Source organism: Megalops cyprinoides, chromosome 3, assembly GCF_013368585.1.
Source record: "Megalops cyprinoides isolate fMegCyp1 chromosome 3, fMegCyp1.pri, whole genome shotgun sequence".
NCBI lineage: Eukaryota > Metazoa > Chordata > Actinopteri > Elopiformes > Megalopidae > Megalops > Megalops cyprinoides.
The window spans coordinates 17,062,919-17,135,007 of NC_050585.1; the positions used below are offsets into that span (position 1 = coordinate 17,062,919).

General features: G+C 39.4%; 3 protein-coding genes across 3 annotated transcripts; all 3 read left to right on the forward strand.

Annotated features, from left to right (window-relative positions):
• Nucleotides 1–31,610: 31,610 nt before the first annotated feature.
• gig2e (grass carp reovirus (GCRV)-induced gene 2e) lies at nucleotides 31,611–46,852 on the forward strand. Its single transcript, XM_036523361.1, is given in 4 exon segments — nucleotides 31,611–32,088; nucleotides 33,021–33,453; nucleotides 39,243–39,264; nucleotides 46,109–46,852. Coding segments are annotated over 4 exon segments (1,677 nt in total).
• A 3,934-nt stretch (nucleotides 46,853–50,786) lies between these two features.
• Nucleotides 50,787–59,805, forward strand: LOC118775515 (thy-1 membrane glycoprotein-like). Its single transcript, XM_036525468.1, has 4 exons — nucleotides 50,787–50,854; nucleotides 54,806–54,869; nucleotides 57,513–57,830; nucleotides 58,296–59,805. Exons 2-4 carry the CDS (start codon nucleotides 54,833–54,835, stop codon nucleotides 58,382–58,384), a joined length of 444 nt encoding a protein of 147 aa, XP_036381361.1. The 5' UTR covers nucleotides 50,787–50,854; nucleotides 54,806–54,832; the 3' UTR covers nucleotides 58,385–59,805.
• A 9,003-nt stretch (nucleotides 59,806–68,808) lies between these two features.
• Nucleotides 68,809–71,415, forward strand: LOC118774202 (gig2-like protein DreN). Its single transcript, XM_036523362.1, has 2 exons — nucleotides 68,809–69,035; nucleotides 70,754–71,415. The coding sequence occupies exon 2, from the start codon at nucleotides 70,759–70,761 to the stop codon at nucleotides 71,413–71,415; it is 657 nt and encodes a 218-aa protein (XP_036379255.1). The 5' UTR covers nucleotides 68,809–69,035; nucleotides 70,754–70,758.
• The last annotated feature ends 674 nt before the right edge of the window (nucleotides 71,416–72,089 follow it).

Sequence of the window (72,089 nt, forward strand, 5' to 3'; positions counted from 1 at the left end):
ATATGAGAATATGACATAAGATGCATGCCTAAAGCAGCTGGATATGGATGTGTTGTCTTAGATCTTATCAATATTAATTTAGTCAAGTCAGTCAATTTAGTCAAACTAAATGGACAGCTAATACTTTTGAATCATTATAACTTGATTAAGCTTGGAAGGCCATTAGAAGAGCATACCATCATTTTTCTGCTGAAAAATAAAAATAATGAATAAATAACTTCTTAATTCATAAATGAATTGAGTGTTTCTGCATTTCATCAGTTGTTGGTTCAGTGATATTTTTTTCAAAAGGAAGTCCATTTCTTGGAATGTTAATTATGTGGTACAATTATTCATGCAGCACAAGTACTTTAGAGGGACAGATGCAGCCAATGTGAAATGTACTGGCAGAGTTTCTTCATAAGCAAGAAAGGGAACTCTTCACTGGTGTGACATTGTGTAAGCTACTGGTGCACTGGTTTAAACCCACAACACGTAGCATTGAGATAGCTGTGTTTTGTCTTATGTTTATTTGTTGTGCTGAAGTGTAAAATGAGTACATTGCCACAGGCATCTATCTTCTTAGAGTAAACTCAATACACCAAGATGGTAAATTCAATTCAGGCAGTTACCCATTAACTACTGCAGAGAGGGAGTGCGCTGCGTGGCAATTTATCTTCAGAGGTCATAAATGACACACCTGAAGTCCTAAAGGACATGCCAGACAGGGCTCCCGTTAGCCCTGATGGCATTGAGGTTGTGCTACCATATATGACATCCCTAGAGAGAAGTGAAAAACAAAAAACAGCTTTGCAATGTTGTTTGCCTGCAGCCTGTGTATTTCACTTTACATAACAGTGAAGTGAAACGGTGAAACGAGAGCCCTTTAATTCCCAATACAGAACGTGTTGAGATGTGGCTTGTATTTTCCAAAGCCGCAGCACAGTGATTCATGACAGAGGACACATCATTAACTCCCCAGCTGTTCAATACTTGCGCTCAAGCAAAAAACCCACACAGTACGGCAAGTGAACTCCGGGAGCAAGATTAATATGAATCAGCAGAAATAATTAATTAGTGTACTTAACAGAAGAAAATAAAATAGACTCAGTATGAACGGGACTTCAGACAACTAATGAACGTGGCTTGTGCCTTTTCTCTCTCTCTCTCTCTCTCTCTCTCTCTCTCTCTCTTCATTGGGGCTGTACACCCTCTCTATATACCTACTGTACTGTACATCACAATATGGCAAGCTCTCTGAGGCTTTGGCTCTGCCTTACAGGAAATTTAACGATGGAGCATTTCAGGTTACGGCATTACACACTTGGATGCCCCGATACTCCAAAATCCCCCTGGTGATCCACAGAACCTGGTTAGGTAAAACCTCACAGAGTCCAAGATTTACTGGGGTATAAAAATATAAGCCAAAGATACAGTATCCCCTCTTTAGTGATATGGATTTATCCCCCTTAAGGGGATGGAAAAGTATTATTAAGCATTATGGGGCATCCAATTTCGATCTGACTACCCCAGTATGGGATAACTCAGGGGATATTTCATCCTTGGTCAGCACAGGATATTCAAAAAGATGTATACAGAATATATATAGACACACACACACATACACACACAGAGTGAAAATGGATTGTGTATAGTTCATGAGATTAGTGGTAAGCATTCACTTCTGGGCACATCTTACTTGATGTATTTAGAACCTTTATCAGCATTGCAGACATACTTTAAGGATAAACTACTTACTTGGCTAAAGTATGACTGACAGACAGGATCAAACCTTCAGTGAGCTCTCAAGGTGTGAGACCATATACAGTGAGTGGCTGAGCCAGTGGGCCTGTGACCACATGATGTCTACCCCTAGTCCCAGATGAGTCACTGAATTCATTGCCTTTTCTGTATATTAATTGGGTGTTATTGCACTTTGACACTAGTTGCTTACATGTTTTATTACTAAATACAGCAGTAGTTATTGCAGTACTGTGTGATGTATTGGCATTTGTTCATGTGATGTGGTCAGATGTTCGTGTGCTGTAAAGTACCTTTGCAGTGTAGTTCAGTGTATTAAAATTTCAAGAAAAGAAAATATCCAATATTACTTTCCAGATGGATGGTATAAAATATGATGATTCTTTTGGTTTGTTATCCTACATAAATTTCATTTGATCTATTTAAAGCCAAAAATCTGTATGGCTATGAATTGTGACTCCAGTCTGAAACACGAATATTAATGGAGCAAATTGCAACACCAATATCTGAAACTGTAAGCCTGCCTGATTACATGAGAAACATCTGCCTTGGATTAGGGTTTAACACCAGACTCTCTCTTGCTCTCTCCTTTCTGACAGTAGCCCTAGTCCTCTTCCCCATCTGTTGCCCCCTTTTAAAACCCCAACATGATTTCACTGGTAGGAGTGGAATTAGGAAATGGCACACTTTGTGTCCTGTGATGAAAAGGTATTACAGATATCCAGACAACCCATCTGGATATTTACATCTGCACTGGATATGCTATGATTTCAAGCAGCAAGCAAGGGTCACCTGGACCAAAAATAATTTGGCAGTGACTAAAAAAAATCCATCTCTGTAGCCAGCAACACCTATTTAAGTGTTGACAAATTTGGCAGTCGATATTGAGCCATACTGCTTTCTGTGTTTGCCCTGAATAGGCAGTTACCAAAGGTATTGTAGTGTCTGAATTACTCAAACAAATATTAAATTATTAATATTAAAAATAATGAAGTCTGTGTGATAGTTTGAGTGCCGTATTCTACGTTGTCCTATAATGGTTTCTTTCTGTATTGTCATTTTGTAAACATAGATGATACAACAACTTACTAAATTGTTAATTATTAAACCACTTTCATTACTCATAGCTCATAATTTTGTATCAGTTCAGTTTGTATGGTTCTGCATCACTTCCTGTATTGCAGGTTTTTTACTGTGCCACAACCTTATTTACATTATTTTTCATTCTGAGAGCAAGCTGAGCCCTATAGCCTATGTTTGAGAACAGCCATGTCATCAGCCGACAATGACCAGGAGCCCACTGAGGCAGAACAAATTGGCTTTGTTCCACCAGAGCAGGGGTGGGGTTGTCAACCACAGTTTCCTTATCTCTCCACCCTCAGGCGCTCTATGACTAGCCAAGCACCTGGGAGCCCATTGACGTCAGTGGGAAAGCAGCTACAGGTATCCTCTAGTTGGCATTTGCTTCACTGTGGTGCACTGTGGGATTTGTAGTATGACAAATAGTCACTGCAGGAGTGTTTTGAAGGATTGTGTTCACAATCCCCAGTGATCCTGCAGGAGCGCGGACGTTGCAGTGAGATGGACCTAAACTGCAATCTGCAATTCCAAAATAGACGACCAATAAACATTGTAAAAACTTATTTGATAAAATGAAATAAATACGTAAATGTTCTGTGAAGGATGTGTCTGAGCACCTACGAGCTATGGAATTATAAGTAAGTGGACACATGTAGATATTTACAGCTTGTCATTACTCATATACATATACATATGTCATATACATATAATGGAGAAGGCTTAAACCTGTTATTATTGCCTTAAAAATCTTGCATTATAAAATAAGGGAAGCACCGAAGCTTAGTGGTTCTGATATGCACTTATTTTGCTTATATACTCCTATGGATGCAAACTAAGCTACTTCCTTCTTGTTAAATTTCATAAAACTATCAGTTACACATGGACACAAGCAAGCAAAAGGGCTGTGTCAGATGAAAAGATTCAAGATGCAAGACTGCCATCTTGCAGTAAAAACCTTATTACTTATAAGTAATAAGAATAAGCCATATTAATGAAATGAATTATTGTAAGTAAATACGGTAAAAAGAACTAAATAAATAATACATTCCCTGTGGTGGCACAGCACCCCAGTAGGGTATCCAATGAGTTTTTTTTGTTTTTTTCTTTCAGTAGTGTGTATGGCATTTGGATGCACTCCAACAAAAATCTTGCCTAAGGCACCCAAACATTATACCCTGCATTGATAGTTTTGTCCATTGAAGTATGTTCAGAAACTTCTCTAATCGTGTATTATAACAATTAATGCATTTACTTTAGAGTACACATAATGACAACATATTAGTGACACAGTATGGTTATTAAACCTTAATTAATATTATGAGCCTTTATTAATGTTATTAACTTTAACTATTAACGTTATTTTTTGTTTATTATTATTGGTTATTTGTTATTAACATTTATTTATTATTCTGCTGTGCTTTACAGAAATAGATTCTATTCATCATGAACATAAAATAATGCGATAAAGAATACTTTAATTTGTTTTGTAGTGAATGAACATTATATTAATGGGAACTAAAGAGGATTACATAATAGTAGGCTTAATAATAGATGTATTAAAGCCTGGCATATGACAAACAACAGAATAACATAATACACATAAATGGGTCAAATAATTCTTATCTTATTCACAGTCCCATTCCTGTATGCCAATCCGTGAAATAACTTTCTGAGGGGTAATAATTACATGCTATGTATATAAAAACTCAGGGTGGACATAAATTCCTTCTTTCTCCTCTTCCCCATTTTTGCCTGACTGCTCTCCCGCAGAATTTATGTGGGGTAGGGAGAAATTTACAGCCAGGAAAAGCTTGGGGTGCATTCATAACACAATGATACAAAGGTGGTGATTCAATCTGACCGTAAATTGCTTTGTCCTTAGATTTCCATTTTCTGCTTTAAGGGGGTGTTATATTCTCACTTTTTCATTGATTTTCAACTTTGGATGAAATGCAAATTTTGTGAAAATTATGACAAAACAAAACTTTCTCAGATTGCTCAGATTTCTGACCTTGAAGTTAAGTGGAAATCATGGGGAAAAATAAAGTAATAAAAAGCTTCTTCTTCAACAATCTCCCCGATTAGATTGTCATTCAAAGCAAAAGCTTTGTTTGTAGACAAATATTTGAAAAACCTTTATTTTAATGTCTTAACCACAATCATAATCATAAACTGCATAAAAATACTGAAATGACAAGGTTGGGACAGCATCCACATATACAGGCCCTGATAGCTACCATAAGGGCATAGCCCCCCATCCCCTAAAGATGTATTTCTAAACATCAATCATCCATCTATCATCGAGTAAAATCATCAGATCATATAAGTCAATGGTATTCTGTCCTCATCAGGCATAGCATGCACACTATTATATAATCAAATGAAAATTTCTTTTTTCATTTGACTAAGGTGAAACTGCATTGCACTGTCTCCCAAGAACAATTCTGGCTCTGTGAGAAGCTGTAATATTAATGTTAAGTAATAAGCATGGATGGATGGATATGTCACATGAGGAACACTGATTAAAACATGAATGTTTTCTTTTCTGGCAGCAAAATACTGCTCTCAATTCAGTTGCCTTTTTCAACTGCTCAATTTTAGTCACTAATTTTAATGGAGCTTATATCTTTGAGGCCAATTACTGTTTAACAGTTAATTGAAATCACTTACACTATGTGATTGTTAGCCATGTGGAAACACTCTGCTCTGCATTGTATGATTAGTTCAGATGGCTGTTAAATTGTTTTTTTAGGTTTTTTTTTATTATTTAGAAGAGAGGTGAACTGTAACATGATGATACTGGCCAGATTGTTTTATAATGCCTAAGGTCTTTGATATTTCCATCAGTTTCATGACATCTTCATCAGGTGTTTCAGAAATTCTCTTTCTTTCTCTTCCATTCCATCTTATGTAAAACAAACTGTATTGTATGGTTTCTGAACAGCTCATCATTATGTATTACTATAAGAATAGATTAAACTTTATATTGAGTTATTTTTTTATGAATGACGAATTTTATATAGCGCCTTTCATGGGTGTGAAAGTGATTTATAGTGACGGAGAATGGTGTAACGCACCCTTGGGTGGTACATGACACCCATTTTGCACCACACTCCCCCCATATCATCTAAGGCAGTGTAGGAGAGATTTCTTTGAGCCAGTTTAACAGAAGGATGATAAACAGGCTGGACTAGGACAGCCAAAATTTGAATTTGGCAATATAAAAATGTGGCAGTAACGGCAAAGGCACTGGTTGATCTTGTGAATCACAACAAGTTTTGATTTTAATCCAGCCATGAAAGATACTTTGCTGATTTACTCTGGGCTAGACATATTCCTTATATAACCATTGGAAAAGTGGTAAAAAGATGCGTTTTTGTTATGCTTTGAAGAATCGCGCAATGCTGTTCGTTATTAGATACAGAAACCATAGAAGCCTTTAAGGTGCCTCACCTGGAAAGCACTCCAGTGGAATCCCACTAATGTATTAACAATGGCATAGTTCACATGAGATTCCCTCACTGAAAACAGTGGTATCACTTGTATAACAGAAATGGCACCTCTGATTGTTTTCTGTATGGAGAATGGTGCCATGTAAGTTTCAATTAGTGTGGGTTTAATGACTTAATCTAAGTTTATTTGTCATGTGCATACAAGTACAGAGTACCATAAACAATGAAATACAATGTGCCCTGGCGCTCTCTCAGCCCAATATCAATAAATAACAATAAATACCAATAAATACCAATAAAAGTACAATAATAAAAAAGACTAAAACCATAGATCAGACCTCCGCCCTCCTTCTAACTGAACTGTTGTTCAGGAGCCTTATTGCCTGAAGGTAAAAACTTTGTGGAAGGTGCTGCAAAAACGTCTGCCAGTAGCTTCTCGGTGTTGTTTCATCTGTCTGTTTTTTTTTTGTTTGTTTTTGTTTTTTTTTAATGAAGATGCAAACACCCCAGTTTCAGCTGTTTGGGTGCAATCAATGTGACCTTTTTGCTAAAAGCTATATGAATGTAAACTGATTCATGTAGCTGGAACAGCACCACACAATTCAGGTAGAGATAAATGTGTTTAAATATCCCAACCCTCTTGATGGCATGTTTTCTTGAAAAGCACTCTCTTCATATCATCAATTTCAATGGTAAATATAGTCTTTTAATATTACCTGGAAATCAGATTCTTCTCCCTTGCAGTTAATATTGTTTGCTCTTGTGGGTACATAGTAATAAATGATTGGTTTATCTAATAATACTGTAATAAGCTGTAGGAACATTGTGGACAGTCAATCAATGTCAGTGTTGAACAGCAACATTCCAAAGTTATCACTGGAGCACACTTAAAGGAAAATGGCCCGTGGTGCTGAGTAGTAACTGGAGTGAGTATAACCAGTGTATTCAGACCAGAAACTAAATTTACATTTACATTACATTTATTAATTTGGCGGACCTTTTTATCCAAAGTGACTTACAAGTGAAGCAGAGTACAACACAAGCAAAAACTCCATGGCCAATTTCACACAAGCATGTTAGTACTGGAGTTTTAAAGAAGGAGGGCAAATTTGAAACATGAAATGGCTTTTAATTTCTGGTCACATTCACCTCACATTCTGTTAATGCTAACCTTAGTCTTTAAATGGTCAATATATAAAATCATTGATTCACTTATCTGCCATGAATATAAGATAGTGATCACCAAGAAGCTGAAACATATCTTGTCCCTTTAAATAGAAGGTGGCTCCATGACAGCCTTGTTGAAGCCACAGCCAAAGTGACAGAAAGGTTACGCTCAGGATTGATCTTCACACTGACCTTAACTTCAGGATTTTATACTAAGTAAGCCAAAAGGCCACATAGCAGTTAAATCAAATGCTCTCCAGAGACTAACATTTAATTAAGAGTAAATAAAAGCCCAAATAAAACTTGACTGGCAGACTTCCAAAGCTGCATTAGTCATTGTCTTTTTTTCTCATTACTCAAACTTCCATTAGCCGCCCTCTTTTGTTTCAGACCCGATAACATCAAAGAATCATTTGAGTGTCAACGTTTCTGCAGACAACGTTTAATTAAACAAAGGCGCATTACCAGAATCATGAATTGATCTTGGGAACATCTCAGATTCTGTTTGCATCCACAGGAGGAAAGGGCTTTACCACAACGAGTTACTGACCTAAAAAAAAATGGGATACAGTGACGAGCCAAGATATTTGTATTGTGTTCCTTGCCTTACTCACTCCCCTTGCCAACTGTGATTGTCTCGAAAACACGAATCAGCAAAATGCTGTATCTGCTGTTGTGAGACCCAGTGCTAGAGGCTGTCAGGTCAGAGTAAAAGTACATGGCACCTGACAGTTTGTTATAGGAGCACCAAAAGAGAACTGGTGCGCTGACAACAGAAAATATGCCAGAAATCAGTCTCCCCCTGCCAGTTTAATCAAGCCTTGATCCCTGCGGGACTTAATAAATGTTGCTGCCAAGTCTCATAAATGAGGGATCAATTGTAATTGATTTCATCGCTGAATACATTTATTAAAGTGACACCCAGTGGTGCATTTTGTTTACTTATTTTTCAAAATATTGCAATCAGCCCTTGGTCCCATCTCCCCAGGGAAATGAGCTCACTGCTGACTAACCATGCACTTTGGCGGCAGTATCACTCTTAGATTTTCATTACAATAAAATAATTGCACGGGACTGACGAGGCAGGTTTGACATGCATGGCGGCAGAGGTTCATTTGTCATGTTGGCGGGCCCGACAGCGTCCACATAATTTGTTAACCTCGTGATGGGCATCACTGGTCATTCCGCCGACAGTTAAGAAATGGAATTTCCTTTAAGATCAGAATAAATTAGGGCCTGAGTGGCAGTTGCTGTCATCCAAGTGATACCTGTCACAGGTTAACTCAGCTGAGCCAGAGACCCTGGGCGATGATTCCAGCTAAGCGTTTGTGTCCCACGGATCCACATTTTCCACTGAGTTTTATGACTATCAATAGGTGGATCAGTTTTGACTAACAACTAAAGACCGGTATCATCATAATACTCATTCTTTACGGGGAGGTTACAGTCAAGTCAGCTTTTAAAAAATCTTTAAGGGAAAATTAGCAGGACAGTGTTTACAGACGTGAGCAACACCGCTTTTTAGATTTGAATCAGAAATTTTAATTTCTTGCAAATAACCATCATTGACTTTTACAAAAAGTCTCATGTCAAGTACATGGATTCACTGGGATCAGTAAGAAGAAGGCTGTTCTTATGATCACAATAAAAGCTAGATTTTATATTTTTCACACACAGGAACGGAGCCAATATCACGTCTTACATTTGCACTCTCAGTCTCTGAAAACATCTGGATGGCCTCTGTCTGAAGCAGTTAACTGGATTGATTTTGGACACACTGATTCATATGAACAGTGCAAAATTAAATGATTAACAATAAAAAAGTTAAATGAGTAAATGAATGAAATGCAGTAAACTGGAGGTATCCTTAGAAGATGGTGTGGATTATTTGTCTTTAGGTAGACAAGTAATCCTAGGTAATTAATGAACTCCTTGTGACTGTAAGATTAATGGTACCAGCCGTCCCGCTGTTCACTTGATTAATTGCCACTGAACTAAGGTCAGTACTTCTGTCTTTATTTGGACACACTGCTCCCAGAAAACAAGTGTGTTTACATTTAAAGACAAGGGGAGATACTCTTGACTGGCTCTTACTTAAAAGTCATGCAGTCCTCTGAGACGTGGCAGCGTGCTCGAAGGAAACCATTTTGCATGTGTGATAAGCACCAATCCAGGCCTGATTTATCTAAATCCAATTCATCCGCTACACAGGTTTTAAGATAGACGGCCAGGTGTTGGATTTGAGATGGTATAGATATCGCAGTAGTCATTGATTAAGCTTATTTGTGTTAGGCTTAGGGGAGCTACTACTATTATTTTATTCTTGTGCCAAATCAAACAACACTGATTAGGTTACTGATACACACCATATCTAATCTATTTACTGGGACTGATAGAAATGTAAACCTCTAACTAATGAGAAGGTAGAGAATGCTCACTGTCTGCAATGTTTTTAAAGTATACTTTTGAATTCTACACCTTAGTTTAGTGACTGTTATTTATTTGTCTATTTAATCAGAATCAACATAGGGTATATGATAACACTTGGAACCATCTATTTTTCACATCAAACCTTTCCAATACACTTGAGTCATAAGAAAAATATTTACTTCCTTAAATAAAGGATATTTAGGAACATTTCACCTGTCATCTCATTTAACATCACAGGAAATCTAAATGAAAATAACCAGTGGTGCAAGCATAAGACAGATTATTATTTCTTGGATATTTTTTAAGGGTAAAAAAATATTAAGATAAGAGCTTTTTCCAGGCTGTTGTCATTAGTCTGACAAATATTCCCTAAATGCATCGGATTAAACCAGTTAAAAGAATCCTTTCATTCTGCGAGACGGGGACTGAGCTCGAACCAGCGGAACAGATGAAGAACCGGAATTATTTATACAGATCACTGCAGCTGCGAAAAATGTTGCACTTTACTTCTGCCTGTCTTCAAAGCGCTGTGGGATGAGAATGCAGCACTCACTGCCTTGCTGAGATGTACTCCCTCAACGTCTTCACTTTGAAAGTGATCTGATGTAGGTTTTGAAAGTAGTAATCAAAGCGACATTATGGCAAAGCAGCTTTTAAATTCGCGGCAGCCATTGTCTAAAGCGTGCGTGCTGTCGTTCGCCCTGATCGAGGGGACGCCCATTGCATTAGACAGGAACGCTGGGAGATGTTCTGCAGCAGATCAGCTTTCAGACTGAAGCCCCTTGTCAACAGTGCCGCGCAGAAGTTCTCTGATCGTGCAGGGCTCTTATGGGCCGTGTGGCAGTGTGTTAGCACCATCACATGGTGTGCATGCATAACTGCACGTGCAAACAAGCTCTGATGGGGAGTGCATCTTGTAAAATGGTACTTCTGGAGTCTTGCGCAGATGAACTGGGATTCTTCTTTTTTTTTTTTTTTTGATTCACATAAAGGAGGTATTTCACATGCTTTGCTTTGAAGACATAAATTGCTGTGCCAAACTGCTCCCATCCGAGATATTTAAATATGTATGTACAGTACATAGCTTGGGACAACAGTCTAATTTTATGGAACAGTGGTGATGCGACACCGATCTGTATCATCCACACTTCCAGACTGTGACTTCGCCTGTGCGGATAGAACTCTCAGTCTCGAATCACTGCTGCTTCCCGTGGACCAAGTGACAAAGTTAATCTGTATCCCTCGCGTACAACGATTAGATCTCCCGCGTCACATCGGGGGAACTTTACATTTTCCAAATGAGGTATCCCGCCTGCACAAATAGTGTGGCTGCATGTCATCAACTGTTAAATAAGCTGTAGGCCTGAGCTATTCATTCTACTTTACAGCTTTAATGTAATGCCTGCTCCACCATAAAAATCTCATTTTCTACTCTGTGGAGGTAAATGATCTCTTTGGATCATGTCTTTGCACACTTAACGAACCTTCTAATAATAATAATAATAATAATAAAAAAAAACTTTTAAAGAAATGCAAGGAACACTTCCTGGTGATTTCATGGAAACAGTACTCCAAGAGAAAAATTCTGGATTTATTCAGGCAGATATGTCTGGCTTGCCATGTAAGAACCTTTTCTTGGTAGCTTCTATTTCCTAAAAATATGCATGAACTATGGACAGGTCAATTTGTGTAAATAGACAGGTCAAATTGGATGGGAAATAGAGCAAAAGGAAGGTAGTTTTCTGAACTGTATTTATTGTACAGCCATATACAGTAAATCTACGGTCTACGTCTGTCTCCCACTCTGTGCATGTGTGGAACCTAACATCGTTTTCTGAAAAAAATATTAGTTGTTTACCTTCCAGTTATCATCAAGCATAGATATCTCATCTTACAAATAATTATGTTCTGATAAAACTCAGATAAGTCTTTCTAAATGACCCTGGAGAAGTGATTAGTTCCATGCACACACTATGGCCCTGACGTAGCTGATTTATAAACACTTGGTATGTCCAACCACTCTCCATGAGTTACAGTTCCACCTGGAACCACTCCAGGGTGCCTTCCAGAAGGCTTGGTAGTAAAACAGACCAGTAAATGATTACTCCTTTGTTTCACACTGACAATGCAGAAACAAGGAACGCTGATACTGTGAGCGGCAGAGATTAAAACAAACAAGATACATATGAATCCTCGCAAGGATGTCCCTTTGCATGTCAGCAGTGTTGAAAGAAGTTCAAAACCCACTGCTGTGCACCAGTCAGTGCAAGCTTTGGTTTTGTTCCATCCTTCCGCCCTTCCTTATAGGGCGCACCTCTGGTGAAAGAAAACTTAGTACTTCTGGGAGTTTGAGTTTTGCAGCTGTAAAAGAGAAAAGAGTTCCTCACCATTTGTGGATATACAATATGCAGTTTTGAATATTCGTGCCAGTCAGGATTCCCTGTTCCCTTGGTCTCTCTCTGTACCCAGATCACACTCTCGTACATTTACCTTACATATTAAAGGCATTTATCACATTTTTACACTATTTTCATGCAAAGTATGGGGTAATTTGTGTGCCATTGCTCAGTTTTGCCAAGGCTTGTGTTTTGTTGCAGGCAAGACTATTCTTCTGATATTTCAGGATTGGTGAGCCATGCTGTCTTCAAATATTTTCTTTGTGCAGAGCAAGTGAACCATAGTGAAGAAATCCATTCAAAGGCATTGATTACTAACTACTAACCCAAGATTGCTTTTGAAATTACATAGTCAAAAATTAAGCAGTGAACCATATTTCTCAACCGCTAATGCTTTTACAAAGTGTCTTTCTACTCTTTTAGAGTTATTTATTTTTATGTGTCAGAAATTGTCAATCGCACAGCGCCAGTATACACAGACACAAACACATACACACAAACACACACACACACACATGCATACAAACTACACAAATACATGCAAGTGTAAACAGCAATATACTAGTGCTAAATATTGGTTTAAATATTTATTTCAAAATAATTGCCATTACAGGTGCTTGGTTGCATTTTTTTTTTTTTTGAAATACTTAACTAATTGTACAAAAAAATATACCAGGCCTCCATGTAGTTCTTTACCTTAGCACATTATTAAAGTTCAATCTCGAAGCCCCAGCCTAAGGTGGCTGAATGGCCTAACACGTCATGGTGCAAAATTTTCCTTTGTATAGTTGTTGCAGATTCCTGTTAGGAGTTTCCCAATAATTCAGACCCAACAGAAGCTTTGATGTGACACAAATGACTTGTAACCATACTGTTTTATCTCTAGCCACTGGTGATAAGCGACACTTCGTCATGAAGCAGATTTCCCTAACTTTCATGAATTTTGATTTTCCTTCTTTTTTTTCACCTCCTCTATTTTTGTTTCTCTTAAATCCAAACTTGTCTGGAGAGTTGAAGAAGATACGCTGACAGAAATTAGTTGTTGAAACCAGAGACAAAAACAGTTTGGAAATTTGATCCAGTCTCCCCCTAAGCATCACTCACATTGCATGCCAGAATAGTAATCCTGTGATTACAGAGTATTCTCCATAATGAGGATGGCAGGCCACCTGCCTGTCTCAGTGCCAAGGTGTCACCCAGCCAGGACTCCAGAACAGACAGAGGGACCTCATTAACCCTCTGCTCTGTCCATTGAGGCACCACCTCTAACAGTTGCACATGGTCTACCTGACAGATGATCCAAAGTGCGGCTTCACCTGTCCATCTCTTCTTTTTCTGAAGGATATCACAGCTTAGATTCCTGGCCAGTGTGAGCGGTGAAGAGGACAGGGGCTGATGAACACTGAAAGCATGGTGCTGCACTTTTCTACGCCACGTTAGTTTTCTTCCATTTAACAGCTCTCAGAGGTTACCGATGAACTCAGTGTCACTCTACTCACTGACCCCCCCTGCCTCCAAAATTTGAAGAATTGGTCTGCTTAAAACAACTGGTATGGGACGTGCCGGTCCAGCTACAGACAAATGTAACAGTCCATCTTATACATTCCAAAGTATTCATTTTTCCTCATTTCTAAATGGAATTGATGGATGAAAATAAACAAAAAAACATGTAGTTCCAACCTCCAGCCACATGTGAGCAGAGGTTTTGACATACTGCTGAGAAAAAGTAATGCTTCCTGCCTGAAGTTGCTTTGAGGTTTGAAAAGAAAAAAAAAAACAATTCTGCATGAAACAATACAGCAATTTTTTGGTGCTACTTTACAAGAATGTTGTAAAGCATTGTTATTGGTGGGTAGTAAGAGAAGGTATAGCCAACACAATTTTGGGCCTAAAATGAAAACTGATTTGGCGTAAAATCACTAGTGTAGCATAATGTGTGCATTTAAGTAAGTCCTGGGACAGATGCATTGCTGATAGGAGAGAAATAACATTGTGCACACCCTTTAAGGGCATGTTATCAAGACAGCTACAGAACATTCTTAGCTGTGATTAGTGTTAGGCACAGATATAGCCAAAACCATGATGTTTGGGTATAAAATGAGTATAGCTTCAGCTGAACATCGCTGGTGTGGATGTTAGTGTTGGGCCAATAGCCAATCTGATATGGTAATATTTGTGGTATTTTGCATGTGTGATATGAAATCAGCAAAAGGTGCAAATGAATTTAAGTATGTGGACATAGTAAACAATTTCCTGCAAAAAATGTTTTTTTTTTCTGTTTCTATCAATAACTGAAGGACTGAGTAAAGTACAAAGAATTGTTACTGTTTATTGCCATAATGTGACCAACAGCGGGGGTATCAAATTACACCATAATTTCTTGCAGTTCTATCATAACAGAGGGAGGGAGTGTGGAAAGTGTAGCTGTTGGGGTATTGTGCGTGATCCTAGTGGATAATATTGTATATAATTTGGAGTAAGAGGAGATGAAAGAATTTTTCAGGTTCCCACTTAATGAAAGAGAAGAACAGATTGGTGATATTGCCTGTCATCTGCAGGTTACAATGAAAGATGGGAATACAACACACTCCATTCAGGTTAGTCTAGCCTCAGTGCAAATAATGTGATTTTTTTTTTTTTTTTTGCAATCAAGTCATCCCTATGTCCCTCCCCTAATGATGTAAAATTTTCTCATCCCCCACCCTAGTGGATGTAGCAGTGCCCACTTCAGTCAGTCCTGGAATACATATCCTGCCATTGCCCTTACCGATTCACTGTCTCCCACAGAAAAAGAGAGAGGGAGGAAGACAAAATAAGCTCTTCCTATGTTCTTATAAGGAAGTACTATTTTACACAAAGAGTTATCAATACATGGAATAGGTTGCCAGGTCATGTAGTTGACGCAGAAACCCTTGCTGTGTTCAAGTCCAGACTTAATGCAGTTTTGAATTTAATTGTAATGGCAAGCTTAGTTGGGCCGAATGGCCTGTTCTCATCATAATATGTTCTTATGTTCTTATAAGCTGTCCCATTCCACATCCTTTTAATGAGTGGCAAATCAAGGTGGAACTCTATCTGGAGGTCACTGTTTTGATGGCTAGAGGACATGAGGACCTGTACGTGTTTGCTATCTGATCCAGAGGGTAGCAGTGCAACTGGCAAACTGACAGAGATGCCACATCTCCAGGTGGGAAATGGAGATCTGGCGAGCCTTGTTCTGCTTGCTAAGCAGCTACCGTGCCCCTGGGGCTGTTCCCACACACCCTTAGGGGAATACTGTGTACCCCCTCTGATTCCTCTTTGCATGCATTGAATCTCATCTGTGATGAATATATACAATACGCCGCCATGACATCTCCATGCATTACCGGGATCTAGGCCTGATAAAACTTTGCCGGCTCTGCTTCACACTGGCTGCCGCCGGGTCATGATCATTTTCTCTGTGTCACACCAAACCACGACAGGAGAGTGCGAGAGCATCCGGGAAGAAAAAAAATCTAAAAACATTTAAATAAAATAAGGAGAAGGCAGCACGGCTCATTACTCACACACCCCCGCCTCGTGTCAAGCTGATTGCTTCACACACCTTGCTCGAGCAATACATATTCACAGAATTTTCACAACCAAAGTGTGCAAGGAGGGAAAGGTTTTATTATTGAGATCCACACTGTGCCTGTGGTTTATTAACACATGCCAAACATGAAATGCATAAAATCTATTCTGACTCCGATTTAATGCAAAGCAGTAAAATTGCCGACAGCATTTCACAGAAAATACCAGACATTCAGCTACCACACGAAGCCCCAAAACATTTCTCCGTGAAAACGTTCCTCTCAGAGGGCAATCCTGAAAGTCCTTTCAGATTTGTGTTTTAGATTACGAGAATGTTGAGGAAACTAAAATGAGTGTGAGTTGCATTGGTATGGGCCATGTGTATTAGGGTGTGATCATTTAAAAATCAATCAACCAGAATTAGTGAATGGAGATGAGTGAAACTTTAATCTCACCACATGGAGCTCACATTACAGAATACCCTTTTGTAGGTTTCTTGTTTATCTTTTATCAGAAGAGGGGATGAAACCAGACATTATTATCATCAATCTTGAATGCTTTTGCAGTAGCACTGAGGATGGGGCAATGGCAATTAAGCAGAAATGAATGTTCAGAAAATGACAGTGTGTTGATTCTTGGAATGGTATGGTGATTCTTGGAATTGATCAAACAAGATTCAGTATGTTGCTGTTTACTTAATAACCAGGCACATACAGGCAGTGTCAGCTATACAAAGCGAACATGGGCAGTGTATTACAAGTCATGACATAATGTTCACAGAGAGTTGAGTGAGATGTGACACTAATGAGTTGTAATCTGTTTTAAGTGTTGCTGATCTTTGCCATGGTTTTAGCTGTGGGGATGCCCTTTCAAGAGTTTACAGCTCTAGTTGTTTTTCTCCAGATGTGTGTTATTGATAAGCTTTGGATCACTTTAGTTGTTTTGTAAATTACTACTGTATGCGATTTCATTCTTTTGTAAATTAGTCCTATATGTGTTGTGTTTCATCACCTCTGTAGTTGCTGTGGAAACCTCCAGACAGTGTGTAATACAGTTTCTGTATGGCTGAATGATGGTACCACAGAAGCATGTATTTTCTTTTTTTTTTTTTTTTTTTAGAGTAAATTCATGAATATTGTGAGAGGTCAGGCTATTTTAGAAATTGAATTGAATTTTTACAGCAAGATACATTAAAATTCAGCTCAGTTCTGTGTGCCAGTGGATAATAAATTATCCTATGCATACATAAATATCAATAACACATAACAGTAAATGCATAGGATTTGTGATATCTGAAGAGAGCATTTTACTTATACTTATCTAAATGTTACTAAACCAGCTGCACACTGTGTTACAGTATAATATCAGTGCATTAGATTGTTCATTTGTAGCATGTGCTACAATGTACAAATAAAACTGTCAGAAACTGATCTCATCTTAATAAAGAGAATATTTTGGCAAGATTAAGGAAATCCATGAAAATGTGTAAATCTGCTTTGGCTAAAATCGACTATAATCAGATTGGATCAGGAGTGGGAGTGGGAAGTCATGTTCTGGAGTGATGTCTGATAGCACAGGACTCCCTGGTCTCTGCTCCTCTTTTCTTTTTTCATTTCAGAGAGTCCCCTCTGATAAAACTGCAATAAAAGAACATGTAATCGGTGGTTTGAAATACCACTAAGAATGGTAGACAACACTTATTTTTAAAATCTTAAACCTGCCATTTTGGATTGAGTAATTCCTTTTTCTTTGTTTTTTAGTCCTTCTCTAACAGTATCATAACAATACATTACAGTTGAAAATATGCATACCTTGTCCATATATTACTAATTAGGGATGTTTTCTTTATAAAATCTAATGCTCCTGTACAGTTGCAGTGCTTTAGAATAGTCAAAGTTTCTCAACAATCACCATAAATAAGCATGCATCTGCAAGCTTTATAAAATCAGCATGCTGATATTTTTACATCTGTGTTTAATGCAAATGTAGTATTAATTTTATACTGGGTTGATAAATGAAGACACTAGTCATTAAGGTAGTTTTTGATCCAATGGATTTGACTAAGCAGGTAGGATGGGGTGGGAGGTGCGGAGAGCATTTAACTTAATTCATGGAGTGTGAGGTTATGCGGGATTCTAATACTACTGGCATGGACTGGGTTGGCAGGACTTCTGTCACTGAGCCAGGGATTGTGGGAAAACTTCTCTCTTGAATCTTAGTGTAAATCTCAGTAATCACAGATATGCTGCTTCTTCCCATGCTTCCTCAGAGATACTCACAGAAATGAAAAAGACATGGTTTGCTGTGATCACACAGAGCAGAGGAGAACAGTGATCCTGTGCTGTCAGGCATCACTCCACAAAATGATGTCCAGCTCCCAAAAAGGGATTCATGTCTCCAGTGTTGTCTTTTATTGTACTAGTCCACAAGAGAATAATGTACTTTTCACTTCCCATGCTGTTGGAGTTTTAGGAGATCCCAATAGCACCTGGGGTACCTTTCAGCTATTCACATCGGCTGGAATGGATAAAAAGCTCGGTGTAAGAATTCGGGAAGGTAAAATTCTGCAGCCTAATGGGCCCACTTCAGATGAAACATGCCCTGCAGTGAAAGTGATACTGTAGAATCTGGAGATGGGAAATGTAGACAGTGATACTATAGAAATGTAGACAGTGATACTGTAGATGCTGGGGATGGGAAATGTAGACAGTGATACTGTAGAATCTGGAGATGGGAAATGTAGACAGTGATACTGTAGATGCTGGGGATGGGAAATGTAGACAGTGATACTGTAGAATCTGGAGATGGGAAATGTAGACAGTGATACTATAGAAGTGTAGACAGTGATACTATAGAAATGTAGACAGTGATACTGTAGATGCTGGGGATGGGAAATGTAGACAGTGATACTGTAGAATCAGGAGATGGGAAATGTAGACAGTGATACTGTAGATGCTGGGGATGGGAAATGTAGACAGTGATACTGTAGATGCTGGGGATGGGAAATGTAGACAGTGATACTGTAGAATCTGGAGATGGGAAATGTAGACAGTGATACTGTAGATGCTGGGGATGGGAAATGTAGACAGTGAGTGCAGCAGTATAATGCAGTGGTAAGGAGCAGGGCTCATATCCAAAAGGTTGCTGGTTCAATTCCCCACTGGGGCACTGTTATGGTGCCATTGGGCAAGGTACTTAAGCCATATTTGCCTCAGTAAATATATTCAGTGGTGTAACTGGATTAAAAAATTGCTAAATGACAATAATGTAATGTAATAACACCAGAGATACGGGGATACAGAGGAAATGTATACAATGATACTGTAGATGCTGGAGACAGGGGAAATGTTAACAGTGATACTGGACATGCCAGAGACAGGGGAAATGTGAACAGTGATACTGTAGATTTTGTAGTCAGAGGAAAATGTACTGATGCTTTTTATGGTGGTGAGGATATCCCGGGTTTGCTGATCACGACAAAGAGCACTGTAAGTGCATTGTAATAAACAACCTGACAGCTGTTGGCATTTGGATTTCAGTTTCTCAACATTCTTCAGCTCAGAATGTGCTGCAAATTCCACTGATGACATGGGAATCCTTAAAGTGTGGCAAAATGCATTACACTTTTCACACAATAAGATAAATACATCCACATATATTTTTAATATTACTTGTGATTTATTGTTATTATTGCTGTTGTTGTTGTTAGTATTGTTCTTATTATGAACTAACTGGTCATTTCCCCACAATGGCAGAGGATATAATTGCTTGCTCTCTGTGGTCGGACAGCCTTATTTAGCTAAGATTGCTCAAACAGTTTGGTCATGTTTCCCTCCCTGAGGTGAGTGTCTCTTGCAACCGCAGCTGATTGAACGGCACACAGGCAAACAGCTCTCCTGGATCTCTCCTGTGTTCCCTGAAGTGAACCATAAATCATGCCGGGCTCATAATGACAGCTCCTTCAACACACAATCAGGTTATGTACACAACTGCGTCCAACTAGATTGTTTTATTTCTCACCTTCCTAACCATTCTTCCATTTTGAAGTTCCACTTTCTGATTTTTTGTTTTTCTTTACAGAAAATTACCCATGCAAGAAAAAAAAAATTGTTGCATATGGTTGTAAGTTACCTCATTTATTTATCGGCCAATCATGTTGCTGGAAATGAGGGTTTCTCTAACATTTCAGGTGAGGGCTGGTGAACCTGCCAGGGAATTGCTTTAAAGTGCAGCACTGTGTGGGTGGTATTATGGCACTGCTGAGCTCACCTGAGATAAAGGTGTCTGCCCATCAAAGGAAGAAAAAAGATGCAAAATCTGCAGTGTTTCTTCAGTGACATTCATTCAGTGTACACATTTCTCGGTGTCCCTTTAAGAGGGAAGGCAAAGAATTTACAGCATCTTTAAGATGGCTGTTCCTCTGAACCTGTATTCATTTAATAATTCAAATTAAAAGAGAGTTTGAGGTACAGTGAATAATTTTGATTATAACACAGGTAGTGTTTAAGTTTTTTTTTTGTTTGTTTGATTTCCCCTGTGAACTGTTTATTTGATGCACAGAAATGCAGCGCATCCACATTTCATGCAATTTCAAGTCAAAAGGCATTATTTGCTATTGTATCGGGATGTATTTTAACCAACATACATTCAAGTTCAAGATCACACCAAGATAAGATGTTCTTCTGCTATGTGTGGTTCACTGTCTACCACTTAATTTCAATATAAACTACAAACATGCATATATAGAAAATATGAACTAGTATGTAAGACATATGTACCAGTATGAAATATGAAGACTTCACACAAATGCTGAGCACTGTCTATCGGCTGAACCTCAGACACCTCTGCTGTTTGATATCTCCTTCCTGAACGGATTAGTTTTTCTAATCCCGCTGTCACACTGCCCCCATGCAGTCTTGAGACAGCCCACCAACCCCTCCACCCCTGATGTAGTGGGACAGGTATTGACAGCATTGCCCAGTTTACCTCCAGAGGGCAGAGGGGATTATGGGGCAAGGCTTTGATGTCAGAATCTACAGGACTGTAGGAGCAAAGCTGAACCCTCTCTGGATTATTATAACATTCAGGGTCCTACTGTGTGTGTTTTTTCTTCCCTCCCCAGGTAATAGTGAGAAAAGGCCTGGCAAACATGAAGTAAATGAAGAAAAAATATCCAATACAGCAGTGGGCAGTAAAATCAAAGTGAGACACTCTGCCCTTCAGTCTTCTGTCTTATTTTCAATATTATTACTTTTATTAGTCTCTTTTTTGATGAAAAAAACTGTCGTATGATTACGCAAGGGGTGCGAATGTGTCCATTCGCTTGGTCTCCTTCTGTGGCTTTGTGGTACACACAGAGCACTGGGTACGAGAGGAGGGAGGCATGAGAGAGAGAGTGTTAACAAGAGCAGAGGGCTGTTCACACGACACACTTAATCATGCGCTGTGAAATCAACACATAAGCTTAATTTACCCCGGCCCTTGGGGGGAAAAGCCTCTCCTCACAGTTATTCCCCTAACCAACACCATCGCTACCCTTGTGATTCTCACTCCGGCTGCAAGTTGGAAGCACCAGATAACATCGCATCAGCTTTAAAATCATATTATGAAATGAACCTTACTAGCTGTATTTGCCTATCTTCCACAATCATACCGAATCAAACAATTCAGTAGTTTGTCTGTTATCATGCAGTATGGTGATATATCACTGCAGCCTGCATGGTAAATAACATGTCATAGTAATGTACCCAAAGCAGGAGTCTGCTATCTTTGAGCAATAGAGATGTCCTTTTCAAATACAATATGCAGATGTGCACTGTTATGTGTCTGTCTGTCATATTTCAAATGTTCATGCTGTCTCTGGGGTGGTGTGAAACTGAAAGAATGAAGAAATATGTTTTCCTAGCTCCCCCTGCCTTACATTTCCTGCAAGAAAAAAGGAACTTTGAGGGGAAAATCTGCCATTGCTGCAATGTCATATCTCAGTGGAAAACGTGAGACTTCAAAGCTGATAAGGTCGACACTCTGAATACAGCTACAGCTGATTGCCTAGTCAGAACCTCTTTGTGTCCTCGAGAGAACTCCTAGTAATCTGATCCCTTCTTTGGGTCTACCTCCTAGGTCCTCATCCCTTTGAGTTAAACACAAGTATTAAATGCAGATTTATTTTTGCGTTTTTTCATATCTCTGTAGATGCTCACCACACTCAGTCCAGCAAAACGTGATCTAAGGCACAGCCGGTGAGTTGGGCTTGCTTCAGTGTACAACAGCAATATGTTAAACTGTTAAATGATAACGTAATAGGGCACATGAAACAGTTCTCTAATGTAAACCAGTGTCGCCATTTCTTTAGATGTACATTCCAGCACCATCCACAGATCAAACACCTTTGTGGTGGCTGTGTCTTTAGCATGTCCTTGACACTAGATACTGTTCTTGGGTTTATTTAATCCCCCAATAATACATTTTTAGAGCTGAAAATGGACGTTGACACCCCCCCCCCCCCCCCACCAATTAGAAATGTTAAACAATAACAGTGAAGTCAAACCTGGAATTTTGTTTTCTCAAAATGTCTTTTTAATAAAGTTTGTTTGCTTAATAATGTCTGAAATTGTCTTTTTTTGTGGGTTGCCATGACTAGCTGCAGAGCTCTGACAAGGAGGAATCTAATTAATATTGAAAAGAACACCTCTCATTGATGCCACTGGCTTGCACCCCTGATGAGCCAAGCACTCTGTGAAAATGAACTTGTCTGTGATGAATGCAATAACCTCCTGGATCCTTTTTAAATAATTTACATCTTTTTGCATAATTAACATATACACTTGCCAATGACTGTTGTCTCGTATTTGGTTTGATTCAGAATTTTAATTAAGCCGTTTAATTATTCATTTATTTTTTAAAATAGCTGTTTTGATGTTTGATTTCAGGTTTGTTTATTTATAATTACCTTGATATTCTGTAAATGTCTATCATCTGAGAATTTTATGGCCGATTAGGAAGGCTTAGATTCTGACACAGATCAAGGATCTTGTGAAAAAGATCTTTCGGAAAGACCTCCGAAATTTTTACAATTGCAAAAAATAATCATAAAATGTAAGAAGGAAGAAATACAAATAGAAACCAGTTGCTTTGCTTCTAATGGGCAAACAATGCTCTAAATAGAAATGGGCTTGCTTCACTGGCTGAGAATCTGTAAATAGACATGATGAGAGACTGAGGCAAAAAAAAACTGTTTGGAGCTTAGTAACAGACTAACTTGAACCAATTATAGTTTTGCTTCATGGAGAACAGGATGCTGATTGACAGTGTTTGTGTCTCATTTCCTGATCCACCAGTTTCTTGTATTTCAATATTAGGACTCAGTCCGTTGTTGGTGTTGCTAGCTATCTGGTTAGTGTTCTCCCAGTGAACTTCCATCTGTCCACAGATCATCTCTTATTTCAATCATTACAGAGATGCCAGATGCCACAGACAACCACAAGTCCATCTTTTTTTTTTGCCTTCATGCTTACATGCTTTCTAGAAACCAAAAATTATTGCTGGAGGTAAAAAGCATAGGGGTACACTACACACAATAATGAATTGTTGAGACACACACACACACACACACACACACAGTTTTAATACTGCTGCATCAGAGATTTCCACAAGTGTCATGCATTGAGTTGCTGCAGAAAAAAAAGCCTTTTCAGGTGGGTTTTGCCAACCTGCCATTACTTTGTTATGCTTAACCAAAGAAATCAATGGGAGCATTCAGGTGTATAAATGAAATTTCATTCTGATGCCAAACTAGATGAGAATATCCCTTTTTGTCCACTACTGACCTTTTTTACTGTCTAATCTAAAATTGGAAAATGGGCTGCAGATGCTGACAGAAGGCAAAATGTCAGTCTAAGTTAATGCCTGCACTCTTTGGTATAGCGTGGTTTGGGCTCCATTTGTTTTATTTGTCAATCCATTTGTTGAAAATGAATGAAGAAAAGCTGATGTAATATAATTATATCCATATTAACATCAAAGTTTTTTTTCTTTTTTCCAGACAGTAGACTTCTAAAATCCTCATCATTGTTGGCAAGGGACAATATGATTTCCATTGTACTACCTGTCAGTCTAAATTTATAGAGACTGATATTAATAGGGGGGGGGGGGGGGTGGTAGTTTATATTGTGTGGAATATTGTGTTTGTGCATAGCTTTATATATACCTGACAAACCTGAATGATTAGTCAGCTCTGACATAATTTGACAATACATTTGTAACAACCCTCTAAAATAGCAGTGAGTCCTTTCAAGTGTTATTGAAGCTATTTTTCAGGGCCCAGATTGCCTGCAGGTATAATTATTGGCCCAACAGAAGCACCGTTGTTTTTGCAGCATGAGTCATTTGTCGCTTCGGTGGCATAAAGGGCTGGCCACTCATTAACCTATTAACGATTATATTGTGGGATTTACTGTACCTCCAGCTGGTGAAAACAATAGATCAAGCGACACAATCCCACAGTGTAATTACTACAAAACAGACCAGGCAAAAGGCATGATTGGAAAGAAGAAACGTTTGCTCTCCTGCCAGACTCAGCTGGGAGCCTGTGGTGCAGCACAGCTCTTGTTGACAGGGTGACGCTGTGAGCGAGAGAGCAAAATCTGCTCTGCCAGCGGCATCTTGTGGCAGGCTGAGACATGACCAAGTCTGGGGCTGGGCAATGCCATTATACAGATTCCATAATAATACACCAATATTAGGATACTTGCTCTCACGCTAGGAAAAAAAAGATCAATTACTGTGGAGGTATGCATATGCTATACCCTAATGGTAGGACGTATGGCTTCCTATTAAAAGGTTATTGACTTAAAAACAAGTAAACAGCTTACATGATTTGCAAGTTAGTGTATGCGCTAAACCAAAAAAAACTTTATGCCATTAACAAAATTTAAAGAGAAAATTTATTTGGCTTGAAGTCCCATAGAGTGTCACAGTGGCATCTGGTCATGGGCCAAGGTTATTGACCTCTCGTGTGAACATCATAAACAAGGAAAAGAAAGGGGAAGATGGGCCTGAGGAGGAATGCCATTGACTGCTGACACAGAAAGGAAGGGGTAAGTGGGATTTTTATAGTCGCAAAGAAGACCAGTTTGTCTCGGTTTGGTTTATTGTGTTGAAATGGTCTGTAAATTGTGTTCAATATTTTTTTCTAACAATGTAACAGTTGAATGCTGAGAGCAATGCATATAGGATACACTCAGAAATACAGGAGTACCAAATACTGGCAACGCCAAACAATATAACAATATTTACTGACTAACAGGGCAGCCCTTCAGAGGAAAAGTGTTTCAATCCTTCTTGAAACACAGTTGTACATGTTTTGAACTGTTTGCAGTGGGATACTGGACTAGTCTTCTCTGCACTCTACATCCCAGAACTTCCTATGAGGGTGTGATGAAGGTTGGGGAGGTCATGGAAGGTGTTTGACTTCATGATGATGTTTATGAAACTCTTGAATTCATTTAATGGTGTGTATGAGGCCAGTGTAATCTTTGAATATGGCAACATCTTGAAGAAAGAAATGTTTGAACTAAGACATACCTGGTGGCCAAAAATGACCTCATATTGCTTGGCTGTAATTCTTTCAGAGTAATCATCAGACCCAATGACTCCCTCGAGATGGCTGTCCATACCATAACAAATTCACCACTGTGTTTAACACCGGGGACAGGCAATGCAGATTGAAGGCTTCCTTTGGCTTCCTCCAAACATAAACCCATCAAGATGTCAGAAAAAGATTAAGACAACTCAAAAGACCATTTTACTTTCCTTCACTACTCAGAGGTCCAGATTTTGTACTCATACCTGGTTATGCTTTGTTATACTGATATTATAACATCAGCTTTGTGAAGCTCATAATGTACAATTTTTGTTGAGTGGGTCACAGAGGTGTATATTCAGTTCTGTAGTCATTTTTGAGGCCATTGTATCTTTTTTAGCATCCATCTGTCCCTTTGAATGAGCTTAGACTACTATTCCTCTTTCCTGGTGCACTTAAGAATAGTTATGGGAAAGTGAAACATAAAATTCTTCCTCTTCTTTTTCTTCCCTTTTTTTAGCTAGTGTCCGGTCTGAATGAAATGGTTACTATCCACTGATGTCAAAAACATACAAGTAAAAGTAAAATAGTTACCATTATTGTTGTTTGGCATAATTGTTTGCATTTTGTGTAAGGTTGCTATCCTCCAAACAATCATCAAAGCTGCCATTTGTGAGCTTGCATAAGCAAATGAGTCATGGTTGGTTGTAAGTTTGATTTTACTCCAGCAAAGTATCCTGAATTATCTTAATTAAGCAATTATCTCAGTTATTAATCAGGTGTAACAAGGGCTATGGAGAAAGTCAAGAGACAGGTGTTAGGAGAACCAACAGGGCTTTACTAGGGCAATGTCCAGTCTCATGGCTAAAGGCAGGTAAGAGATCTAACACAAGGTAAAAGTTCAGTCCAGCAAAGGTACATAAAATGCAAAGCAAGAGCAAAGTTTAAAAAATAGGCAAAGCCAAACTGTATTCAGCATAAAACCACCAGTAAGAAGGAAACAAGGCAAAGAAAGTTCAAGACTCAGTGACAAGGGAGTGAACAAAAATGGTATATATAGACAGGAGAACAGATGATCAACAGCTTGGATACAAGTGTGCACAATTAACCTGGAATGCAACAGATTTGATAGAGGTAAGCACAATTAACAAGGAATGTGTCTATGTCACCCTCTGGTGGCTGAAATGAACTGAAAATTGGGGAAAAAAAATTCCTCTCACTTTTGTTGATGTCTTTGTGACAAAACACATTACAATCAAACTTGGCAATCTTTCCCAGAACTGATGCTGATACTGATGCTCAGTAGATACAGTATATGCTGTTGAAATCAAAAAAGGTACACTTTCATCATTACACAAGTTTTCTGTGAACCAACATAAAGAAACTTGACTATGTATTTGAAAAGAGTATTAACACTCCTATTACAGAGTTCTTCTTCTTCTTCTTGTGAATGAGGCAGCAGGTAGATTTAGGCAACGCTTTCCAGACGCTGTAGCCAGTTTGTTGTGATGTTGTCTGGAGTCATCAGGTCTATTTCACCACCAAGGGGAGGGCGGAGGACAGGGCAGTCATTGATGATGTGCTGTGCCTTTCGATATTCTGCCCTGCACACACAGGCTGCTGATGGGTGCAGTCCCCAGTGTTACATGTTGGCATTGAAACGGCCAAACCCTGTACAAAGTCTGTTCAGGGTGACCCATTATCTGCGGGGCAAGTGCAAGTCAGGTGGGGCTGCGGTGCTCGGCTCAACTGTGAACTGGGTAGGTCGTGGAAACCGTTCCCAGTTGGCTCTCTACGCACCCAGTAGGTAGAAACGGATCGGAGAGGGTTGCTGCATCACGGGAGAAGGGGCGGCAAGAGGGCAAGCACTGAGTTCCGAGTTCCTGAGAGTCCTGGGCAAGGTGATGGAGCAGGTGTTGAACTCTATTATATTTGATTATATGTGATATAATGTTTCAAATACAAAGTGCACGTTCAGTTGCTGTTGCCCTAAAATTTTTATTTTATGTTTTGCAAGAACATGAAGATATACACATGCAATAAAGACTATCATCTACATAGAGTTCAACTGATTCCAACTGAAACATTACATATAATGTCATGAATAGCTCACATTAATGTGGAAATTATAAAGCTGTTTTATAATGTCTACATTCTATAGCATTTTCTTCAAAGTAGTTTAAATGAAAACAGCCACTGCTTACAACTGTATATTCTTTATATAAAATGTTAAAAAACCTATACTTTATGTAGTTTGTATGTTATGTTTTACAATTTAAAAAGCGTAAGAAGTTGACCTTTATAAATTACACTTTATGAAACAAAAGGAATAGAAAAAAAGAAAGAAAACCCACATCACATGCATTAAATTTGATTATTTCTAGGGATATGTAATGAACTATATTAATATGTTCATTTTGGCATGATCTCAAAGTATAAAATAATCACTTCCTTCAGTGCACTGAAAGTGTTTGAAATATTTCATGCCGTTTCTAGACACATGAAACTTAGAAACCAACCACCCACTCAACTAAAAGCTTGCCACACCTGTAAGTACAATCTGGCTTTGCACTTTGTCAATGACATGAAAATGAAAGAATGAGTTTTTTGGCATCCCACAATGTCAACATCATTTATATGTTTTTACATCAAATCTAGTTTCTTATACAAGATGAATATATCACCTACACACACATTTTCTTAATCTTTGAAACAGACATTTTTTTCTTAATTAATAACCCCTGATTTTTTTTTTTTTTTTTTTTTCTCTTTTTTGGTCAAACTCCTCTCCTGAGCATGAACCACAGTTTTGTCAAAAAAAAGTTAAGGTCTAATTTTCATGATGCCATGAAACTACTTAGCATTCACATCTATTGAGTAGCTGGTACGCATATGTGATATGAAGTGCAAATCAATCTTTCTGCGACAGGGTTTATTGTTGCTCAGAGCAATAAACAAATGAGCAAGCCGAAAAACCTCAATGCAATTTATGTAAATAAATGTAAACATTAAACCACACTGCACAGCTTACGTTCTTTTAAAAGGTGGAAAGAACTCCTTTTACAATTGTATTTCTCAATTTCATTAGAACTAATGTGGAGAAATTATTGCGTAAGATATGAAGACACCGCCCTTTCTCTGTAAGAGGTGTGTTCTGACACGGTTTAAGTAGCACCATCCAGGGCTTCATAACCAGCTTTGCATGTGGTACTGCAAGCCAGTCAGCTCATATAAAAAGATTGCTCTCCATTGACACGCACTATTCCCAAGGTAAGTACTACTGTATGTTTACTTGAGTTAATATATTTTGTAAATTTGTATGTATTAAACATAATATGACGCGTCTTTTAATGAAGAAAAAGTGAAAAGTATTCAAGACTATGTAATTTGTGTGACACTACATACTTAATGGTCTTTTGAATCCATGCTCATTTTAATTACTGCCATGCTTTTATGAGAAGCGTGTGTTTTGTCCCAAAGCCGGTTTCAAATGAGTTTGATTTTTAAGGGTTTAACAACAGACATAAAGTATACAGTGGAACCTACTTGCCTCTTTCTGATCTGAAAATAGGGAGAATCACATACAGCGTATTCAACTATTTCTCTATTAATTTAGTTTTTTGTGGTCTTCAAGTCAATGTTCTAATGTACTCATAAATAAACAGACACTTTTCACAAATCAACAAATCAACAAGCGCAAACTATTTTGTATTATTTTCAAGGTAAAAACTAAGGTTTGCTCATTCTAATTAACATATTTTGTAAACTTGTCTTAATGGAAAAAAAATGAGAAGAAAGATAAATAGTTGAAAATGTATCAGTTTTGTAATTTGTGTGGTACTGTGGTACTGCATATATAATAATAAATAATATTTCAGAATATATCATATTTTTTTATTTATTTATTTAAACGTGTTGCACTGGAATGGAGTGGTTTGGCATTTCAACAAACTTCAAATCCTTATTAAATTAATTATTGCGGCCAGGTGTAGTAGTTCCCTGCATTACGTCAGGAGGGGAAATGGTTTCTTGTGCATTTTATCATTTAAAAGTAGCATTTTCACGGAGTTAGACGTATATTACTTTTACTAAGGGAGTCAGTTTTAGCTCTATTTTCTACGAGCATATTTAGCACAGCAGAGATGGTGCGTCACCTCGCTTTTATGCACAATGGTATTGGTTGTTAGCTCTCACGGTCTAATCTTTGGATTGAGGGGGACAGTATTTTTACAGTGCTCCACTCTTCTGCCTCTTCAGGTGTGTAACATGTTTCCGAAGTGCTCCACTCTTTTTCCTTTGTACTTGTATGCCAAAGCATACTGCCCAAGGGTACTGTGACTTATACGCATGGATGTTGAATGCATACTGCTGAAACGAGTCATTTGAGTTTGCACTGTATATCAGTGCAGTGCATCAGTTATCAGGAAACAGGGTATGTATTTTATATTCTGTCAATTATTTTATTTTATCCGTCTTTTCCTTTCTTCTGCACCCTGCACCCTTGTTTACTACTGAGGGTGCCTCTAAATTCATTGTCTACGTCATATGATTGCAGAGCTTCCGGTGAAGTCCTCAAAAGACATCTGTGGCATTGTCTCCAGTTTTTGGTGCAGTCTAACTTTGACTGCAGTGCTTTAATGAGAAGTGTGTGTTGATGTGCTACAGATCTGGTTAAAAAGGAGTTTGATTCATAAGGGGTTAACAGTAGGAATAAAGTATGTATTACTTGCCTCTCTCTGCTCTGGAAATTTGTCAGAGTCAGACATAGCTGAATCAAGTACTTCTATCATAGTTCAGCTTTTTGTGCCCTTAAAGTCCATGTACTAATATACTTACGACTAAACAGATCTTTTTCAAGGTAATGGAGCACACTGAAGTCCAGCTTCTGATTTTGAATAATAATAGACAATTTAATAATAAAACATACTTTAATCTACACAATAATAATACACTATGTATACTGAATTTGATGTTGTGTTCTGTAGACTGTCTTCTTCTTCCAGTTATAAATGTTTGACTTGTGTCTTCTGCACATGATGGTTGAATGTCAAACTCTGTTTGCAGCCATTGAATATGTGGGCAGAAGACGATTTTAATGCATCAGCTGAGCCATGTCTGGGTAGCTGCACAGAACCCGGAGATAACAAGACCTACATCATGTACCATGGCACCTCTCGGGAGGCCGCAAGACAAATTATGGCCACAGGGTTCCGTCAGTCCAGCAACCCAGCACACATCAGTTCATCAGCCTTTAACCAATTGTTTTAGTCAGTCTTATATTCTTGTTTTTATATTTTCTCAAAATATTTTTTTATTTTTTTTTTTTATAAAATGAGTTTTAATCTCAGTGTTGCTCTCACTGTAGTACAACCAGTGTGTTCAAGAGAATGTTGAATAATTTTCAATGAAAAAGGAGAAGGATCATTAGAGAAAACAAGGTAACTGAAGCAGATGCATGTCATAAAGTGGATATGCAGATTGTCTGCTCATCTCAAGTGAGAGCAGGAAAACAAACAGCATTTTTATAAAGAATAATAGCTCCTCGGTTTAAACATTGCAATCCCACATTTGAAGTAAAACCATTATATAATCAAATTTTGGTCAAAAAATGATTTTGATTTGTAAAATGTATCTAATTATTTTTCTACGAAAAATGCTGTGATAAAAGTGTTTTTTTACCAATGAATTATACAACTATGAAACAGTTGGGAAACCTGTCTGTTTGCATTCTCAAATACAGCTCTTTTTCCATTAAGGGAGGCATAAAACCAGTCGTAGGAGTGTATCTCTTATTACCTTGAAATTACAATAATAGCAACCCCCTCTATCTCTGTATAGAGTGAGTTCTAACATATTTTAAGAGCCATCCGGGAAGTGCTTCATACCCGATACAGCAAGCCAAGTTACAGTTAGAAAAATAGATAAATAGAAAATAAAGGATTGCTGCAAAGCAGTTTCCATTTGAAGAATGTTACTGGAACGCCAAGTGCAAGTTCTGTGTTGCTGACCTTGGCTACCTTGGCGATACATTCAAGGAAAAGTAGAGCTAGGGGTAAGGAGAGACTGGTGGTTGCAGGACACCAAATCTACACGCTACTGAGGGTGGGATTCCATGTTGTGTTCTATAGACTGTCTTCTTACAGCTATAAATGTTTGACTTTTGTCTTCTGCACATGATGGTTGAGTGTCAAACTCTCTCCACAGCCAGTGAACATGTGGGCAGAAGATGACGGAGAACAATCAGCTGAGCCATGTCTGGGTAGCTGCACAGAACCCGGAGATAACAAGACCTACATCATGTACCATGGCACCTCTCGGGAGGCCGCAAGACAAATTATGGCCACAGGGTTCCGTCAGTCCAGCAATGGCATGCTTGGGCGGGGCGTCTATGTGAGCCGGGACCTACAGAAGGCCAGTAGGTACCCCCTGGACCTGCCTGAGAAAGATCGTGTTGTACTGAAGGTCAGGGTCCGTGTTGGCAAAGTGAAGAAAATTGATTATCAAGGACACCCCATGAAGAAGACCTGGCACAATTATGGCTATGACACAGCCTGGTGTCCTCCCAACTGTGGGATGGTGCCGAGTGGCCTGGAAGAAGACTGTGTTTGGGACCCACGACGCATCACTGTTGTAAAAGCAATCAATCCCAAGGTACCTCAACCCAGCACACTTTAACCAATTGTTTTAGTCAGTCTTATTTTCTTGTTTTTACTATTTTTCTCAAAATATTTAATTTTATTTTTCATAAAATGAGTTTTAATCTCAGTGTTGCTCTCACTGTAGTACAACCAGTGTGTTCAAGAGAATGTTGAATAATTTTTGATGAAAAAGGAGAAGGATCATTAGAGAAAACAAGGTAACTGAAGCAGATGCATGTCATAAAGTGGATATGCAGATGGTCTGCTCATCTCAAGTGAGAGCAGGAAAACAAACAGCATTTTTATAAAGAATAATAGCTCCTCGGTTTAAACGTTGCAATCCCACATTTGATGTAAAATGCTGTGATGAAAGTATATTTTACCAATGAATTATATAACTATGAAACAGTTTTGGAAACCTGTCTGTTTGCATTCTCAAATACAGCTCTTTTTCCATTAAGGGAAACATAAAACCAGTCGTAGAAGTGTATCTCTTATTACCTTGAAATTACAATGATAGCAACTCCCTCGCTCTTTGTATAGAGTGAGTTCTAACATATTTTAAGAGCCATCCGGGAAGTGCTTCATACCCCGATACAGCAAGCCAGTTACAGTTAGAAAAATAGATAAATAGAAAATAAAGGATTGCTGCAAAGCAGTTTCCATTTGAAGAATGTTACTGGAACGCCAAGTGCAAGTTCTGTGTTGCTGACCTTGGCTACCTTGGCGATACATTCAAGGAAAAGTAGAGCTAGGGGTAAGGAGAGACTGGTGGTTGCAGGACACCAAGTCTACACGCTACTGAGGGTGGGATTCCATGTTGTGTTCTATAGACTGTCTTCTTACAGTTATAAATGTTTGACTTTTGTCTTCTGCACATGATGGTTGAGTGTCAAACTCTCTCCACAGCCAGTGAACATGTGGGCAGAAGATGACGGAGAACAATCAGCTGAGCCATGTCTGGGTAGCTGCACAGAACCCGGAGATAACAAGACCTACATCATGTACCATGGCACCTCTCGGGAGGCCGCAAGACAAATTATGGCCACAGGGTTCCGTCAGTCCACTGGTGGCATGCTTGGGCGGGGCGTCTATGTGAGCCGGGACCTACAGAAGGCCAGTAGGTACCCCCTGGACCTGCCTGAGAAAGATCGTGTTGTACTGAAGCTCAGGGTCCGTGTTGGTAAAGTGAAGAAAATTGATTATCAAGGACACCCTATGCAGAAGACCTGGCACAATTATGGCTATGACACGGCCTGGTGTCCTCCCAAGTGTGGGATGGTGCCGAGTGGCCTGGAAGAAGACTGTGTTTGGGACCCACAACGCATCACTGTTATAAAAGCAATCTATCCAAAAACAGGTGTCTGTACTGGGAGCTCATCAGGAGGTGGATGGCTTGGTGGACCTTATTATTACTAGTGTGAGCAGTCAAAGACCAGCTTTTTAAGTGAAGACTCATGCTTCTTCTCTTTAAATATGGCATTTAAATAGAGAAAGCAAACAACTCAGAAAGGGAAACAATTGTATTCTCAAATCTTGTCAAAAATATATTGTTGTTGAAATGGAAAGTATCAAAGTTTTTGTTGTAAGAAAAATAAAATTGACCAACGTATTACTTGTGTTGCTTAGAAAGTATTTATTTCAGCAAGCATTGTTTTGATTGATTTCCTTCAATGTGTATTTGGTATTCATAATGATATTTAAAAATGTATGCCCATGTGGACTAAATTGTGGGGTAAAGCAAAAATGTACTGAAGGTATTGAGCAGCAGATTGTTCAGGACTATCCTGGAACAAGATCCCAACCTATATTTCAGATCATTTAATAAATAAAATAAGCCCACATGTTCAATGACTAGGAGACAGACACCCTGGACTGCACGGTACGCTTGTTTTCCCTTCAAGTTATATTGCAGAATGTAGTTCAAGTACATCATGTAGCTAACAGCATTAAATTGCCTATTCCATTATTCATGATATACCACAACCCTTTGTGCTTAATTGCTTCAGAATTGTGCTGTCCTTTTAAAATAAATCTAAAATAAAATTAAGTTAAACATAAAATATACAGGGACACATTTATAATGGCAGGAAGTTTTTTTTATCTTGTGAATGGTCATCAAGCTGGCTAATTCAGCAATGCAGTGTGTTGGCTGACTTGTTAATTGGCATGGCATAGCAAACTCCAGAAAGATACAGAGCACTCTGTGTTTGCATAGCACTGGTGGTATGCTGTTTCCTAAAAAAAAAATGTCTCTTACCAACACATAAGTAATTTTGCAAAAATTCTTTCATGTTTCAAGGCTTAATGATATACATGAAAGTGGCAGCAATTTAAATAAATGTCATTATTTTATAAATAATACAATTTAGTTATGTACAATTATCTAATACATTAGATAATACATATATTTACCTTGTTTCATGTATGAATAAATATTGAATACTGGTAAGTGACATATAATGGATCATTGCTTTGAATCTTGACCATCTTTTACAGAACAGTCTTTTAGAAGATGTGTACTGATGGAATCTAAAAGTTTCACCATGCCCACAACATCTCTGAAGATTGGTACAATATTATTATGCAAGTTTAATCTTTTCAGGGATACCACATCAAGAAAGAAAGTATGTATTTAAAAACACTTCTACAACAGGATTCATATTTACTCAGAGATAAACAAATGCTCAGGTTGCAGGGTGTGTTCTCACAGTGTTTAAGTAAACCCACCAGGAAATGTCTCATATGTTGCATCTGGTACAAAAGGCGGGTCAAACCTCAAACAACAGACTGACACATCAGCAATACAGTAGTAAACTAACAAACTAACTTTTGAAGTAGCTTTTTCTCAAGGTGAGTACAACTGTATGTTAATGTAAATGTGCAATCTAAACACAATATGCTATGTGACTAAATGAAAAAAAGGAATGATTGATTGGTTGAAAATACGTAAGCCTTGTGATTTGTGTTTTACCACAAACCTAAATTACTTTTAAATACAATTTTAAATATAAATCTAATTTAAAAATGGGACAATACTTTAATGAGAATTGTATTTTCTTGTGAGACAGCTGGTTAAAAAGGGGAGTTCAATTTGTAAGGGGTTTACACCAGAGAGGGGTGGCGGTTAATACAGCGTCAGGAAACGTACAGTACTTGCTTCTCTACTCTAAAAACTTGTGAACACATCATGCAGAACTAATGCCAGTACTTCTATGACTTTTTTTCCATAGAAGTATCTTCATCAATGGTGAGGATTTTTTCTCTTTAAGACATACTCATATTGCTCAAACAGATCTTTTAAAAAATGAGGGAAGTACCCCCTGCACCTGCCTGAGAGAGATTGTGTAGTACTGAAGGTCGGGGTCCATGTTGCCAATGTGAGGAAAATTGATGGGTGTCCTCCCAACTGTGGGATGGTGCCAAGTGGCCTAGAAGAAGACTGTGTCTGGGACTCACACCGCAGCACTGTTATAAAAGAAATCAATCCTAAGATATCTCAAAGCAGCACACATCAGTGTGTCGGGCCCAAACACAGTGCACCTCAGTACTTCAGTCCTGAACCAAACTCACCTCAGTACTTCAGTCCCGAACCAAACTCACTTCAGTACTTCAGTCCCGAACCAAACTCACTTCAGTACATCAGTTCTGAACTAAGCCAACCTCAGTACTTTAGTCCCTGGCCCTATCCCACCTCAGTGCTTCAACCCTGGAACTATGCCACGTCCGTGCTTCAACCCTGGACCTATCCCATCTCAGTGCTTCAAACCTGGACCTATCCCACATTACTGCTACATCCCTACCCCCTATCAGCACTTCAGCTCTGGACCTTTCTAGTATCCTTAATTTGTCTGTAGTACTTGTGGTGTGGCGATGAGCTAATTTTTCAACAATTGAGTTTCAACTGGGGCATTGCCATTGCTACTAGTATGCAAATACCATGTTCAACAGAGTCTGTTGAAAAAAGGGGAAAACATAGAAAACACTGGTTATTTGTGCTCCCAGCAGATATTACAGTAAAAACGATATTAGCATATTTTTGGCAAAAAACATTGCTGAAATGTAAAATGTACCGAATTCTTTGTTCAACAAAAAAATAAATAATAAAAATCTTTCTTTCTTTCTTTAACAAGAAACTAATTCAATGCTTCTATTCATATGGACAATCTTTGAATAACACATAAGCAGTTGCCTCTTTCTTTGTATGAAAAAAACTAGCTTAAATTATTCATTCAAAGCTAAAAGAAATCATATAAAAGGGGGGAAATGATTCATTTGGCTGGTACACAAACAGAGTGAAATTTATAAAACAAAATTATAAATGAGAGTACAAACATACAGGCTTCCCTGAGTTGGAGGGTCAGGACACCGCAGTTTGGCTAAGCCAGTCTAAAAAGTTTTGTGAGCTCTTCCCTCTCTCCCAACCGCTTCCTAACCTACACTTTCTACCTACACTAAGATTGACAGAAGCATCTCTCACATCTTGCAGGGAAACCAAAACATAAAAAAGTAAAGACAATGAACTGGAAAAAAACCCAACAAAACAAAAAAGTGGACCGCTGGCTGGGGAGCAACTGTCTCTGTGTGCCTCTCTCTCTGCAGGCAAAGTTGCTCCTCTTTAAACAGGATGGTACAGGTGCCACCAGTTGGCTTGTTCGTGCTGATAAGCAGCACAGTGACTCCACCTGCACTAAGGCCAGCTCAAAAAGAAATATATATATATGTATGGAGAGAGAGAGAGAACTTGGGAAAGAACAGCAGTGTTTAGGTTCTTTCCCAAATTCAATACAAACACAATAAGTGACTCAATAATGGTAATGTTCTTAGCAAAGGAGCTGGAACAGTGTGCACATCAATGAAATAATGTATATTGTAGCCAATAAATCTGCAGTGAAAGAGTTACTGTACTTTGGCAACAGGAATCACCCAAGGTAATGGGAGTATGAGCAGTGAGATATGATCAACTGTGTGCATGCCTGATGTCCTACTGTAACATACTTAGCAAGGACTATTATAAACCTTTCAGAAAATTATTTTAGTGCAAACTGATTTGCTTTTTACTCCTTCATGTTTATTTGGGCTAATGGTTTATACTGAAGACCATTTGATGCTGGTGCAAAATACAATGCAAATAAAGTGGTAATGGGACTCATTATGATGCAAAGTTCAGTCCTCTGGCATTGCTTACCTTTTGTAAGACTACCTTTTTTTGAGCCACAGTCCAACCACAATGGATAAATGTAATGGTGGCACCCTGGATGTGTCTGGATGTCACCTGTGAGGTGACATGCAATGTCACTGGGAAAAGTAATTGCGGTTAGACTGATGCTGCTGATGGTAAAGTAATGATGGATCATTTCCCCCAGTGCACTGGTAATGACACTGTAGTGTAGGTGAAGTCTTGAGGTGTTATATTACAGCCTTTTGTCATTAAACGTTTCATGGTATTTTGTCATGTTCCCATGTCCTTCAGCAAAACCTCTGCTGTTGGGGTTTCTGCCACAAAGAAATGATGTGGAGTGGAGGTGGTTAAAGTGACCTCACCCACTCCCTTTCTGTGAAGTGCACTGAGGTCCTTGACAGAGATGAAAGTCACTACATAGATACATAAACCTAAAAAAGAGACCAAACTCAGAAATACATCATTAAGTAAAGTATATACCTTCAAAGAAGAGCCATCCAGAATGCCTATCTAATAAAGGTAGGTATATGAAGCTATGTGAAGTTATGTTAAGGTATATGAAGTTCACACACCAGAAAAAACCCTCTGAAACAGCACTGTCTTTGACCCATCTCCTACAGCATGTCTTTATGATGTGTCCTTGGATAAGTTTTGTGTGGAAACTGAAGATCAGAGTGAGATGAGAATGAGAAAAAAACAGCCTCTTGCTGTACTGACCACATGCAAAAGCTTAAACAAGCGTTTTGTGAAATGGAACATAAATGGCACTCAACCAGTCAAAAGGTATTCTTTCTGGCAGGGAGGGATACCCATTTATATTAGAAATGTGGACGTTCATCAGTCCAGTCATCTTATTTCTCAAAGTTAATTGAGGAAAACTAAAACAATCCTAGATTTTCTTAATACCATTACCAAAATAACTAATACCCACTGAGCACATTTTCCAGATTGCATTGGAAATGTTGAAAAAACCCTTTTCAAGCCACTTTTGAAGAAACAAAATTCACTACAGCTATACATTCAATCTCTCTTTCTTAGCAAAAATTCTGAAGAAAGCTACAGTTGAACATCTTATAGCCTGAACACTGTGTGTGTGTGTGTGTGTGTGTGTGTGTGTGTGTGTGTGTGTGCTGATCTTGGACCAGTGCTTACAGGCATTTTCCCTCACTTGAAGGCACAATAAGCAGCCAAGCAGGAACGAAATGATGCTGTATGGCTCACCCAATCAGGATGTCCTGAGTTTCAGGTACTCACAGAGCAACTCGATAACAGGATAGCAAAATATGGGTTTCATCACAGCTAATTTAATATGACAGGGCTGGTAATACACTAGGTAGTATGAACAATGTTCATAAGTAGACCTGACCTATCATAAGCCCACTGCCGGTATGGCACATCATTTCAAAATTAAACAAGCTCATGTGTTCAGTGACCCCAGACAGAATAACTGGTTTATAAGGTAAGCATTTTCTACATTTAGACATATATTGCATAAAGTAGTTTAGGTATGCTGTGTATGTACCTAAGAAGGTCATGCCAATATATATGATTAACCACAAACTCTTGTGCCTCATTGCATCAGCACAACACTGTGTTTTAACTACACATTTACAATGTTCTTAAGTTATTTCTCATATATGAACATCAAGCTTTCTTATTTTTAATTTAGGGAAGGCACTCCAGTGGCTCCCTTGTTTGACGACATGTGTTTGAATATATAGGAAAGATACAGAGCAGTGTGTCTGTACTGTTTCTATAGCACTGGTGGAACTGATAGCATTTGCTAAAAAAAATCACTATTACCTGCACAGAAGTCATTTTTCTAAAATGCTTCCCTTTTCCCTTTTCTTGATGTAATAACTATGTGGGATCTCCATGTGTTTAATTAAACAGCGAATATTTAAAAATCATTTTTATCAGTAGTCAGGAGGGTATTCATAATGTGATAATTATTAGTAAAGCAGAAAGAGTATTTAGTAGTATTGGGTCTTGTACACACTATTATATTATTCTTATGTTTTGCAGTCCTGAACACAAACATTGCGAGGTAAGCAATTAACTACACTGGCAGTGCATCAGTAATAATAATCAGACAGCTCCCTCTGTTGACAGGGAGAATGTCCTCTTTGGTCCACCTTCCAAAATGCTTTAGCCATAGGGGATGTCATGAGAGTCTTGTGAGAGATAGCTATTGAAATACACTGGGCAATGAGGATATCCTCTCTATCAATAGACGGTGATGTTTACCAAATATTTTTTTCTAAAACTGTACATCAGTGTGCAATGCTGATTAATTGCATGTATAGACCCATGGCTTTATTATGTGTTTTTCTTTCTTCTTCTTCTTTTTTTTTTTTTTTTTTTTTTTGTTCTCCCCAACAAAATTGGGCCCGGGCTTGTCCTCCTCTGATGGGCCAGCTCTGTCAGTGAGCTAGTTGTGGCTAGAACTGCTTGGCCTTTTTGTTTGCCTGCAGTTTAATTTATTCATCCCCTTCTTTCAATGTGTCCTGTACAAGTCCACCCTCTGAACTTTAGTGAAGTTTGGATGAAAACAGCCACTGTTTACAAATGTATATACTTTATGTAAACTGTTATAAAACATACACTTTATATACTTGTCTGTTATGTGGTACATTGCATACAAGATAAATAAAGCATAAGAAACATAGGAAGCACAAAGAAGTTGGCCTTTATAAATTACAAAACAGAAAGGATACCAACATCACATGCATTAAGTCAGGATATTTCTAAGTGCATGTAATACACTGTATATATATTACACTACATTATTGTCATTCAGCAGATGCTCTTATCCAGAGCAGCTTACATAGAGTACACTGCTGGATAAGTGCTCAGGCATTTCTAGGTTAAGTACCTCTTGGGTAGAAGTGCTGCGCCTTACCACTATGCCACACTGCTGCCTGATATATGTTCATTCATGTTCATTCTTTCATAGTCACTTCCTGCAGTGTACTGAGAGTGCTTCAAATATTTCATGGTAATTCCAGAAACATGAAACTTAGAGAAAACAACCACCCACTCAAATACGAGTTTTGACAATGAAACGAAAGTGAAAGCATGGGGGGTTTTGCATCTCACCATGTCAATGTCATTTATATGTTTTTATATTAGTTTCAGTTTATATTTCAGTTTACCATTAGTTTCATATATAAGACAAATATGTCACCTACACACATCCTCTTAATCTTTGAAATATGCTGTCATAAATTTCCTTTGTTTAGGTCTAATTTTAATGAAGACATGAAACCACTTAGTGTTGATGTCAATATAATAACTTGTACACGTATTTAATATTTGAACACCCTTCTTCAAAAGAGTGTGTTCTTGCAGGGTATAAGTAGAACCCTCTTCATTCCCTCTTTGTGTCTCTATTGACAAATGCAATAGCAAACAACCTTGAAATATTCTCAAGGTAAATAGTACAGCATGTTTATTTGAATTAACATATTTTGTAAAATATTGTGTATCAAATATAACATGCTGCATCCATTTAAGTAAAAAACCTATATCTGAAAAGATATGTTAGTCTTATCCATCTTATTATTCTTTTATCTGATGTTCTTCAACATAATTTCTGGCATAATTTCAGGAAATGGTTAAGCTTTGTTCTCACTGTATTGCCACCAGTGTGTTCAAGAGAATGTTGAATAATTTTTGTAGAAAAGGGGGGTAAGTGTTATACATTAAACAAGATTACTGAAATAGATCACTTCCTTCAGTGCCCTGAACATGTTTGAAATATTTCATGTTAATTCTAGACACATGAACCTCAGAAAATGCAACCTTTCAAACATGTCATGTTAATTCTAGAAACTTAGAAAATACAACTCCCTTCAACTAAGAGCTGTCGACATCTTGACAAATACAGTAAGTCCTTGCATTTTGACAATGAAATTAAAGTGAAAGAAAGAGTGGTTTAGCACTCACAGTTTCGTGTAGGCCTACCAGATTTATGTTCAGCTTATTGTATTCTACCGAAGCAATCGTAATGACACTTCTGTGAGACTGTCGATTTTTGCGTATAGTGTGGTGGATATCCCCCTGGTCTGGGCCAAATGGACCGAGGGTCTTCCTCCACATTTTGATGCCTTCCGGAAAATAATAAGTCCTCACAGAGTCTGATGTAATCATGGTTGTTTGGTTTATTGCATATGGTGATCAATCACATACAGTAAACCGGGTTGGTCCGCGGAGCAACAGGTGTATATGCGGTGTGTATACATTCACAAACACTCTGCCCTCCCCTCAGCCTACATCCATCCGTTATGCCTTTTCTCACTCTTCCTATCCCAGACCACAATTTCCAACTCCTCCCAGGCTCCTCCTTCAAGATCATCCCATTTTCCATTTAATACACCATTATTTAATTTTTAAGCTGTTACATTTACCCCGCCTAGAAAGTCCCATAAACTCCATAGTCATTAATTGTATATTATTTTTAAACATAACACTTCTGAAATTTCCCATTATTTCCACTCCACACCTATATGATTTTTAAACATAATTAAATAATACACGGCATATATGCCTGGAATATTACCATTATTTCCAGGCCCACATTTAAATAATAAAAAAAGTTAAGTAACTCAGTTAGCCAGACCGCGGTGCTGCAGACTGTAAGAAGGCACACAGATATCTATGTGCCATAAGCTACAAGGTTAGACCTTAAAGCAAAGGGTTAATGTAAGAACTAGGCCCCGTCTGGACACGGCCCAGAAGATGGGCCACAGGAACAAGACAAAGAAGAATTGAACCCCGCAAAGGGGGGCTGTTGGCTCAGCACTACTATGATGGGCAACTATGACAAACTGCAGTAAATCCACATACAGTTCGCAAGCATTTGCCAGTAGATGTCAGCTAGGCCAAAGCAGGCAATCAGCTCTTATTTTCTAGCTGTATGACTCCTTAAAGAAAATATAAAACTAAAATGGGATACATATGTTAAAAGGAGGCAAAAAATGCTGACACGCTGTAGGGGCATGTCAGGGGGAGAAGATACAATAAGCGAAGGTGGCATGACTATGAGTCAGAGAAAAAGGATACAATAAGCGTAGACCGTAAACCAATAGGAGAAGTGAAGGGAGAGAAGGTACAATAAGCGTAGACCATGAATCAATAGGAGAAGTTGGCATGACTATAGAACAGCAACATAGTGCACAAAGGTTCTGGGGTGACTTCCAGGGAGGGCCAATGCTGAAGGCAGTGTTCCTTCTCCAAGGTCACCCACTGTCCTATAATAGCCCCAAGATTACCCCCCTAGCGGTGTCTTACAATGGCCTACATGCAATGTTTATGTCAGGGTTCCGCCCCCCTAGCTGTGGTGTTTTTGTTTCTCCCTGTCCATGTGCTTTTTGTTTTTCCTTGTGTTCCAGCCCCGCCCCACTCCCCGCCTGGTCCCCGCCCACCTGATTGCCCCATTACCTTCACCTGCCCGCCTGCTCACCTGCATCCCATCTCCTCATCAGCCCAGCCCTATTTCTACCCTGCTTGTTCCTGTCTTGTTTGCCAGTTCGTTGCAGTATGTTTCGTACCTGTTTCGTTCCCGCAGTTTTTTGGATGTCTGATTTCTCCGTGTTTGACTCTGCCTGCCCTTCGTCTTCGTTTTCTGCCTGCCGTTTTGTCCCGTTGCTTGATCGTTTGCCTGCCCGGTTCCTGACCCTCCCTGCTTCTGTTACCGACCCTGCTTTTGTCCACGGACTGCCTTCCGGTTTTCGACCCTGCCTGCTTTTGTTGCGCAACTTGCCTGCCGTCATTAATAAACCCGCCTGGAACCTGAAGCTCTCTTGGTCTGCGACTGAGTCCTTGCCTGAGCCCTTACAGTTTATGACCTATGGTAACCCCCAGCATTATTTAGGCATAGAATCACATCATATTACTTTTCAGTAGTAGTGCTTAATGCAAACAATATTTTCCACTATACAAAGTATAATAGAATACATATTATTTAAGGCTAACATATTAGATTGTCTGGTTTCCTTATACATTTCCAGACCTCCACATGTACAGTAAAGATAAAATAAATAGCTAATGTAATATATCAATGACTTCAGTTAGTATGTCAATAACTGTGGTTAAAATCAAAAGCCAACATCTGTTGGCAATGCTTATGTTTGCTGGCAATCGTACCACGTCAAGCAGCGCTTTTCTCTAGGGGGGGGGGGGGGGGGATGAAAGTGGCAATACTCATAATTTACATATGGGGTACACTATCAAAAATTTTCCACCACAATAGTGATAAATGATCAGGCTGCAAAGCCTCGAAACGATTTACTAAAATGTTGAAATATACAGCTATACAGCTCATATTCTTTTGAAGGGGGCTGAGATCTAGAACTCCCTCTGCAATTGCAGTTCTCAGTTTCCGTAGAACTAAAACGGAAAGGTTATTGTGAAGACGTGAAGACGACTTATTTGTTCTGACAGGGATCAATTGCCTTCGATTGACAAATCAGCAAGCGCAAAATACGTTTCACTATTTTCAAGGTAAGCACTGCGGTATGTTCATTTCAATTAACATATGTTGTAAACGTGTGTTCACGGATATTTACGTTTCCCAAGGGAGTATGTTTTGGCTCTATTTTCTACGAGCGTATTTAGCACAGCAGACATGGTGCGTCACCCTTATTCCTTTGTACGTGTGTAACGTATACCAAAGCATAATGAACAAGGGTACTGTGATTTATACGCATGGATGTTGAATGGACTTTGACTGCATATTGCTGAAACGAGTCATTTGAGTTTGCACTGTAAGTATTTTGCAAATTAACACAAACGATTCTGAAGTGCTCCGCTACTTTTCCTTTTTGAGTGTAAAATGGTTTTAAGAGCATGGTGCTGTTGAAACGAATCACTTTTAACTCGCGTTGTTAGTATTTTATGATTTAATAAAGTGCTTTCCTCTTGGAACAGCATCTGAAGTTGCCGCCGTGTAGGGCTGGAGTCGCTTGGTGCGTCCCGAAGCATCGTGGGAAATGTAGTTCTAGTTCTACTGCGCATGTATTATGTGACTGGGAAAATTTATGTGTGTATTTTCAATGCAAAGTTGAATATATGAAGTTATCGCACTTACTTTATTACCTTGCAATGCATCAGGAAACAGGGTATGTATTTTATATTCTGTCAATTATTTTATTTTATTGGTATTTTCCTTTCTTCTGCACCCTGCACTCTTGTTTACTACTGAGGGTGCCTCTAAATTCATTGTCTACGTCATATGATTGCAGAGCTTCCGGTGAAGTCCTCAAAAGACATCTGTGGCATTGTCTCCAGTTTTTGGTGCAGTCTAACTTTGACTGCAGTGCTTTAATGAGAAGCGTGTGTTGATGTGCTACAGATCTGGTTAAAAAGGAGTTTGATTCATAAGGGGTTAACAGTGGGAATAAAGTATGTATTACTTGCCTCTCTCTGCTCTGGAAATTTGTCAGAGTCAGACATAGCTGAATCAAGTACTTCTATCATAGTTCAGCTTTTTGTGCCCTTAAAGTCCATGTACTAATATACTTACGACTAAACAGATCTTTTTCAAGGTAATGGAGCACACTGAAGTCCAGCTTCTGATTTTGAATAATAATAGACAATTTAATAATAAAACATACTTTAATCTACACAATAATAATACACTATGTATACTGAATTTGATGTTGTGTTCTGTAGACTGTCTTCTTCTTCCAGTTATAAATGTTTGACTTGTGTCTTCTGCACATGATGGTTGAATGTCAAACTCTGTTTGCAGCCATTGAATATGTGGGCAGAAGACGATTTTAATGCATCAGCTGAGCCATGTCTGAATAGCTGGACAGAACCCGGAGATAACAAGACCTACATCATGTACCATGGCACCTCTCGGGAGGCCGCAAGACAAATTATGGCCACAGGGTTCCGTCAGTCCAGCAACCCAGCACACATCAGTTCATCAGCCTTTAACCAATTGTTTTAGTCAGTCTTATATTCTTGTTTTTATATTTTCTCAAAATATTTTTTTATTTATTTATTTTTTTTTATAAAATGAGTTTTAATCTCAGTGTTGCTCTCACTGTAGTACAACCAGTGTGTTCAAGAGAATGTTGAATAATTTTTGATGAAAAAGGAGAAGGATCATTAGAGAAAACAAGGTAACTGAAGCAGATGCATGTCATAAAGTGGATATGCAGATGGTCTGCTCATCTCAAGTGAGAGCAGGAAAACATTTTTATAAAGAATAATAGCTCCTCGGTTTAAACATTGCAATCCCACATTTGAAGTAAAACCATTATATAATCAAATTTTGGTCAAAAAATGATTTTGATTTGTAAAATGTATCTAATTATTTTTCTACGAAAAATGCTGTGATAAAAGTGTTTTTTTACCAATGAATTATACAACTATGAAACAGTTGGGAAACCTGTCTGTTTGCATTCTCAAATACAGCTCTTTTTCCATTAAGGGAGGCATAAAACCAGTCGTAGGAGTGTATCTCTTATTACCTTGAAATTACAATGATAGCAACCCCCTCTCTCTCTGTATAGAGTGAGTTCTAACATATTTTAAGAGCCATCCGGGAAGTGCTTCATACCCGATACAGCAAGCCAAGTTACAGTTAGAAAAATAGATAAATAGAAAATAAAGGATTGCTGCAAAGCAGTTTCCATTTGAAGAATGTTACTGGAACGCCAAGTGCAAGTTCTGTGTTGCTGACCTTGGCTACCTTGGCGATACATTCAAGGAAAAGTAGAGCTAGGGGTAAGGAGAGACTGGTGGTTGCAGGACACCAAATCTACACGCTACTGAGGGTGGGATTCCATGTTGTGTTCTATAGACTGTCTTCTTACAGCTATAAATGTTTGACTTTTGTCTTCTGCACATGATGGTTGAGTGTCAAACTCTCTCCACAGCCAGTGAACATGTGGGCAGAAGATGACGGAGAACAATCAGCTGAGCCATGTCTGGGTAGCTGCACAGAACCCGGAGATAACAAGACCTACATCATGTACCATGGCACCTCTCGGGAGGCCGCAAGACAAATTATGGCCACAGGGTTCCGTCAGTCCAGCAATGGCATGCTTGGGCGGGGCGTCTATGTGAGCCGGGAACTACAGAAGGCCAGTAGGTACCCCCTGGACCTGCCTGAGAAAGATCGTGTTGTACTGAAGCTCAGGGTCCATGTTGGCAAAGTGAAAAAAATTGATTATCAAGGACACCCCATGCAGAAGACCTGGCACAATTATGGCTATGACACGGCCTGGTGTCCTCCCAACTGTGGGATGGTGCCGAGTGGCCTGGAAGAAGACTGTGTTTGGGACCCACAACGCATCACTGTTATAAAAACAATCTATCCCAAGGTACCTCAAAGCAGCACACATCTGCATGTCAGGCCAATCACAGCACACCTCAGTACTTCAGTCCCTGGCCCTTTCCTACCTCAGTACTTCAACCCTGGCCGTGTCCCACCTCAGTACTTCAACCCTGGCCCTCTCCCACCTCAGTGCTTCAACCCTGGCCCTGTTCCACCTCAGTGCTTCAACCCTGGCCCTGTTCCACCTCAGTGCTTCAACCCTGGCCCTGTTCCACCTCAGTGCTTCAACCGTGGCCCTATCCCATATCAGTGCTTCAGGTCTGGACCTTTCTATTATTTTTAATTAGTCTACAGTACTTGTGGTGTGGCAATGAGCCAGTTTTTCAACAGCTGAGTTTCAGTTGGGGCATTGTTATTGTTATATTGCTACTAGTATACAAAATACCATGTTCAATTGATTTTTTTACAAATGATGGCACAGGAATGAGCTGGTTTGGGGTTTAAAATTCTGCATTAGATACAGAAGACTGTATAATGTATGATTAGTCCCTAATACAGGAAATCACCGAAAGTGATGGGAGTATAAACAGTGAGATATGATCGATTGTGTGCATGCCTGATGTAACAGTGGTTTCCAACTGTAACATACTGAGCAAGAACTATTATAAACCTTTCAGAAAATTATTTTAGTGCAAACTGATTTGCTTTTTTTTACTCCTTCAGAATGTTTATTTGGGCTAATGGTTTATATTGAAGACCATGTGATGCTGGTGCAAAATACAATGCAAATAAAGTGGTAATGGGGCTCATTATGATGCATGGTTCAGTCCTCTGGCATTGCTTACCTTTTGTAAGACTACTTTTTTGAGCCACAGTCCAATCACAATGGATAAATGTAATGGTGGGATCCTGGATGTGTCTGGATGTCACCTGTGAGGTGACATGCAATGTCACTGGGAAAAGTAATTGTGGTTAGACTGATGCTGCTGATGGTAAAGTAATGATGGATCATTTCCCCCAGTGCACTGGTAATGACACTGTAGTGTAGGTGAAGTCTTGAGGTGTTATATTACAGCCTGTTGTCATTAAACGTTTCATGGTATTTTGTCATGTTCCCATGTCCTTCAGCAAAACCTCTGCTGTTGGGGTTTCTGCCACAAAGAAATGATGTGGAGTGGAGGTGGTTAAAGTGACCTCACCCACTCCCTTTCTGTGAAGTGCACTGAGGTCCTTGACAGAGATGAAAGTCACTACATAGATACATAAACCCACAAAGCACGCCACCACTGGACTCTGGAGCAGTGGAAACACGTTCTCTGGAGTGATGAATCACGCTTCACTATCTGGCAGTCTGATGGTCGAATCAGGGTTTGGCAGATGCCAGGAGAGCGCTACCTACTGGAATGCACATTGCCTACTGTAAAGTTTGGTGGAGGAGGGATAATGGTCTGGGGCTGTTTTTCACGGTTTTGGCTAGGCTCCTTAGTTCCAGTGAAGGTTAGCATTAATGCTACAGCATACAAAGACAATTGTATGCTTCCAACTTTGTGGTAACAGTTTGGGGAAGGCCCTTTCCTGTTCCAGCATGACTGTAACCCTGTGCACAAAGCAATGTCCATAAAGACATGGTTTGACGACTTTGGCGTGGAGGAACTCCAGTGACCTGCACTGAGCCCTGACCTCAACCCCATTGAACACTTTTGGGATGAATTAGAACGCTGATTGTGAGCCAGGCCTTCTCATCCAACATCAGTGCCTGACCTCATAAATGGGCACATATTCCCACAGGCGCACTCCAAACTCTTGTGGAAAGCCTTCCCAGAAGAGTGGAGGCTGTTATAGCTGCAAAGGGGGGTGGGATGGGCAACTCCATATTAATGTCCATGGTTTTGGAAAGGGATGTCCAATAATCTCATATAGGTGTGATGGTCAGGTGTTCACATACTTTTGGCCATATAGTGTATGCGAAGTTATGTTAAGGTATATGAAGTTCACACAGCATAAAACCCCTCTGAAATGGCACTGTCCCAGCGACTTTGACCCATCTGCTACGCTACAGTATGTCTTTATGATGTGTCCTTGGATAAGTTTTGTGTGGAAACTGAAGATCAGAGTGAGATGAGAATGAGAAAAAAACAGCCTCTTGCTGTACTGACCACATGCAAAAGCTTAAACGAGCGTTTTGTGAAATGGAACATAAATGGCACTCAACCAGTCAAAAGGTATTCTTTCTGGCAGGGAGGGATACCCATTTATATTAGAAATGTGGACGTTCATCAGTCCAGTCATCTTGTTTCTCAAAGTTAATTGAGGAAAACAACAACAATCCTAGATTTTCTTAATACCATTACCAATTTAACTAATACCCACTGAGCACATTTTCCAGATTGTATTGGAAAAGATGAAAAACCCTTCTCATGCCCCTTTTGAAGAAACCAAATCAAGGTCCTAAAATTCATATGAACTACAATCATACATTCAGTCTCTCTTTCTTAGCAAAAATTCTGAAGAAAGCTACAGTTGAACATCTTGTAGCCTGAGCATTATGTGTGTACTGATCTTGAACCAGTGTTTACAGGCATTTGCCCCCACTCAAGGGGACAGTACGCAGCCAGGCAGGGACAAAAGGATGCTGCATGGCTCACCCAACCCAGATGTCCTGAGTTTCAGGTACTCACAGAGCAACTAGATAGAAGAATAGCAAAATATGGGTTTCATCACAGCTAATTTAATATGACAGGGCTGTTAATACACTAGGCAGGTGTAACGGAGGAGCAGGCAGGACCCAGATGCAGAGGTCATTCAAAAACACACAGGAGGAATACAACAAACAAAGAAACTTTACTAAACGAGCAAACCATAGGCACAAGAAGCAGGCAAGCTCAAGACTGAGCAGGGAACAATACAACAGGTGGGGTAAATACATCAAACACTCAAAGACTAATTGTAAACAGACGTGATCAATCAATCAATGATGCACACAAGGAGGAAGGAAGTCCGTCCGGTGGGGGCTGAGGGAGGCAGCAGGCAACCGGGATAGACTGGCTGTCACGAGGACACCTGCTGGTCATTTCGGGAAGCTGTCTCCAAAACCCTGACAGCAGGGTTGCAGCTGCCAAGGGATGAACAAAGCAGCCAGTATGTACTGAAAAACAGGTGTTGAGAAATCACATTCTCTGCCTCCTCCATCATAGCTCTACTGGCTCATAATGGGTCAACCCATTATGAAGGTAGTCAGAATTTTCAATCAAATATTTTGGTGACATTCACTCACATTTACTGAATAAGGTGATGACAATCCCCTTGTTCAGGTCATTGTTCGATTATTGGGGGGAGCCAAAAGATGGAGTGAGTACTTAAATCACAAAACTGTCATTTCAGACAATTTCTTTGCCACCGTTCCACACAAGCTGTTTTCCATCATAATGATGGGTCCATTAAGCAATGCACAAAGTATGGATTCCAGTAAAAACCTCAGTAGACACTGTATTATTTATAGTACATCCCCAAATGCTTTAATGGTATTTTACCATCCAGCCTATTCCAAATACAACAAATGAGAGTCAAAAGCTTTTTGGATAAAGATTTATAATGAGTATAAATATAACAGATGTCTTTTCTGGCCTGTGACAGCCAAATGTGATCACTTCATGTTGTACATCTTGTGATTCAATAAAAAAAAGCTTTTGTTCCATTTCCATGTTCTGTTTTAATCATGTGTGTTTAGAGCAAGAAGCCTTGGTTTGTTTCTGCTCTCTGACGTTAGACTGAAAAGGATGGGGAGAGGTATACAGGGCTGAACTCAATAAACATTTGTCTATACTTTGGACTTACAATTAAATATAAGTATTGCTTTTACTACGCCTACAGTTTGGCGTTTTTAGCAACAGCGAGTATGAGCTTTCATTTATTTGTTAGTAAAAGTTAAGAAATGGTGATTGATTCCATATGATAGGTTGAAAACATAAGGACACACAGAGTGGACTTTGGGACAGGATTTCTGCTGAAGGATGAAACCACAGAAGATTCTGGAGGGGGGGAGCCATTAAAACCTTGCAGTCTGTGTGGGTTTCCTGTTTAGCAACATCACAGATGTAACACCTCCCTGGGTTGAGACTGTGTTTTGGCTCTGAGTCACTGCAGACTGGGAACAAGCTCTGTGCTGCAGCTAGGAAACCCCCCCCACCACGACCTCACTTCCCCCCCACCCTCCTTTTTTGGGTGGTGCCTTACAGAGTGTCAGGGGTTTCTGCAGTGATAAAACAGCCTGGGTGAGCTTTGCAGCAGCAGAGGCAGAGACGTGAACGCATCACCACTGCAGGACCCACGCAGGCATTCTCTTAAGGTAAGAATACCAGAGCAGGCAGAGAGATCACTCCCCTTTAGCACAGAGGCATTCAAGAGGAATATATTTACCTTGACATGACATTTGCTTGCAACACTGCTGTTTAAGTTAGTGATGATGATTATCATAGTTTTTTTGGGAGAAGATCATTTACTGGTATTTTCAATCCACTCAAAAGTGAAGGATTTTTAGTGTTATTTTGCTTTTGTATCTTCAGAAATGCCAGCTCTGTTTTTGCATGAGAACTGCAAATGCTGTGCCACTCCACTGTGTGGAGGTAATCAGGGGTGTTGAAAAGGACACGCATGACATTCTGTAAAGTGCTGACCCATCAGCTTCAGATCAGCTGGTGAACACACAATGCAAGAGTGATAAGGATGTTACCTCGGACGTTTGACTGCAGCAGACTCCTGTGGGAGGGGCTGCTGCAGGAGAGCCTGTCTCACGCAATGCTGCATGATGGAGGTGTGGGAAGGGCAGGCAGGGAGGCAGCGCTGCACAGCTGCTCTGCACCGTCTGCGTTACTGTGGGAGGGGGGAAAGGGGGATGACCTGTCTGCCCAGTCTGGCGCTGTGGGACTTGTGATGGGTGGGCACAGGGGAGCTGCAGGGCGCGCTCGATCGGGAAGCTCTTTGTTACACGTCCTTCAAAACGGGACAATGTTGCCGGGGTGACGCTAAGATGTGTACAGGCAAAATATGGATTTTTTTCTCATCAAATTCAAAACATGGGGGTAATTATTACTGCATCGAGTAGAGCTGCAGGTGCCAGTGAGGTCCTCAGCTTCTAGAATGAACCGTAGGGTAGCTGGGAGTGAAGAACAAGGGCGTGGGATGACTTCAAACTCCTCCACATGCTAGTCAGTTTCAAACAGAACAAACTGCCTGCTCATCTTTGTTCCATTCTCCTTTCTTTAGTCTGTGACTGCAGATGCGCGTGGGCTTGGTAATGTATTACAGATGCAAAAGGTCCCTGGATACAGCACCAGCCCCACTCAGGAGGGACAGATAATTAGTTGGCTGAGAAAGGAAGAGTGCCTGAACCTGAGTAACATATAAAGTCCCAGGGCTAGTTTGCATTATGTGCAGAATAAATCTTACATTGTGAAACGAGCTAAATACAAATCCAATACAACAAATTTAACTATGAAGCAGGAAAGTCCTTTTATTGGACATGCCATATAGCCATTATGTACTGTCATTAGAGATGCCCAAGAGCAGAACAATTTTTCTGAGTGCTGTGCAACAAGAGAGTGCACTTTGGTCATTTTGGTCAGCAACTTGGATTTATTCTCTTTTATGCTGTTATATTGTTTGTGATTGCTGTTTATTGCTTTTTTTTTTTTTTTTTTTGGTCCTTGCAGCGTTTGAAGCCCTGTAAGCCCTTGGAGAAGGGCTTCTAACAAAAGTAATGGCACGTTGAATTAAAATAATTAAGTTAACACATTGCTAATAAAAAAAAAATTAAATGGTTGTCCTCACATCTCTAATACAATGTTTGGCATAATGGATATTGTACAATAATTTAGAATTATGTGCTAGAAAAATTTTTCGTGTAGAAAGCATTTTTCGTGTAGTGAGACGATTCCAATAATGCTGCGTGATATATAGGACAACAAGAAGATGGGATGCATTTCATTTCAGCAAAAAAAAAAAAAAAATTGGCGCAATTGGCCTTCTTGGCACTACCTGTTTGATCAGCTTTCATGCTACGATTGCCGCTTCCTAACTACCCAACCACACCCAAGGTGATGGCAAAACATGTTTTTCACGTGTAACATCAAAACATTACACAGGGTACTCGTAGTTGAAATGAACATAGAATACAGTTTTTATTTGACAACTATTTGATTTTATCACATTTGGCAGCCCTGCACAATTACCAATAAAAAGCTGAACATTTACTTTCCTTATACATTATGTCATGCTTTATGTGACGACTGAAACGAATAAGCACAGGTACTCAACCACGGTTATCTGTTCATTTGTTTTGCATAATATGTGCTCATTGTTCATTGTCCATATGCTACCACACAGCTACATGAACAACCTCAAATAACGTCGCATTTCGTATGGTGTTCTACGAGAACAAATCGACGTGTGTTACGAGGTGTTAGGGTTCGACCATCGGTGCTGAAGCTGAAACATATTGTGGTCTGTGGTTTGTGGCACATCAAACACTTCAACTACATCACCGTTTCCGTCATCACTTGCGTCACAAAGATTTAAAAACGCAGGTCAGTTTCCTATATTTACCTGTAAGTGTAGAAAAGTGATTCTCCATCTCTATGCCATAATATATCTACAACTGGATAGTTTCCCACAGCTATCTGTACGTGTAGAGGAATAATGCAACGTGCTTGGTTATTATAACCCGTTTAGGTGCTGTAGTTTCGTTACAACCTAGTATATACGCTTTGTCCTAGTTGGGATTAAGGGATTGGATTGGGAGTTTAAACGGTTTCAAGAAACGCTTTCAATTAAACAATGCTGAAATCCGTGTTCACATTGTTTGTCGCATGTTTATGATGTAGCATTAAGAACAAATTGATGTTTGGTAATAGCGACATGTTCCTTATAGCCTACTGTATGTAGCCTACTGATAGGCTATCATATTTTTGTCAATGTTTTTTATTGCAGCATTAAGTACAGATTTTTTGTCATGTATTACCAGCAGCAGTGCCTTCGCTGCTATTTTTGCCTCTCTGACGTAGGGAATGACAGGCGTTTTTTTTTTTTAGCAGCTTCTCTATCTCCTGCTGCAAGCTCCCAATTCTCCATACCTTTTAGTTAACCATCCAATGCACCAGGCTGTTGTTCAGTGGTTCGAACCACACACTTAGCGGTGTAAACTGGTCCAAACTGTCCTGCAAGCATTTTAACATGTTTATTATAACATTTTATAAAATCTTAATGATGCGATCCTATCTGACACATGACTGAAAGTAAGAATTACCCTTGCTGAATATAGCCAGCTAATTTTACTTGAAAATTACTGAAATTAATTTTAAATTCTTCAAAAAATTTCCAATTGATGTATCTGCAGTGATTAAATGAGGCCAATACTACACGTTCACAGAATGAGTAACACAGTGGCAATGGGTTGGTTACTTTATATTTGTATATTTGAGTGAGGCCTGCATGTTAGTGGAAAACACATGCTTATACAATGGATTTTAGCAATCAATTGGTGAAGCAAAAATATGTGTAACAGGTCTTTTAGCTTGCAATAAAAACATGATACCTTTCAAAAACAAATATACATAAACATATTTCCTTACAATGTAATCAATGTGAATTTCAATCCCAGGTATTTATAAGATTGCACACTATCTATTTATTCCTTCCAAAGTCCGAAACTTTTTTCTGCAGAACATAGATGTAACCAGCCATGTGATTTGGATGTAAAGGAAGGGCACTGCTGAAGTACTACTGAGCAAAGCACTTAATATGAATTGCTTCAGTAAATATCCAGCTGTATAAGTGGATGACATATAGACTGTACCATTCTGCCAAAAGTCGTTAGATAAGGGTAGTTTAACATGAAATAAAACTTGTCGTTATTCCAAGAAATGAATGACTACTTCAATGCATAATGGAACAGTATGACATTACATTGTCTACGAATTTATGTTCTATGAGAAAGCTGCTGGTATTATGTGCCACTGCTCACCATTAGTAAACTCCACTACTGAGGAGGGCCATCTTGGGCTTGCCCTAATTCTGCATTCAAGTTTATACAAAGATGTTTTATTGGATTGAGGTTGGAGCTCTGTGCTGGCCCAAGCAATGTTCCCATGTCTTCAAAACAGGGATAATCACACAATTTTCCTGCAATCGCGTGAGGTATCCTACAACTTCTAATGATTAGTATATGTAAGTAACTCTAGATTAGGCTGCAGTAAAGGGTATAAATAACTGCTGTACTAACAGACTCTTGGATTTCTTGCAGACTGAAGAGAGGAAACTATTCGGCACAATGAACAGTCTTTTCATATGTAGCATTTTTCTCACAGGTAAGATGAACATTGAAAAATTCTATTTTTTAAATTATGGATACAATTTTAAATCTTGTAGCAATGTTGTAGACACTCAATGCACACTAAAACATATCTACAGTGGGAAGAAAAAGTAACATCACACAAACAATTATAATGTTTCATGTCTTTATTGAACACATCCATTAAATATTCATAGTGCATAGTGGAAAAAGTAAGTGAACCCTTGGATTTAATAACTGGTCAAACCTTTGGAAGCAATAACCTCAAACAAGCGCTTCTGGTAGCTGCTGATCAGACCTGCACAACGTTCAGGAGGAATTTTGGACCATTCTTCCTTACAGAACTGCTTCAGCTCAGCCATATTCTTAGGATGTCTGGTGTGAACGGCTCTCTTGAGGTCATTCCAAAGCATCTCTATTGGATTCAGGTCTGGGCTCTGACTGGGCCACTCCAAAAGGCAGATTTTCTTTTTTTGAAGCCATTCTGTAGTAGATTTACTTTGATGTTTAGGGTCATTGTCTTGCTGCATCACCCAGCTTCTACTGGGCTTCAGCTGGTGGACAGCCACCCTGACATTATCCTGTAGGATACCTTGATAAACTTAGGAATTCATTTCCCCCTCGATGATGGCACGCTGTCCAGGCCCCAGGGCAGCAAAGCAGCCCCAAATCATGATGCTCCCTCCACCGTACTTCACCGTTGGCATGATGTTTTTGTGTTGGTCTGCGGTGCCCTTTTTATGCCATACGTAGCACTGCGTGTTCTTCCTGAACAGCTCAACCTTAGTTTCATCATGTCCACAAAACATTTTCTCAGTAGCGTTGTGGAGTGTCAAGGTGCTCTTTGGCAGACTTCAGGCGTGCAGTGATGTTTTTTTTGGTAAGCAGCGACTTCCTCTGTGGTGTCCTGCCATGGACACCATGCCTGTTCAATGATTTGCATATGGTAGACTCATGAACAGAGATGTTAACCAGTTCCAATGATTCCTTCAAGCCTTTAACTGTTACTTTAGGGTTCTTTTCTACCTCATCGAGCATTCTGAGTTGTGCCTTTAAAGTCAACTTGGCTGGGCGCCCACTTCTAGAGAGAGTAGCCACAGTACTAAATCGTCTCCATTTGTAGACAATTTGTCTAACTGAGGACTGGTGAATACCTAAAGTCTTTGAGATTACTTTGTAACCCCTTCCAGTTTTATGCAAATCAACCATTCTTGATCGTAGGTCTTTGGGGATCTCTTTTTTGCTCCAATCTTGTTTCATTGATTGGACTCCAGGTTTGCTAACTCCTGACTCCAATTAGCTTTTGTTGGAATCATTAGCCTAAGGGTTCACTTACTTTTTCCACCAGCACTGTGAATGTTTAATGGATGTGTTCAATACTGACATGAAAGGTTATGATTGTTTGTGTGGTGTTAGGTTAAGCACATTTTGTTTGTCTATACTTGTGACTTAGATGTAGATCAGATCACATTTTATGAAAGATGGCTTCCCACACATCAGCAGACTATACCCTGTGCTGAACTGTCAAACCACTGCTAGCTGTTTGTCTCCATAGGAAGCTTCAGGGAGACCTTGTTCATACCTGAGTTGGGGTCAGTTCCATTTCAATTCAGTCAGTTCAGGGAATAAATTGAAATTCAACTCATGAATTAAAATATTTTCATAAAAAATGTTGGGGAGATTTTCAACTGATTGATTTGATCGTCAATTCATTTCTTGAATTGAAGTGGAACCAATGTTGGTTCTTACCAGAGTTCAGTCTGAAAGCCTATCTTCTTAATACTTTTAAGTTACCCATCTGTTACCCTAGCTATGGTGGAGCCAATGACTTTCTTGTAAGTCAAACAAAATGCAAAACAGCAAAATGAGAAACAGCAAAAAAAGAATGGCTTTTGTCAGGGCTCAGGCAGGGACTCAAGCGCAGACAGCGGAATAGGGTGCGCAAAGCGAAGTTTAATAAAGCCAACACGGGGAATCCAGAAAACGTACTCAAAACAGGCGAAGTCGGAAAACTAGAAAAGCACGGCTAACAATACCAAAAATCAGATCCAAAAACGTGGTCAAGAAAACAGGCAAGAGTACAGATAAACAGCAGGCAGAACAGGAACAAACAGCTTGTAACGACACAGACAAACTGAGACGAACTCGCAATGAGACAAGAAACAAACAAGGAATATATAGGGCAAGGCAGATGACAAGATGGGGTTCAGGTGTGCAGGTAGGCGGGTGGAGCCAGTCAGATGATCAGGTGGGCGGAGAGCAGGGCAGGGCTGGAACACAGGGAAAAAACAAAAGCACATGGACAGGGAAAACAAAAAACAAAAACAAAACAAACCCGGCTAGGGAGCTGCAGTCCTGACATTTATACTGGCATTGCAAGCAACTTCCTACCCTAACCAATATCAGCCCTAACCATCATCCTAAATATAACCCTGACCCTGAACCCAACCTTACAAAGAGGTATTTGTTTACACAGAAGTTACATAGTACACAATTTTACCTGTAAAGTGCCTACTTACTTACTGTGTGTGTGTTTTACATAATGTTGATGAACTGTAAAATATGGACTAATGAAAATATATTAATTGCAATACTGTATAGCTCATTGTATAATGCTGGTCACACATTATCTCACTAAATTATGATTTATCATTTCCAGTTTTAGTGGCATCTGGATTTTGTAAGAAAATCCTTGTGTGTCAGGAAGAAACGGACATAAGAGTAGAATGCAGACTGGAGCCCAGACAAAACCAGATTAACAACTACGAGTTTTCCATTTCCAAAAACAACAAGGAAGCCATCATTAACACCAATGTCACCGGTATTACTGCTGATGTGACCTTCAAGGACAAAACCCGTGTTGAACCACTCCAACCTTTTGGGTTCAAGCTGACACTGTCCAACTTCCCGATAACTGAAAACACAACTTTCATCTGCAAAACTTCAAATTTGGTTGACAGCGTGTTTATTCAGAAAGGTGAGGCAATCACTCATTAGGATTAAGCTCTCCTGACCAATCTGTTTTTATTTTAAAAGTTGTTCTATACCGTTTTTCCTATGTATGCTGAAAAACATATGCCACAGCTATATGAGCCCTGACTGCACCATGTAAATTGCACTTTATGTGAGGTGTATCACTTTTGTTTGGGGTATAATAAGAAATTCAAATTTCAGGAATGAAGTTTATTTTCTTTAAAAGGGACCTTAAGGTGGGCAAAAATATCTAGCGTGTCTGGAGGTATATTTATAGTATATGTATAGTATAAACTGTATTATGAATCAGCCTCGTGCCTTGGTGTGTCAACAGTTGTTCAACTGTAGATAGATCAGAAAAAATAAATTGCATGATTGGAAGTACAGCACACATAGGCACAGATGATTTGCTCATTTCACATCAGTAGCATTTTATTCTCTCACCTGTTTCCCTTGTCTCACTTTACAGGTAAAATGGAGACATGCTCTGCCATCAGTGTGTTCCTGCAGAGCTGCCCTTGGCTCCTGCCCTTGTTGGTGTGCTTTCATGCCGTGTAGCACTGGGCACTCTCCTCCCTCTGAGAGAGGCCACATGAACTGCCCAAATAAAAACTGACTTTATAAGAACAGTAGGGGAAATAGTGTATAGAGGAACACATAAACATGAGCTGGAGCAATAAAGAAATATACATATATAAGTCAAGTAAGGGAGCATGCATGATTGCCACATTGCTGCCACCCTACTTCAGGGCTGCCTCTTCTTTGGTTCTCTAATTACTCCCAAGAATATCCTAATGCCTATATGTGTCAAATAAACTGTGCAAACAATGCTTTGTCATAACAATAATAATATATTTTACCAATAGTTTCTTCATTCTCCCTTTTAGCATACAGATGCCAAATCTATCATACATTATCTTACTGTCATTTATTTGTGTATCCCAGAAAAAAAACAGGTTTACCAGTACTTTGTTTCAATTTAAGAAGAGGGAAAAAAACAGCTGTATGAAATAGTAGACAATTTGATACTGTGTGCATTACTGATTGAAATATGTGTGGATAAAATAAGCAATTGGCTTTGTGTTACTTAATACAGCTTTCATGAGACAGGAGGGCTGTCAACACCAGGGTGTTGGATGAAGGTCAAAATCAAACAGGTTACAGGAGTACAAAGAGTGAGAGATGATCATAAAGACTCTTGAAAGTCATTACATAATCACATAACCACCCTGTCATTTTGTGACTCACTTTTATTTCTTATTAATTACATCCTTTCATCGACTAGACAATTTCAGAAAATCATTGATAATGGTACACCTAAAGTACTATATTAAGGACCTCTTTACGCCTTGGATATTGCAGAATTTCACTCCATGCTGTGCAGTGTGACTGCTAAACGTGTAGGTGTGCCTGTTTCAGTGTGCGCTCTAAGAGCTTGCGCCATCCCTATAGATAGTTGTATAGGCTTTACAGAAGGTTCCCCTTTACTGAAAGGTCAATCATGGTACATAGATGCTTCGATATGCAAGTTTCATTGCATTTAGAATTTTCTCTTAAGCCTCCCGTCAGAATGGTGGCGCTCTTCTGACTAAAGCAAGAAGTCCTATATCACTTGATAGTGTGCATAACCATAAGCATCATTGTGATACACTGTGATACATAGTGTCTGTGGTTTGATTAGTGTATCTATCAATTTTCCTAACAATAGTAAGCATTGCAGGTATTGGTGTCTGCTAACATGTCTTCCTTGATGGAGTTATTGCTTAAACTGCACAAAATGTGTAGGCTTTAACAATAAATATAATGCTCAGGTATATTTCTCATTTCATACACTATAAAATGCATAAAAAACTATATCCAATGATATCTTATTGCCCAGTGAATAAAGGTCTGATTAAAACTGCTTCATGATTATACAGTGCTGAAGCCCAACTATGATTATATGGGAAAACAAGCTTACAATAAATACTATTTGAGACTTTAATAAAGTGATTGCCATTAATAGTTGTCGTCTACTCGTTATTTACCATCATATTATAGTCATGTTAAGTCAAATCAAATGGATAGAGGAAGAAAATAAGTTAACAGTAGAGAGTGCAAACAAGTACACGTAACATCTGGGGCTTTTTATGTTACGTCACTGTCGTATGGGCTACAGGATTGGAGTTTGGATTAAATAGTCCGCTGTCAAAATACTATCATCGACCCTACCGAATTGTTTTAATGATTCAATTCAATGATACATAAAAAAAATTCAATGTTTTAATGTATTTTGTTGAAGTGTTCCCTTTAGTTACCTGGGGTCACTGCTTTAGTCAGAATTCAAATGACCCCCTCCCCCTTGCCGTTGACTACAAAGATAATGGTTCCCCCAAATCTGATTCAAATTACTGATAAACTAGAGGTCCCAATTCGAGTTCACTGTTACATTGAGCATTTATATGTAACCCGGTAGACTCAATCACAGGACACAATAAATGTCTTTAGGGTTCTTTATTCTGAAACAGCGGCCGATTTAGAGAGGTTCTGAGACTTGTTTTAAAATAAAAATAAAATAAACTGCTACTACCTTACATCAAGTACTTTGTGCAATTAATTATAAAAAAGGGAACTGAAATGCATTTTCAGCCGTAGCACAGAAGCTAGTACACGTAGGACACCACTCACTCAAATAGAACAAAAAAACGGATCCACTCGTCTCGCGCGCTCTTCCTCACAGTGTGGTGACGTCACCCCTCCAGTAGGCTTCTAGAACTTTAGCTTCACTGTAAGCTAGCTTTCAGAAATGGCACCTGGTAAAATAAATGTATCTTTGGATAAACAAGTCTCCTCAAGAACTGAACCTGCTTGGCTTTACCTTGGAATGGCTACAGGAATAAAACAATGAGCTAAACAGTGAAATAAAATAGCAAAATAAAATACGGTAGTGGCCTCTGTAACATACACAGAAAGGATATGTTAACAAGCACTAACATGGCAATACATGATTTTTTTTTAAGTGATATTTCTCTGATATTCTCTCATATATTTTTACATTTCGTACTCCCACTAAGTAAAGGTGTACAGACTATATACAACTTTTCTCAGTAGGGAGCTGTGATTGAACAACAATTTTTAAAATGAAAGAATTTCATAAGGATTATAACATTTTGAACACATGAACTTTATACCAGGACTCCTACATTATGAACACTTCAAGATTGTAATAATATTCCCACATGCCATTTTCCCTGCAAGTATACAAACATATTTGTAATATATTGGTGATTATGTGCTCTGGGTATTCAGCGTGATTACCATGAAAATAATCGGAATTTCATATCCTTTATTACCCAAAATCAGTGGTGCTGTAAGGGGGTGGGGGGGTGGGTAGGTTAGGACAATTACCACTATTGCCACTATTGCCCCATTGTCTAAAACCAGCATCAAACAACCCAGGCTGGAAATCAGGATTGTTCACAATAGGGGTGAAAACAGATGTCCGTTTTTACCTTTCCATGAGTCGACCCACTAACCGCCAGGCCTTAAATATATTAAGTGGAGCAGGGTTGTCAATAGTCAATAGTAATAGTTTTAAATTTCTTAAAAAAACAGTAAGTCCCTCAGTGGATGCTTCAAAAGGGAAGCTTCAACACCCAGCCAGATAGAGTTTGGATTATTTACGATCCAGTCATAAATACATCTCATATGAGTACACAGCTGATATGTTCTGATATTTGGTAAGTCTAGAGCCCCCACAGAACCTGGTAGCTGCATGGTCTGCGTTTACTCCATATAAAGGAACTACGCCAGCCATTTAGATCTTTCATCACCCTATTCGAGAATAAAACAGGAATCATTTGGATAGTATACAATAATTGAGGTAATATATTCACCTTAACCAGGAATATGCATCCCAGCCAAGAAACAGGCAATGGATTCCATTGCTCCAAATCCTGCCTCACCCTCTCAAACAGGGGAACAAAGTTGGCTTTGTACATTTGCTTAAAGTTTGGGGTTATAATTATACCTAGATACGCAAAACCTGCTGGTGACCACTTAAAGGGAAACGAAGGCAAAGCAGCAGGTATCGAATTAAGGCTCCCAAGTGGCATGGCTTCAGACTTTGTCAAATTAATTTTGTATCCAGAAAACTTGCTACATAAATCATTAACATTAAGCAGAGCTGGTATTGATGTCTCTGGGTTGGAAATAAATACCAAAACATCATCTGCATATAGGCTTATCTTATGATGCACACCAACAACTTGCAAACCCTGTGTAGAGAGCATCGTCCTTATGGCCTCCACCAAAGGTTCAATGGCAATGGCAAACAAGAGGGGCGACAAGGGGCAGCCTTGCATCCTTCCTCTATACACTGGGAAACTGTCGGATCTATGCCCATTAGTCAAATAGCTGTCTGGGGATTGTTACGCAGAGCCTTGACCCATCTAATGAAATTGTCACTGTCAGGAGGTAAGCCGACAGTTGCTGCTGTTGTTGAGCCTCTCGTTTGGGCATATTAATTGGAAACCGCGTGTGTGTGGTTGAGCCGGGGTTATTGGATCATTGCCGCCACCGAGCTGGCAGAGCTCGTGGCTGTTCTGAATTGTCATTATCACCGAGGACTCAGGTATAAAAAGGCGATTCAGACAGTCAGGGGACGGACGGCTTGGGGGAAGGAAGGCTCTGCTCGCTGGTTTTACTAGGGGAAATATTTTTGTTTTGTTTTTCCGTTGCTTTTTTGGTTATTTTTGGTTTCGGTTTGTTTCACGTTTTCGGCCAGGTTTCTTATTCTTTTGCGAATATTTGTGTTAATGTTAAGCTTCGTTTTGTTTTTTTGTTTTCTTTTGGTTTAGTTTGGGGGGCAAATCCCGGGAGGGGATTTCCTTTTAATTTGCAGTGTGTGTGGAGCGAGTGACGGCGGAGTGTTGCAGATCTGTACCGCCTTCCTGGAGTGACGCACAGAGCAGGCGATACAATGGAGGCCGGCTGGGAAAGGAGACGGGAAAAGAGACTGGAGAGCAGCGGAGCAGCAGAGCCCCAGGCTGGGCAGGAGGCGGATCGGGCCGGTGCCCCCACGCAGTAAGGGACGTGACTGTCGGTGATACCGTGGTGTGTGTCCATCCCCTTTTTAAGGCTGAACAGCCTAGCAGTGAGGGTGATCTGTGTCGTGTGTGTTCTCCCCATTCAGTGTGGTTGAAGTTCCTGCTCCGGAGCTGCGCAAGGACGAGCAGCAAACATCAGCATCTGGAGGCAGCAGTCCGGACCAAGAACAGCAGCAGCACTCTGTCCCCTTTTTGTTTGGGTTATGTTTTTTTTATTTTGGGGCGCAAGCGAGGCCCGGCATAGAGGCACGGGCGGAGTTGCGTCCCACCCTTTTTTCCTTTTTGTGTATGTGTGTGTGCATGAGTGGACCTCCTGCTCGCTGGTGTGCGGTACCCCCCCTTGTGCAGCCGAGAGGGGTCTCGCCTGTCACGAGGGCAGGAGACGCGTCAGAGAGGTGTGTGTGTGTGTGTGAGTGTGCACGGGGGTATTTTCTTATGGTGTGCCTAGGCTTGTGGTGCTGTGTGGGGGAGGGAAGTCTCGCTCCTGGCACCAAGCTCTCATGGTATTCCTCATGGTCCAGCTCATTAATGATAATTTCACGTAGTCTTGGGTGAAGGTCTGTAATTTCAAAACATCATCCAACATTGCAAGGTTGTGCTCAGCCATAACTTCAACACACAGATTAAAGACATCCTCATCACAAGGGTAGTCCTTCAAACAACAATCCTCACAACAGATTTCCAGTTTAATTTGGTCAGCTGTCTGCAAATAACTCTGAGCTCCATATAGGTCGGGGACAGCATACATGATTGAAGGTTGACCACTGGAAGTCTAAGGATTGTAGGTTGGCCTTACTTGTTCCATGTAGTCAACACTTCATTAAGCTTCTCCTACATAAAGGAAACATATACAGCATAAAGGGGTTGTAAAAATCTTATAGATTTATCGAACCCTGACAAGATTGTACAGGTCTATATCTAAACTATGAATGTGAAAAATGCTTTTCCCCCTTAACTCCAGTAATCGTCCATTTTTTAAAATGTACTGGAGAAGTCGATCCCCCCCCCATTTATTAGACAAGTGATCTTCCCTTTAAAACTATCACTACTTTCAACCTTTTCCCGTTTACTTTCCTTGAGTAGAACAATTAATTTCTTGAATAATAAACACCAATATAGCCTATGCAAATAGCTTAAAATCCCAAATATAAAGCATAGTAAAGTAATGATATACTTTGCAGATACATGGTATACTTCAAGATATGTCTAATAATGCCACTTACATGTGTGCATATGCATTTTCCAACATATTTTTTACAGAATAATTTACAACATATGTATATATACATACATACTGAACTTATCCTTCTCACATTTTGGATTTGATCATATGCAGCATTGCTTTTTCATTTCAAATGCTGCAATAACTCAGTCAGATATCAGGCTCACAAAGGTGATACATAACTACACAAAATAACCTTTTTAACTGAATTTTTTGAGGATGATGAGATACCCAAAGTTATAAATGGCAGCGTACTGGCATTTCTGTATTGTATACACTGCAAAGAATCCTAATTTTATCTCCTTATCAATCCCTTCTCATCCTTTCCCTCCTCAAAGGCTTTTGCCCATTGAGGGGTCAAACCCATTGTTTTGTCCCTCAAGGGCACTCTCCATATGTTCTTTTCTGTAACCTCCCAAACACACACACACACACACACACACACAACCACCACCACCACAGTGTCCTCACAACAAGATTTGCTCAATTGCTCTTGCTCGATTGCTCTAGCTTGGACGAGTTCCTGCTGTGTTTGTTTGTGTTGTGTTTGTTCTGTCTCGGCAGTAAATCCTTATTTAGGGAAAGCGTTTCAGTTAGGGGAAAAAATGTGGCCAAAACTGTGCGAGAGTTGCCGGATGATCGGATTTCTGGAGGGAGACCTCCAGAATGAGTTCATCTGAGACCGATGCCGACTTGTTGAGCACTTGGAGAACAAGATTCTTGATCTCGAGGCCCAACTAGCTGGACTCCACAGTAATCTTGAATTGTTAGAGTTCCAGCAACTGATTAGTACGCCTTATAGAGAGATAGTGTGCTCACCCAAGCCGGGTAGGGGGGAAGATACAGACCAGATAGGACGAGAGAGCTGGGTTACAGTAGGGCGTAGGCATAGAAAGGGGCACAAAATTGCAAGAGGGGCGGTATCTCTAGAGATCGCGGTGACCAACCGTTTCGAGCCACTGCAGGACGAGTTGGCCCACGATCCTGAGAGTGGGAGGACTGAAGAGCCCCAGGGCACCCAGGTGGCCTCATCCTCCAAGAAAAGGGAGTTGGTGATAGTGGGGGATTCAATCATTAGAGGGGTAGATAGCATAGTGTGTTCGCACGACAAGGAGTCTCGCATGGTCTGTTGCCTGCCTGGTGCCCAGTTTGGAGACCTCCTGGAGCATGCGGACAAGCTCCTGGCCAGAGCGGGGGAGGACCCAGTGGTCATGGTCCATGTTGGAGCCAATGACATAGGAAAGGGCAGGTTCAGGGTTCTGCAAGAAAAATTTATTGAGCTAGCAGGGAAGATTAGCAGCACAACCTCCACGGTAGTCTTCTCTGGAATTCTACCAGTACCATGTGCAAGCAAAGGGAAGCAAGCCTTTATATGGAGGTCACGCCATTCTAATGACAGCCCTGTATTGCATGGGAACCCCGCCACATGGCAGTTTGTTTGACTTTTGTTTATGTTTGTGATAAATTTTCCAGGGTGTTCAGGACCAGTTCTTTTCACGTTTTTTCCACCTTTCATAAGGATTTCTTCTGTCTGTTGTTCATTTAGAAAGGATCTGTATAGATGATGGCAGAGGCTCACACCTAATGGGCCCTGAATCAGCGGGCACTACCTATCAATCACCTGACTGTTACAGGTTAACTGAAGGAGAGTGAAGAAGATAAATTAGCTTTCATTCAGTGAGCCCTATCTACCTGTTGCAAGCATCATGGCATTGATCGTCCTGCAATTAAGGACTATGCACACACACACACACACCAGCGATTCTGTGAAACAAGCAGATTTGGTGTCTGGGAAGCGGTGCAATACTTCATTGTTATTTGCTAAAGAGAGCAATGTGCACTGAGGGTTTTCCATGAGTGGTCCAGAGGAACAAACAAAAGCAGTTCAATCTCTGCCTCGAATGGAAAGATGCATTAACATTAAATGCATCTTTCCATTAGAGGGCCTCCTTACAATGAGAGGAGAAAACATATGAAAAGAAGGGAGTCTTTACATGAAAGCAAAAGAAACATCTTTCAGATCATAAGAGCTGAAAAATGCATCATGAGAGACCATAAGATTTTTAAAAGCTGTTCACTCAGATAGTGGTTTGATATGTGCTCCAAATACTGCAAAAGAGGCCCGGTTCTCTCTGTAAAAGCTTCCTCCCTGCCACCATTCTCCATCCTGATGGACAATGGATGAAAAAGGTCTGCTGTAAATAACAATGTGTTTGCCATGTAGATTTTGAAAACTGGTCATCAAGGTAGGGTAACATAACACTTATGTTACATAAAGTAGGGGAACACAATTGCTCTTATGTGAGGATGACGCACAAATAGTCCCCTCCATAAAAAAGCCACTTAGACTGATGTAAATGAAGATAGCAAACAGGATTTGAAACTTTAAACACAGTTCATGGAGCTTCAGAGAAGCTGGCCATCCCCAGTATATTTTCCTGAGCACACAAAGAGAATTGCCAAGGTTTGGTGACTGAGTGGGCTGTCAACAAAAAAAACACAGCAACCTTTACCTCCCTTCAATGTACAGATTCTTCCCTGAACATAACTGGAGATTTATGATGCTCTTCATGAGAATATAACAAATACAAGCTAAAGACAGACAGAAATAGATTCAAATGGAACGGACCCCGGACACCAGGAAACCTGCATATCAACAAGGTAATAATTTAACAGGAAATTCACACCATTAACTAAACATGCAATGGTACTGGGAATGATTCATCTTTGAGTACAGGAGCTGTGTTCTTGATTGAATAACTGAATATCTGTGTTGCAATGATTTATTATTAATTAATATATGTCAGTATGTGTTAAAATCCCAAATATAAAGCATAATAAAGTAATGATATACTTTGCAGATACATGGTATACTTCAAGATATGTCTAATAATGCCACTTACATGTGTGCATATGCATTTCCCAACATATTTTTTACAGAATAATTTACAACATATATATATATACTTATATATATATACTTACATACTGAACTTATCCTTCTCACATTTTGGATTTGATCATTGCTTTTTCATTTCAAATGCTGCAATAACTCAGTCAGATATCAGGCTCACAAAGGTGATACATAACTACACAAAATAACCTTTTTAACTGAATTTTTTAAGGATGATGAGATACCCAAAGTTATAAATGGCAGCTTACTGGGCCTGGAAGTAATGGTAATATTCCAGGCATATATGCTGTGTATTATTTAATTATGTTTAAAAATCATATAGGTGTGGAGTGGGAATAATGGGAAATTTCAGAAGTGTTATGTTTAAAAATAATATACCATTAATGACTATGGAGTTTATGGGACTTTCCAGGCGGGGTAAATGTAACAGCTTAAAAATTAAATAATGGTGTATTAAAATGGAAAATGGGATGATCTTGAAGGAGGAGCCTGGGAGGAGTTGGAAGTTGTGGTCTGGGATAGGAGGAGTGAGAAAAGGCATAAAGGATGGATGTAGGCTGAGGGGAAGAGGAAGTGATTGGGGAGTGTTTGTGAATGTATACACACCGCATATACACCTGTTGCTCCGCGGACCAACCCGGTTTACTGTATGTGATTGATCACCATATGCAATAAACCAAACAACCATGATTACATCAGACTCTGTGAGGACTTATTATTTTCCGGAAGGCATCAAAATGTGGAGGAAGACCCTCGGTCCATTTGGCCCAGACCAGGGGGATATCCACCACAGTATCCCAATCCTACTAAAAAGTTTTGAACAACACTTACTGAAGGTTTCATCCAGATCAAAACCAAAACTGGATTACGTGATCTAATCTGATTTCAGAATCTTTTTTTTTTCCTTATGAACAACCCATTTTCAAGATTTGATCCAATCCGATAGCCAAAATCCGATCAGATTACTTCTGAACAACTGGGCCAAAGTGATAAAGATGATCTGTATTTCTTAGGATTATTGGTTAAAACACAGTGTTTATGTCGATAGCGAGAGTCAATTAGATACTGATATATGCAAAAGGTTGCCTGATTTCGCAAGTTCTCTCTTCAAAATATGTGTAGTGAACTCTCTCACTTTTAACTCCGATCTACGTGGTGTAGCCTATAGGCTAACCATTTTTTTATATATCAGAATGACATTACTCAGATTCATTTCCTTGCGCTGAACACTAGAGGGCATATTGCGTATATTACACGGAATTACGAACACCAAACAAAACTGTGTGGAAATGAGGCGTTCTAAAAGTTCTCTCCAGGGATCGGAGGCTTAGTTTAATACTGTGCGATTCTTCCAGTAACAACAAGATCTCACGGTTTGTGAAACCACGCCTAAAATAGGCTAGTCCTCCATGATTGTATCCATTGTTTCACAGATCAATCTATTGACTGTATTTCATTTTCAATGTGTTGAAATATATGTACAAGCTTTCTGGCTAACATACTGCAGAGCAGGTGACGCTGCCTGATTGGTTAAAAAAAAAAAAAAAACCCCGTCAGAATTGCGAGAAATGAAGTCGGAATTCCGAGAAATAAAGTCGCAACTAAGCAAACTTTTTGTAATGTGGCGGAAATGGTCTTCCATAGAATTCATAGTTAATATGTCATCGTATTCTATCATGCATTTCTCACATTTCTTGACATCTTTACTCCTTTTCGTCATAGTCGTGATAATGAAAACATGACTGATGTGATACTCAATCGTGCAAAAACGGAAAGGAGAATAGCATTCCATTTTATACCAATGCACGAAATACTAATTATACTACACATTATACTAATGCACGAAACAAGCGGGTCTACTTTTTTTGAACTGTTGTCTCCAGGCTGCACGTACACAACTCAAGGGTATAACATAAACGCTGAAGAAATGAAAGTGAAACCTCATATGTGAAACAAACACGCTGGAACCCGGAGACGAAGAAATAGGTATTTTCTTTAAACACTTTATATTGTTGGGGGTATATATGAAGATATATCTTGTATGGGGTGCCGTTTAGGAAAAATGAATACATTTAGTGTGTATATATATTGGTTTGGTTTGCATATATATCGGTTTGATGTGTACATGTATTGGTTTGTCATGAACGCATATATTGGTGTGTCGTTGACACATCTATTGGTTTGTCATTTACGCACCTATTGATTTGAGTGTGATATATATTGGTTTGCTATTTACGCATCCATCGGTTTGATTGTATCTTATATTGGTTTCATTAACTCATGTATCCGTTTGATGTGCTGACGTATTGGTTTCTCATATTCGTTTGTCATTCGCGCATATGTTGGTTTGTTGTTTATCCACCTATTGGTTTCAGTGTCTCATATATTGTTTTTTTCATTTACGCATCTATCGGTTTGATTGTCCCATATTGGTTTCATTATCATGTATTGGTTTGTCATTTACGTTTATACTGGTTTGTCATTCGCGCATCTATTGGTTTGTCATTTACGTTTGTATTGGTTTTTCATTTACGTTTATATTGGTTTTTCATTTACGCAACTATTGGTTTGAGTGTCTCTTATAGTGGTTTCATTCACTCATGTATTGGTTTTATGTCCTTATGTATTGGTTTGTCATTTACGTTTGTATTGGTTTGCTACTTACACGCCTGTTGGTTTGAGTGTCATTTATATTGGACGGATGTGCGTCTGTATTGGTTTTGTCATTGACGCACCTATTGGTTTGTGTTCGCATCTATTGGTTTGTTCACGCATATATCGGTTTGCCATTACAGAAAGGCACGTATATATGTACATATGTACACACGTTTTTTTTAGTCTAGTATAAATTTATTTTAAAAATATTATTTTTCACATTATATAATTTTCATAACTGCATTGTCCCGTACTTTTTAAAAATATTTTTTTCTTTTTCAAATAATTTTCAGGCATATGGTTTTCACCGCGTAAGCCAGGATCCCACACTGGCGTCCGTAGAGATCATAGGTTTGCTATTTGACGTGCGTCTGCGTGGTCACCATATTGGAGCGGTCAAGATCCGCGAGTAAACAAATACTATGCGTATTGAGAGGTGCAGACTTCTCTACAAAATCGACTGTAACTCGCTAAATTCTGAACCGATTTTAATGAAATTTGGTTTGTTATAAACGTGATAAATTGTACATGATACTAGTTACTTATTGGAATTAAATTCCAAATAAATGTATCAACGACACACCAATATATGCGTGAATGACAAACCAATATATAAGTGCATGACAAACCGATACATGTACACATCAAACCGATATATATAAGTGAACCACACCAATACATATACACACTAAATGTATTATTTTTTTCCTAAACGGATCCATAATCGTGCCATACGTTGGGACTGAATAGCCAAATAACATGAGTAAACTAAATGGTATCTGACAAAGTTTTATTGTCGTTGTTTCTGTGCTACGTACAGTACATTGTTGAGCGCTTATGCTCAGCGATTGCTAATTGTGCATTTATTTTTCAATAAGAAAAAACGCTTGCACATGTGGCCTTTATTACATTAATTCTGTCGTATGTCCAAGCATAACTGAGAGAGGAAATGTAAACATTTTATTTATTTATTTTTGAAGATCAAATAACACATCTGGCATACGAATGAGCCTCATGTGACTTATTTCTGCCCCCCTCTGGAACAACAGTGAAGATGTCAATCACGTTCAGTGGATGGGATATCTGCTATGAGAAACGGAGGCACCTAAAACCGGGCCAAGCCCCCAAGAGGGGACACGGCTACACCATGTACCATGGCACGCACAAGAGCAGTGCCCACGCTATTGTGACGTTGGGGTTCAGGCCCTCCGCCGGAGGAACGCTGGGGCCCGGTGTCTACTGCAGCAGAGACATCAACAAGGCCATGTCGTACCCCGCGTTCTGTCCGCCTAACGAGAGGGTCGTCCTCCGGCTGCAGGTGCGAGTGGGGAAGGTAAAGAAGATCGATGGCCAGAGCATGAGCATGATAACCACCTGGCACCAAAATGGCTATGACACGGCCTGGCTGCCCGCTTCGATGGGACGCCCAGAGGAGGACTGCGTCTGGGACCCTAAGAGGCTGACTGTGGTAGGCATAGAACACTGCACAGACCCAGCCACCAAGGGGGCCATGGAGAGACTCATCCAGCAGCAACAACAAGGAAAGGGACAAGGTCAGGGACACCCAGGGCAGGCAGGGTCCACCCACCAGGGTCAGTGTAAAATATGTGGGAAGCAGATGCAAGGCACACACTTCATTGAGAAGTGCTGGGGCTGTGGGACAACCATTTGCCCTTTCATGGATAAGCATGTCTGCCATAGAAAGGGCTGAGAGAAGCAACCATGTTACTGTGTTCACACCTGCCCGTTTGTTGCACTGGTTGTGAGTGTGTGACTACTTGGTTTAAACACTATCTCTTTGGCAGTGATTTAATAGACCTGCAATACATGTTGTGTGCAATGTTCAAAGAAAATTAATAACAGCGTTAAGTAAGTTAACATATATTTACATGAAACAGAATGTTAGTATAATGAAAACATATAATATATTTGACACTTTTGGGTATGCATGTTGTTTAATGTCCAAAAATGTTTTCAAAGTTATATAGAAAAAAACATAATTCAGCACTGTCAATGCAAATTGATACTGTTATCATGCACAGATATTACTATACAAATGGGTGCCAATACAACTGTAATGTTCTGCTGTCTACTAATGAAAAATGTGTTGTACTCTGCCTCACTTGTAAGTCGCTTTGGAGAAAAGTGTCTGCAAAATGAATGGATGTAAATGTAAATGAAAATGAAAAAATAAATCATGCAGAAACTAAATGTTTTTGTGAGAAATGTTGTGGCCTACAAAGCATCACTCAAGAGCGATTTAAACTTTACTGCGATGTGTTCTAGGGTAGCAGTGTAGTGTAGTGCTTAGGATCATAACTTGTATCCTAAACAGTGCAGCAATGTTCTGGTGCAGCACTTCTGTGGTGTCCATGAGCAAAAAAG

Excerpts from the sequence above, each read along its gene's own strand:
- LOC118775515 (XM_036525468.1), top strand. The coding sequence starts at position 54,833 with ATGAACAGTCTTTTCATATGTAGCATTTTTCTCACAG. Across the intron at positions 54,870-57,512 it reads ATGTAGCATTTTTCTCACAG|TTTTAGTGGCATCTGGATTT; the intron begins GTAAGATGAACA and ends TATCATTTCCAG. Across the intron at positions 57,831-58,295 it reads CAGCGTGTTTATTCAGAAAG|GTAAAATGGAGACATGCTCT; the intron begins GTGAGGCAATCA and ends CTCACTTTACAG.
- LOC118774202 (XM_036523362.1), top strand. The coding sequence starts at position 70,759 with ATGTCAATCACGTTCAGTGGATGGGATATCTGCTATGAGAAACGGAGG.